Source organism: Stigmatopora argus, chromosome 14, assembly GCF_051989625.1.
Source record: "Stigmatopora argus isolate UIUO_Sarg chromosome 14, RoL_Sarg_1.0, whole genome shotgun sequence".
Classification (NCBI taxonomy): Eukaryota; Metazoa; Chordata; class Actinopteri; order Syngnathiformes; family Syngnathidae; genus Stigmatopora; species Stigmatopora argus.
In genome coordinates, this window is record NC_135400.1 from 6663418 (window position 1) to 6718583 (window position 55166).

General features: G+C 39.8%; 2 protein-coding genes across 2 annotated transcripts; both read left to right on the top strand.

Annotated features, from left to right (window-relative positions):
• The first annotated feature begins 249 nt into the window (after window positions 1-249).
• On the top strand, window positions 250-13556 carry LOC144088842 (ras-related protein Rab-37). The gene is made up of 9 exons (XM_077619528.1): window positions 250-783; window positions 1928-2038; window positions 5958-5999; window positions 7081-7147; window positions 7311-7363; window positions 7670-7735; window positions 9493-9549; window positions 10518-10594; window positions 12519-13556. Exons 1-9 carry the CDS (start codon window positions 673-675, stop codon window positions 12622-12624), a joined length of 690 nt encoding a protein of 229 aa, XP_077475654.1. The 5' UTR covers window positions 250-672; the 3' UTR covers window positions 12625-13556.
• Window positions 13557-15488: 1932 nt separating this feature from the next.
• On the top strand, window positions 15489-46085 carry nherf1b (NHERF family PDZ scaffold protein 1b). The gene is made up of 6 exons (XM_077619188.1): window positions 15489-16424; window positions 35459-35629; window positions 39400-39553; window positions 42622-42665; window positions 43775-43885; window positions 45040-46085. Exons 1-6 carry the CDS (start codon window positions 15849-15851, stop codon window positions 45175-45177), a joined length of 1194 nt encoding a protein of 397 aa, XP_077475314.1. The 5' UTR covers window positions 15489-15848; the 3' UTR covers window positions 45178-46085.
• The last annotated feature ends 9081 nt before the right edge of the window (window positions 46086-55166 follow it).

Below are 55166 nucleotides of genomic sequence, written 5' to 3' on the forward strand. Positions count from 1 at the left end.
AAGAGACAAATGTGAGCATGACTTAGCTACAGAAACAAAACGATTCTATTATACGTGCGTGTGTCATTATTGTCATGAATGAAATGTAACATTATGGATTTAAGCGCTTTCAACTATGTCAAGTCAAAATAAATGTAACGAACGACACCTGTAGCGTAGATGACTTAGCGATTGGCTCAATTGACCCCTCCAGCTGTTTTGAGTACAATTTAACCCTGAGTACACAACCAAATGATGTTTCACTCATGAAAACACACGCACACGGACACACGCGTGCGCGCGCACGCATGTACTCACACTGTAGACGCTGTTGCCGTGCACATCTCGTCAATTCATACCGACTGCCCACGCCAGGTTCCAAATAAGAGAAATGTTTCCGATCGGGTGGCATTTGCTGCTCTTATGACGACAACTGGATGCTTAGAAACCGGCCTCTCTGCGTGTTCTTCCGTCTTGTAATTTTTTTCTATCAAGACGCCGAAGGTTGAGCTTTTTTCTATTTCTCTCTGGTGACCATTAATGTTTTTGTGAGCTCAAAGTATGCTAGTAATAGGGCAGGAAATTGCCGGAGACACTGACTGAGATCTACGTCTAACAAGCGCACATTTTCTGGACTACGTGTCGGACTATAAGAGTGCCTTGGCGGCCGTGAACGCATCATTTGCCATTGCGATGACCACCAGGAAGGCATCGTTGACGCGAAAGCCGTCTAAAAACGGGACGTCCAAATACGTGTTGGAGCGGTGCGCTTCTATTAACGAGTATTATGATATTGCCTTCAAGGTGTGTATTTTTTCTTATTATTTAGGCTGTTTTAATACATTTTCTCTATATGCATATAATTATATCATAATGTTTGGAAAGTGTAAACACCCTAGACGCGATGTGTTTTGTGTTGTGCTTGTGGTCAAAGTTTTAATGGCCATTTCTAACAAGTGAGTGAGAAACTGTTAATATTCCGATTTTTACATATAGGTATGCTGATGCAAATATTTGTTGTCTGTAGTTGATGCACCCCATTGCCAAAAACCAGACACACCTGTAACTGCCGAGATGCTACAACAATAAAAAAAGATATGTCGATTTCGAAAGAAACCAATTCCCATTATTAGTTCGAGAGAAGGGCGGCCCGGTGGAGCGAGTGGTTAGCGCGTCGGCCTCACAGCTCTGGGGTCCTAGTTTCAAGTCCAGGTCGGTCAACCTGTGTGGAGTTTGCATGTTCTCCCTGGGCCTGCGTGGGTTTCCTCCGGGTACTCCGGTTTCCTCCCACATTCCAAAAAACATGCATGGTAGGCTGATTGGACATTCTAAATTGCCCCCAAGTATGGATATGAGTGTGTATGGTTGTCCTTTGTCTCCTTGTGCCCTGCGATTGGCTGGCCACCGATTCAGGGTGTGCCCTGCCTCTGCCCCGGAGTCAGCTGGGATAGGCTCCAGCACCCCCTGCGTGCCTAGTGAGGATAAAGCGATTCAGAAAATGAGATGAGAGAGATGAGTTTGTTAATTCGCCCCTCCCATTGAAAATTAGACGTCTAGGACCGTCAATGGCACCCAGTGTTAAACAGGTGCCCTGTAAAAGGGGGTGAGGGTTAGAATTACTGCATTAAAGGCTGAAACTACATGCCTCATAAAATCACAAAAAAATCTTTTCATGAAAACTAAGCATTAGATCCTAGATTGGATCTCTAAACCACCTGACAGTGACAGATGTTGGTGGCACCAGTGTGGTGTCGTTATATTCATTATATTTTCATTCAAACTGATTATGGATTGCACAACGTTATGTTTCCCCGTTGAAAATATTTCGTCTGAAAATGAGTCATGCGTCCCTTCTTTTATTTCCCTACCCGATGAATTGAATGTTACCAAGGGCATTGTTGCATTGTAACTTGTTGTGACCTCACCCTTTTTTTGTTCAAATTGATAGGTGATGCTACTGGGAGACTCATCCGTGGGCAAGACATGCATCTTGCTGCGATTTAAAGACGGTGCATTTGTGGGAGGAAACTTTATTGCCACCGTCGGAATCGACTTTAGGGTGAGAGCTATTGTATTCGAAAAAAATCTCATTTCTGCTACTCTGGTAACTGTAAAGCAAATTGGGAGCCACTCCTGAGTGTGTCAATTATCACCTCACTTTCCTCGCCACATGTGATGATGGCACCCTATGTACAAATCATTTCTGGAGACAGTCCGTGGAGTTCACAGCCCACTTGTTCTGCTAGGAGCTGCCGGCTGCTCCCTATGTGAATGCCTGCCCACGTACTTGTCTCCTTGACTCAGTGCTTGTGGTGGTCTCAACTCATCATGCCACCTGACCCCCCCATGCACTTTCACACTTGCAAACTCCCATGTTTATTAAACCAAGGCACATAGTCTACAATAACAAAAATCTTTTGGCTAATGTACTTTGAAACAAAAGTTAAACTACAAATATTAATTCATTCAGATTTTTGGCGGAACCAGTTTTTAGTTGTTTTGCACTGTCTTACGGGCATAGACAGAGCGAAAAAGATTGCAGCACAGCGATTTTGGAATTTGAAGAATCTGAATCGGTATGCTGTTGGGATGAAATGAAAAGTATTTTAGATTAAAGAATACGTTTTTTTTGGGATGAACTCAAAAGTATTGTCATTTTAACGGCTGGAGGGCGCACCTAAGAATATGCTACCAAATTTTACAAGAAATTTGTATTTATTCATATAAAAGACGCACCAGATGGTTAACTGCAGAAGTATTGACAACTAAAAACCAAAATACGCCGAAAGAAGACAATGAGTTAAGAAGAAAAAATCAAAAATATACTCCCATACTATCAATAGTAGTTCAAAATCAAATTTACCAAATGACACTGAGTAATACTGATACTTTTCAAATCAAATATCCCAGTATCAATGCTTTGATCCTTGATGACTATAGACATATCTAATATAATCCATATATACATATAAGACACTCCCGACTATAAAATTGCCCCCACAAGAGCAAAAGATATTTACATCCCCAGACTACTCATCTCATCTCATTTTCTGTACCACTTTATCCTCATCAGGGGGTGCTGGAGCCTATCCCAGCTGACTCCAGGCCAGAGGCGGGGGAACACCCTGAATTGGTGGCCAGCGAATCGCAGGGCACGATGAGACGGACAACCATGCACACTCACACCCATACCTAGGGGCAATTTAGAGTGTCCAATCAGCCTACCATTCGTGTTTTTGGAATGTGGGAGGAAACCCACGCAGGCCCGGGGAGAACATGCAAACTCCATACAGATGGACATGACCTGGATTTGAACCCAGGACCCCAGAGCTGTCAGGCTGATGCGCTAACCACTCGCGACACCAGGCCGATCCCCAGACTACACTCACCACAATAGTGACATTTTCAAAAGCATTGATACCAAATACCATTTACGATGAAGAAAATAAATCTACGTCCAGTAATGTAGCTTATGAATATCATATCTGATACAAGTTACGTTTCTGTATTGATACTTTTCAATAATTTTGACAAACCCTAAAATATACAGAGAAATAAAAAATACATAATATTAACTGGGGCAGCTCGGCGGTGCGAGTGGTTAGCGTGTTGGCCTCACAATGGGGGGGATCTGGGTTCAAATCCAGGTTCGGACATTTCCGTGTGGAGTTTTCATGTTCTGTGTGGGTTTTCTCCAGGTACTCCGGTTTCCTCCCACATTCTAAAGATATGCATGGTAGGCTGATTGGACACTCTAAATTGCCCCTAGGTATGAGTATGAGCGTGAATGGATGTTTGTCTCCTTGTGCCCTACGATTGGCTGGCCATCAATTCAGGGTGTCCCCCACCTCTGGCCCGAAGTCAGCTGGGATAGGCTCCAGCACCCCCCGCGACCTTAGTAAGGATAAAGCGGTTCAGAAAATGAGATGAGATCATATAAGCTGGTGGTTTCAAACTGGAAGAAATAAGTAGAGCCAGCCTTATGGTATGGAAATTACAGCAGTCTTTGTGCAGTGAACCCACCTAACCTTTTGTTTCCCCTCAATCATCACACAACACTCACGCTAATGGCGTATCAACTACAAGTGCTTTGAGGAGGAAATTGCGTTGCATTAGCCATACTGATATATTATCTTTCCCACGTGGTCTTGTTGAGACAAGACATTGGAATGGTTGCTTGAAAGAAACAACATTGTAGATGCTATCCCCCTTAGAACAATTTATTTTTCCACCACTCAGGGAAAAGCAACAGGTCCTGTAGACACAATCCACAGACAAGGAAAGTGATACCGAAGAAAACGATGCATTCACCCTCATGCTATCCATCTACATTGTACAGTCGTGAGTGCCTGCTTCAGGCTTCTTGTGGCCGTGAAAGAGAGGTTAAAGGTAGTCGCTGATACAGTTTCTTTTGGGTTCCCAATTTCGACACACAGCTGTGCAGTATCAGCCAATGCAAATACTGCACCGATAGCACGTTTGGGAAAAAAAAAATACTGCATTCTCACTCATTTGAATGAATTTAAAGTGATCGCATTCATGTCTTGATCAGCCACTCCTTAATTCATCGTCTGCCATTAACAGCGCAAAGTGGGAGAGTCAAGTGAAAGTTTATTTATAACTATGACATTACTACAACAGTACCCATCCTCCTGCAACAAGCTACAGCACCCCCGCAAGCCTTGTGAGGACAAGCGGTTTAGAAAATGAATAGATTACAATATTTTTTTTAAAAAATCTGTTTTATTTTATTTTATTTTTAGACGTAAAAACCTTAATGCTTAAAACAGCAAGTGATTATCTTTGCCTATTAAAAATGTAAAAGCCATTAGTTTCAGTAGATTACTTTGGCATTTTATCAATATTATATCTCATCTCATTTTATGAACCGCTTAATCCTCATTAGGGTGGTGGGGGGTGTTGGAGCCTATCCCAGCTGACTTTGGCACAATGAGGCGGACAACCATGCACACTCGCCCCCATACCTAGGGTCAATTTAAAGTGTCCACTCAGCTTACCATGAATGTTTTTGGAATGTGGGAGAAAAGCGGAGTACCCGGAGGAAACCCACGTAGGCCCGGGGAGGACATGCAAACTCCCCACAGGTGGACTGACCTGGATTTGAACCCAGGATCCCAGAGCTGTGAGGCCGACGCGCTAACCTCTCGCCCCAAACGGGGGAGTGAGCTGAGTTAAACAGTTGTGTTCCGAGGTTGTTGTTAGTGCATGAAAAGACAGGCAGTGCTGTTGTGTCAGCTTGCAACATGGCTGGTCTATTTTCAGCATGCTTCCTTGTAGCAGTTACTCAGCATGCAGGCGCCTCTCACATAATAATTGGGGGGAACTAGAAAGCCATGGCAACTAGCGCTAGGCTTGAACCATGTCCGTTCTGCCATGGTACAATATTCAGCAGGTGGCTTTTGGCTACCCTTTTTATAGGTGAACCAATCTTGAGCTTTTAAATCGTGTTGTTTTTTTGCACACATTTTGGATGCATCTTCACACTTCCCCTACCTGTGAATTGCTTTCTGGTGGGAAGTTATTGTTGGGAAAGGTTAACAAAAACAATGACGGTAGACAGCCCTAGGCCCTGAAAAGACTTTTGTCATTTACAGGGAATTTATAGTGTTAAATCGGCTATAAATATTTGAATGGTCTCTCTTGTGATACACTGTATTATATTATGCTTTTTGGCTGCAAAGGTTCAAACTCTGAGAAAACCAGATTGCCACCATTGAGGTTGCAGGCAATGAACAGTGGGAGTCAGTTAATATTCTGCCCAGTATCCTAGTCACTGATGTCGTTGTGCGCGTGCTGCAATTAACTTTGTCTGGCAGCATTTAAAAGCTCCTTGTAGTTTTCTCTTTTTTTTTCAGCCACATTGCGAGCTGTGGTTTTTTTTGTCCCCTCAAATATATGTCATTTTCTCGTTTCCTCACAGCACTGTTTCTCATAGTTCTTTTTGTTTATGCCCCCAGAATAAAGTGGTCGATGTCGACAACCTGAAAATTAAACTCCAGGTGAGCTGGTGCATCTTTCCTTTCATTTGTTTGTTTTAGAGCACACATGATTACCCATGCGTCCAATGGATTATCTCAGACTCATCTACTTTGTAAAAGGCGTTACAAATCAGAGGAAGTAAACAGGATTTATTCACACCAGGGAACCCAGTCGTCTAATCCTCATAACCTGTTTTTTCTGCAGGATTGGGTGGTGACCAAATTTAATACTCCTACGGTAGCTTTGATCAAGCCGTAAACACGTCTGTTTACATGTTTCTTAACCCTCAAGCACACCTTGCGACATATACTGAAACTAATGCAGAATTGGATACCGTGAGAACATTTACTTCATATGTAACTCAAAAGGATTTACGACCAAATTTATATTAAAAGCACGTGATACGGTTGCTACCAAATGTATATCTAGAGCAGTATTTCCCAGCCATTTTTGCATTGCAAAAATCTTCTAATCTTTTATTTACAATATAGAGTCATTCTCATCCAAGTTTTAGCAACAGCAATCAAAGAAACTCAAAAGTATTTAAATAGCACATTTTTCACCCTGATCTTATGCCGACTAAAGTCAAAGTCCGATACCAAACAATTTCTGGTTCATGTTACATTAAAAATAACCAACAAAACGACTTTTATCTTGGAGTAATACAATTTGAATCTTGTAATATCACAACATCGCCTTATTATTCATCATATTTCAATCTCATTATTACAATTTTCTCTCGGAATATTACAATTTGAATCTTGTAATATCACAATTTTGCCTTATTATTCATCATATTTCAATTTTAATCTCATTATTAAAATTTTCTCTCGGAATATTAGAATGTATGACTTAATAGGTACCTGATATAGTTGGTACACATTCAATACAACCATGAAAATGGAAAATATATAATAATCAATTTTTGGACATGAGGAAATATAAATAACAACTGAAGAAATGGATGCAAAAAAACACCTTTTTCTGGATTTGGAGAGCATCTGAATTAAAATGCTACATTGCTCATTTTGTTGTTGGCAGTTTGACTTGTTCAGTTAAGCAGCATTTCTGTTGGCGTCAGTGTAATTATATTTGTTCTAGATCTGGGATACAGCCGGCCAGGAAAGATTCCGAAGCGTGACACACGCCTACTATAGAGATGCCCAAGGTAACTTGGTTTGCTAACTTCCTCATACTATCTGTATGTGTGAGCAACCGCTCTAAGAAATGCAAATACTTTCATGGAAATTGAGTATGTTTGCACGGATGTGTGTGTGTGTTATTGAAGTGTTATCATTGAAATGCAGCTTTCCCTCTTTTCCCCTTGACAGCATTACTCCTGCTTTATGATATCACCAGTAAGCCGTCATTTGACAACATCAGGGTAAGATTTTTGCTGCTTTCCATGTTGAGCTTCTTGCTCCTAAAACCCTCCTTTACAAACAATGGCGACTTACGTTTCCTCCTCCTCCTCCTCCTCCTCCTCCTCCTCCGAAAGGAACACAATGTTGCAGCTTCGTTTTGTTAATGAAAGGCAGAAAAATTGTTCCTCCATGGCTCGTCCTCACAGTGATTGATTCATGGACTTGTCTCTGGGGGACAGAAACAATAAAGTCTTAATATATTTGTTTGTATGCCAATAACACATCACTGCTGAATTTATCTGCTTATGCTTTTTTTTTTTATAAAGGCTTGGCTAAATGAAATACATGAGTACGCCAAGAAGGATGTGGTCATCATGTTGCTGGGCAACAAGGTGAGCAAAGCCTTTTTTAAATGCAAGAAATCAGGGGGATAATTGCACTGTTTTTCTTCAGTCGTGTTCAGAAAATGTATGAAATGGCCACGATAAAGCTCGTTGTTTATGTATTTGGGTGTCCTTTTGTGGGTGATTTTAAAGTACAAAGCCAATGGGGGAAAAAAAATCACATAATAGGTAGAGAATAGAATGCTTCAAGCGTTTCCTCGTTTAAAATCACTTTCTCATACAATGCCTCTAGTCAAGGAGTACTCGCGACAAGCATCAGTCGTAACTAATATGTCAAAAGGAGCCCTCTGGTGGTTTTGAGAGAACTCTGCTCAGTGGATTCTTGAACTGAATGCAGAGTTTTTTGTTGTTGATTTTTTGTGGTAAAAGTTGCAGGCGTTACTGGTGTCATTGTACTTAGATTTTCAACTCGTCATCAATATTCAAAAAATAATCTGGAAAACCCATATACTATAGTATGTATATATTCAGTGCAATTCTTTATTGGTGATCATTAATTTAAAAAACTCCCTCAAATTTCCCCAAAATTGTGAATGACCCAAATCATCAGAAAATAACCCAAAATTAACAGAAAGTGACCTTAAAGTGCAGATGGGAAATGATCTAGAAATGGCCAACATCAGCAGAAAAGGACCAATGAACAGAATGTGACAACAAAATGCCCTACAATACACAGAAATGATCCAAAATGTACCAGAATGTACCCTAAAATTTACTAATTCCCTGCCATTGACTATGATCGACATAGAAATTAATTAAAAAGGAGGACAGGCTGTGTTGTCATCTTTCAATGCCACTGACAGCACTAGATGTCCTATTCATTTTGACTGGGAGGGCCAAACCAGTTAAAATGAACTGGATATCTTGCACTGTCAATGGCAGTCATTGAGTTCATGGGGAAAAAAAAAGAAAAATAATGCAAAATGCAAAATTATCGCCTATCACAATCAATTCCACCCCATGACAATTAAATCGCAGTGACCTTTGGTAGTCCAAAAACATGAGTATTTATTTATACATATACATATACATATAGCATTGATTGATATCATAATCGTTCGGATGTAGTCTTTGTTGTGAAAGGTGGTTTTTGTTGAAATTTCTGAAATGTTCCACAAAGTAGTTAAAAACAGGAAAAACTACTACTACTGTAAGTTTGGTAGCTCCCTTGAATTTTTAATTGCTTTAGGGGAAAAGTAACTAAGAAATGTTTACATAATTGAATTGAATTGCTTTTATTGTCATTATACAAGTATAATGAGATTTAAAGCTTCAGTACAAAGTGCTCAAATAACAACAACAAACAGACAAATAAATAATCAATAAATAGTAACAGTAAATTAGTAGTCAACATAATAAGTAGTCAACAACAGAGATAAGTGCACAAATAACAACAAAAACGGATAAATAATCAATAATCAAGAAATAAGTAATAATAAGTAGTCAATGAAATTTTATTATTATTATTTACAATGAAATATTATTTCTATATTGATATTTTTGACAACCGTAGTAGGCATTTCAGTGTCAGTAGTACACTGGAGGTAAAACTCGGGACACCCTTTCGCTCAGCGGCTGCTTTGGCTCAGGAACATCCTCTTATCTGGCATCCCTGCAAGAATGGCTGCCAGATTAGAGGATGAGCAGAGTGCATGAACTGACACGATGGACCGTCTCATGTCACAATTAGTGAGTCTATGAACTTTGACCTCCGAGTCACTGACTTTTTATCTGCTGTCTTACAGGCAGACATGGCCGCTGAGAGGGTGGTGAAGACGGAGGATGGAGAGAAGCTCGCTAAAGTAAGCTTTCACCTTTTCACCTTTCAGACATCTTAATCAAGTTGTGCTAGACCAGTCTGTCTTTGCACTTAAAACCGCCACTTCAAGTGAAGTGAAAGAAAGAAATGAATTAATTAATGTACTGCTCTATAGAGTAATCTCTCAAATATCACAGTTATTGTAGACCAGACATGGGCGCAAAAATGAAAAACCGCAAAGTAGGATCACCCCTATTTTTTGATTAGATTAGATAACTTTATTCATCCCGTATTTGGGAAATTTCACTGTCACAGTAGCAAGAGGGTGAGAATACAGACACAGGAAAAGACTACCATACTATCATAGCAGAAATTCATTCATCATTCATTATCCTCAAAAAGGTCATGGGGGTGCTGGAACATATCCCAGCCAACTTTGGTTAGTAGGCATTGAATTAACCCAGCAAAACCTCACTCCCAGTCCTGATGGTGTTCTTTTTCCACAACAGTCTGGCATTTTTATGTTTACTAAATAAAATTCAGCTACAAACTTGATCACTGAAAGAGTTAAACTTATAAATAAATGTCCCATTCATTGTTCATCTAACTTTTTTTAAGGTGAAAACACAATTTTAAATTATAATTTGGTACCTTATGATTAAATAAAGATTTTATGTCATTTAGATACATTCAAAAAGTCATTTTTTTAAAACCTTGCAGTTCAACACAGAACTTTGCACACCCATGTGCCAATAAATACAACTGAATTTTAATTGAAATCATCTTTTGTTCAATCATTCAACCATGACTATGCTGCCGTGCAACAAGTAAGGTGAATAACACCTCGTTTGAATGGCCACGCAATAAATTTGAGAAGTCTATGGATTCTTTAAAATGTAGCATCAGTCACAGCTTAGCTCACAGATGTAATTTTTGGAAGAAATGACAAAAAATCCCACTGTCAGCAAACATTATCGTTTATATCTCTGCACCCTATGATTTTTGTCTTAGGAGTACGGCGTGCCATTCATGGAAACCAGCGCAAAAACCGGCGTCAATGTGGACTTGGCCTTTCTAGCAGTCGCAAAGTAAGTGTAAAATAGATTTTTCGGTATATATATATCTAACTTCAGGACTCAGACTGCTCTTGCAATAATAGCTTAGAAGCAAACCACATTCAGTTTGAAAGAAAAACAACTGACTGGAGGGCGGTGAAAATGTCTTCCGTTGACATTTAAGCGACAGATGCTTTCTGGTGACCATAGTAACCACAGGAAATCAAAGGGTGTCACCAAACAGCAAACGCGATGAAGACGTCGGAATGTTTTAATGGCTTCATTTTCTTGAGGTCTCATACCATAACAGAAAACCAAAAATTTATCTCTTGGTAGTCAAAGCCAAAAATCCAAAGGAAAGTTTAATCTAACCTGTAATTTTTGACAAACTGTTTTTATATATATTTATATTATTTGTAAATCACAAATTGGGGTTTGGAGAATCAAATATTTGAACATTTTTCTTTTTAAGTCTAAATAAAATCTTAGTGGCTATAATAATAAAAGTAGGTAAGAAAGTAGTTAGAAAGAATGATGGTCAATGAAATAAATTCAATGCACGAATCTGCATATACTCTATGTGGCAATCATTTAACAAAATGGCTGTAAACATTTGTTCATTCGTCCTTCCCTTTTTGGACGTCTCCTACCTTAAATGGCATGCTTTGCCATAATGGAATAAATATTATGAATTATATGTTATTTGGGCGGTAAATGGTGTACATCTGTTTCTATGAATTTGTATTTTATCCTTTATTTTTCACCAACTACGTTTAATTTATAAAAACAATTCAATGATGAATGAATTGAAATTGAATAATACAATAATAATAATTGCTAAGATTTGAACATTCACAAATAGTCTTTCTGCTGTAAATAATTTGGACCTCTATTGCCGTCAGGTACATGCATTGATTTGAATACTATTAAAAAGAAATACTTTGTGTTACTTGGACCTGTAACCAGTGTGTTTATGTTTTAATTCATTTTACATTTTATTATTTAGTTTCCATGAACTCAATTAAATTTATTTCTACTTCTAAAAATATAATTATGATTTATAATTAACATTTTTTGCCACTTATTGTCTGAAAAATATACATATTTATCTTCAGAGCTGCTCATCTTCACAGGGGAACACCCTTAATTGGTTGCCAATCACAGGGCAGGCAGTTTAATCATTTATAAAAATACAATAATTATTTATATTTTCAAAAATTAATACCATAACAATTGCTAAAGTATGTTATTTTTTTGGGATGAGCAAAAATTGGAACCGATCTTAAAGGGTAAAAAGTCTAAAGTGCCAACTTTTGAATGTTAAGTGATGCAACTAGAATTTGCCAAAATGCGCTTCAACAATCCAAAATGCTACTGCAAAGCAATTTATTTGGAAATAAATGACCATTTAAAAAATGCATGATTGACAAAGGCCTTAAAATTATACTTTCAAAATGTAAAAAAGGCCAAAATTGAGTTGATCTTCAGAAACCACGATCTCACGTGTGGGTTTAACGGGTAAAGCTCATACTGTAAATGTGTTTTGGCAGTTTTAAATCAAGATAATTTAAAAACAAGCTCTTTTTTTTTTTTAAATCACTCGATACAGAAACAAAGAAGACATGCTCAGTGGAAACATAATTGATTGCAAAGCTCATTGTTGTTATTTATGTTGATACTATGAAGATTTAACACAGACATGGTTTTACAGTTCAGTCATGCAACTGGAACTTCAATGAGATAATGTTTGCGTCAATGAGCTTGAAGATAATGTTATGGCCGATGAGTGTACATTTGCTTAGATATGGATATGCGATGCTAAAAATGTCTCTTGCTTCTCACATATTTTTTTCATTTCCTAACCTATCTTATATCTTTGATTTGCTGCATCCCACTACTCATCCGCCCCCTCAGAATCTGACTTCCAGTTTTTTCTCTCTCTGTCTTTCTACACAAGTGAGCTGAAGCACAGAACAACCCAAGAGCCAAATGAGACCAAGTTCCAGATCCACGACTATATTGAATCTCAGAAGCACAAGACCGGTTGCTGCAGCCTTGTGTAGCTAAACCTGATCCTGGGCCGGGAAACAGACATGCACGCACCCCCACACATGCAGACACACATACACAAGAGGATAAAGAAAGAGGTAGGGAGAGAGGAGAGAGGGGGGGGATAAGTAAAGCCAATCCCTTTGCATTAATCCTTTGAAGTCAGCGTCCTCTTCTCCACTCAACGGAATGACAGTGAAACCGATTGCCATCCCTTATCGAAAATGTGAATATCTCTCTCTGTAGAAACGTGTTGTGGTTTTTGTGGTGACAGTTGTGATCAAAAGCCAAGATTTACAAAACAAGAAGCTATATCAGTCTGCAGGGACAATAGGGAGTAGATTTGCTTGGTAAAGTTTTCTATGAACAATCAATTTAACTCTTGATCAGGAGTAAGATAGCTGTTTTGGTGTCACTTTTCAGAGGCTGTGAGCTGTGAACAGAATCCTTTTTATGGCCTTACAGTCTTTATCCTCACTAAGTGTGCATTCGCAGCATCGCAGTCAGACTGTAGCTACATTTTCAAGTGTGCAATTTTGTTAGAATAAAATCAATATTAGAGGGCGCTTGCCCAACGTATGCGTGTCTGTACATGTAGTAAAAGTTCACGCCAGAACTTCATTGCAGGAATTTTGTGTGGCTTTTAACAGTGTTGCGCCTGAGATTATTTCCTTTCCTGCCTATGAAGTCTGTAAAACATGTATAATTATAATTACCCCAAAAAACAAACCAAACAAAAAAAAATAGGAAACCTGTGTGTCTTTTTTAACAATGGATGTTGTGGACACTGTACAGAAGGTGTATTTATTCCATGCTTGATTTCTACAAGGTTCATTTTCATTATCTGCTTGTCACATTTGTCTTTTCTTTGAGGTGTCATGTTGATCACAAAGTGCCATGAAAAAGTGCTTTGTTATCATATATATAAAGTATATTTTGTAATGTATGTGGTGTTGTTTTATGCAAGCATGTGAGTGAAGTGTGGGAGTTAGATTGTGCTGAGGTCAATAAGCCACAACGTGGCAGCACTGAGGCTGTTTTAGTGTACAAAAGTAGCATACAAATGTGGAATAGTCACACAGGCCAGTCCTTTATTTTCTCATGACTCCTGCAAAGTCGACAGTGTTTTTTTATTACCAAGAGGGTATGTGGTGGAGTTTAAAAACATGGCCCACATCTGTGATTCACTTTACCAACCTTCACACCTCCTCTTCTCACATCCCTTGCATGTATGAGTCAGTGTGCATCATCTTGCATGGACCTACCTTCTCAATCCTTCACTCCTAATGAGCTGAGCCAGGAGAAGCACCACTTTAGGCACGCGTACTTATCAGTGCTGATTCTACAGCAGCTTTACATTTCCACATTGGGGGTTGAGTGATTATGGCCACCACTTGCCAGTTCTCAATTGGAAATTGCTATTAAATATAGAATTGTTATTATAGTGCTCGATCATAAAATCCGCTTGGGGTGGTGTTTAATCAGAGCACATATTAGAGAAGCATTTGACTAAACCCATTATGAAACCAGGAGCAATTACTTTAGCGGACACTGTAAAATGTAATGTGATAATTACAGTCAGGCATATGAATGTGGTGCACAATCTATTGCAGGGATGGCGAACAAGTTAAACACAAAGAGGCAACATTTTCAACTGTGAGTGAAAGAGCAATGCCTTACCTCAAAAGCAGCATAAAAAATAAAATTTGCCAAATTATTGTTTAAATCAGGGGTGGCAAAGTCCATTCCTCGAGACCCCTTGTCCAGTCTGTTTTCCATATCTTCCTCCTCTAGCAGACCTGAATCACATGATCAACTAATTAGGAAGCTGCCCAATTATTTGATTTGATTCAGGTGTGTTGTGTAGGGAGACATGGAAAACAGACTGGGCACCCTTCATCTATTGTATTAATATTAATTTCTTATTTTAAATCATTCCAAAAAATAGATATTCAATTTATTTAAATAGAGGGCTGGTTCATCTTTCAGTAGATGATTTTAACAAGGAAGGTTGAGAATAATCATTCGTTCATTGGCCTCCTCCCAGTCAAAATTGATTGGACGTTCGTTCATTCGTCCCTCCCAGTCAGAATGTGATTGGACGTCATTCACCGTCAATAAATTAAGAAATAATATGCAAAAATAGCCTCCATTACCATTACTATCAAGATTAGATTACTAGATAACTTTGTTCATCCCATATTCGGGAAATTTCACTAGTGCAACAATCATTCATTTGCCCTTCCCAATCAAAAACAACTTCAACAATTACAGGAACACGACTTTATTGCAACATTCTTGTAAACAAATATTTCTTAACTCATTGCCTGCCAATGACAACGATAGACGTCCAATGTAATTATACTGGGAAGACTGTTTATGAATGCTCATCCGTCAATACTTGACGTCTCATTCATTTTGACTGCGATTTTGACCCTGTCAAAATACTAATAAGACGTCTTGCACCGTCAATCACACTCAAACATGAACATTCATAGCCAGTTCTCCCAGTTTAAAAGAATGCGACATCTATTAGTGTCAATGACAAACAATGAGTTTATAACTTTGTTTGTGTTTATTTCATAAATGTTGTTTTGAGGAAGACAAACGTTTTTGATTGATTGTCCACGACAGTACAAAAAGTTTTTTTTTTTCATGTTTCATTTGTTTTTCCTCTTCAATTTGTATCGTAGAATATCATCGATGTAATATCGTCCTTTCCTAGTCAAAATGGATTGGACGTATATCGCCACCATGAGTGAAATACCACATTCAAATGATAAGAAATCAATATTTAACCAAATTAAAAGCAGGATTAGTTTCGTACTTGGCGCGCTTGCGCTGTGCAAGTGTCCCCAATTGAATAGCCATTGCGCTCTTTCCTATGGCGTTGCGGCTGCTTTGCATGAAGAGACCAGCTGGGCTGGTCCGTGAACGCACCTCCCTCTTCCTGAGTGGACTTTCTACTCGCGTCGTGGAGAGTCTGCTGACGGAGTTTTTTTAGACAGGGACCTTCGCCCCCCACGCAAACCCAGTCGGACTTTAAACCCGTTACTCGGTGAAAGTGAAAAGAGCACCAAGTCATTTGTGGCACTTTTTTTTCCGCTTGACGCTCCTCCACTCGCACGAAGCGGCAGCATCCATCGCACGGGCCGGGTAAGCTCTCCGAGTCTTTTTTTTTGTGTTTCCACGGGTATCGAGCAACAGGTTGAGCTTCGGTCGAGAGAATTAAGCCACCATGCCGAGTAAAAACCAACACTTGCGTCCCCGGTTGTGCACGCTGGACAAAGGCGACAACGGATACGGCTTCCACCTCCACGGGGAGAAGGGGAAAACCGGGCAGTTCATCCGGCTAGTGGAGCCCGACAGCCCCGCTGAGTCCTCCGGGCTCCGCGCCGGGGACCGCTTGGTGTTCGTCAATGGGGACGACGTGGAGAACGAGAGCCACCAGCAAGTCGTCAGCCGCATCAGAGCCACTCCGGGACGGCTGGAGCTGATCGTGGTGGACCCGGACACGGAGCAGCTGCTCAAGAAACATAACATCAAGTGTCTGAAGGACTACGTCCACGATGGGGTTCCGTTACCTTTCGACGAGGAAGGGGAAGAGGAGAAGGATGGGAAAGAGAAGGAGGAGGAGGAGGAACAGGTCAAGGGGACGGAAAATGGAGATGAACGGCGAGCCGGGAAAGTCGAAGTGGAGGAGGAGGAGCAGGAGGAGCGGGGACGGGGGTCCAGGGGGAGCTCACCCGTACCGGACAGTAACGGGGAGATTCACGTGGACGTCCAAAGGAAGCTGAGCGTCAATTCAGACAAGGTGAGTTGCTTCAGCTACTTCTTAGGCAGGGGTGGCCAGGTCCGGTCCTCGAGAGCCCCTATCCAGTCTATTTTCCATGTCTCCCTCCACCAACACACCTGAACCAAATAGTTGGGATCGGTATGAAGCTTCTGGACAGCTTGCTGATGAGTTGATCATTTGATTGCTAGAGGAGGGAGACATGGAAAACAGACTGGATAAGGGCTCTTGAGGACCGGACTTGGCCACCCCTGTTTTTAGGTATACTCCTGCACTATTTTTCTAATAGAATGCAGCAGGGGTGGCCAGACCGGTCCTCGAGGGCTGCCGTGGGTGCAGGTTTTTGTTCCAACCAATCACGCAAACCAAACTTCCAACCAAACACATACACTTTGACCAATGAGATTTCTGCTGAAAACAAGAAACATCTGATTGCAATCCACTGACTGCACTTGTAGGACAACTGATTGGTGAAAAGGTGTCCTCTTGATGGGTTGGAATGAAAACCCGCACCCATTGCAGCCGTTCGTGGAATAGTTTGGACATCCCTGGTATACAGTGATAAAAGTGGCCCGCTGGTTGAGTGATTAGTGCGTCAGCCTCACAGTGGGGGACCTGGGTTCAAATCCAGGTCGGTCTACCTGTGTAGAGTTTGCATGGTAGGCTGATTGGACACTCTAAATTGCCCCTACGTATGAGTGTGAGCGTGAATGGTTGTCCGTCTCCTTGTGCCTCGGGATTGGCTGGCCACCAAGCTGGGATAGGCTCCAGCATCCCTCGTGACCCTAGTGAGGATAAAGCAATTCAGAAAATGAATGAATGAATTAATTAATATGTATGCTGCTGGTTTTGGGGAAAAAAGATTTTTAAAAAACTTCTAATTGCAAATGTAATGCACCTAGAAGGAAAAATAAGAAAATTCACAACACTTGCAGCATGTTGTCTTCTCAATGAGGAGCTATAATAGTGTCCCTATAGGTTTGATGACTTATTAACAACTAGAAAAAAATGCACTGTCACTTAAGGCGTGTCGTTTCATGGTTCAACAAAACCAAAAAAGTACTGTGAAACAATATCATAAGAGAGGGAGGAATGTTTGAAATAGTTACTTTCTGGATACTGATTCATGTGTGCCTACTGGTTTAATATAAATTTCTGATATTTATCTCATTCATCTCCAGATCAATTACCGGCTTTTGCAAATACAGTGGTACCTCGTCATACGACCGTTCGTCATACGGAATGCTCGTCTTACGGGGGAAATTTCGATCGAATAATTCGCCCGTGATGCGGTCAAAGTTTCGTGATGCGACCAAGCCAGGTTGCCATGGCATTTTTTTTGGCATATCTTTCGTGTATAACAATATTTACGAGCACCGGATGAGCTATTCAGACCAGGAAACGCACAACGCGCATGCGCGGTGAAAAGAGGGCTTTCTGGGTAATGAAGTATACTCGTGCTCGCAAAAGTATCCCCGGTAGCAACTCTATCATAGGCGCCGTTCGATGGGACGCGAACACAGATGCTACAAGCTAAAAGGAGCCGCTAGCCAGCGCCCTGAAGCTCACATGAGCAGCGGGGCGATCGCTGATAAAAGACTCTGCTCGTTGGCTGCTCATAAGAACATCGGGGGCACTGGCTCGCAACAGCATCCCCGGTAGCAACTCTATCATAGTCGCCGTTCGAGGGGATGCAAACACAGATGCTACAAGGTAAAAGGAGCCGCTAGCCAGCGCCCCTGTAGCTCTCATGAGCAGCGGGGCGATCGCTGATAAGACTGCTTGCTGCTCGTTGGCAAGTGGTCGTGCGTTCTCCGATTGTGAGGACATTTGTGTGCATCATTTTCGGAATATTTTGAAGGGAATAGTACGACAGCAAACAGCCCATCGATAGCGAACGTGAGGGTGGAGTGTTTGTTCTGTTTACGAGTGCGTTGTGTGGAGGAAAAAAAAAAACGAAGCCCCTCTCCCCTCGGCGAAATCCGGCCAATTTTAGTTAGTTTAAACACTTTATTTCTATTAAACCACTCGTTATTTATTACTTTGTCAATATATGGCGAATTATAAGAAATAAAACATTTTTTTTCAATCCAATATCCTGTTTCTGGTGTTTTTTTCAGAGAGTTGGAACGAATTAAATTGTTTCCCATTCATTTCAATGGGAAACTTTACCTCGAGTTACGAGTAACTTGTCATACGAGCTCAGTCCCGGAACGGATTAAGCTGGTATCTCGAGGTACCACTGTAGCTGCAAATAACTTCTTTTTGTCCATGTTTTCCCAACAATTTAGTTTATCACTTATCCTCATCAGGTTCATTGGTGAACTGGACCAAAATGATGCTAACTCTAGGTAGGAAGGTAAACCCAGGACTGTTTGTCAGCCAATCACAGGGCACGTATATATTATGGACGTAATATAGTAATGAATGACCTAACATGCGTGTTTTGGAAAAGTTGGAGGAAGTTGGAGAGTCAAGAGAAATATTTCCGAACATCTTAGCCCAAATATTTGAACTATGCTGTGTTAGTTTCAATAATAATATGTCATTAGTAGTTCTTATTTGAGCAAATGCGCTATTTCAGGAGTGTTAAACTGGTACCATAATCGATATCCAAGCAGTACCAGTTCTCAGTTTTAAAAAGGTTGGTGACCTCATCTTTCCTATGCTTTAACTGAATCATAAACAGTACTGCTTCTTCACATACTGCATGAGAGAAACCACATTGTAGAAGCACACATTTACATTCCAATTTTCCATAATGAAGATGTACCTAATGCAGTGGCTAGTGGGCGTACATTAAAAATGGAAGCTGGCAAAGTAGAAGTGGAAAAGTTTCAGGTGACATTTTGGAGTGAACCCTGCAAATGAGATTAAATGCTGAGTGTGACGTGAAGAATAGCGTCTCTGTGTCCCAATTGTAGTGTGCTGCAGCCACATGCAATGGGTGATCAGATAGAACAGACAATGCGGTTCATGAAAACAGAACAGAGCCCACCAACTTCTTCCTCGCAAATGTTTTGGAAGGATGATATTTATGCCCCGTGTCTGTCTTTTAACTCACCATACTGTAGATGTTACCCCCATTTGCACTGGGAGATGGCAGAACATCACTCAAGATCATGAAAGTTGAAAGATGAGCAAAAAAAATGCTGGTAACTCAATAGCTCAACTTGATTGTACGGTTAACTAGTGACAAATTAATTTTAATTCAAAGCAGGAGGATGAGTGGACACGCATAATTGGACGTAAGAGCTTTGTGCGTATGTGGGTACATTTTCCCTTCACAGTGGCCACTTGTTACCGAAAGCTGCTCCTATTTATTTTGTTCCCACGACTCGTCGGTGTGTGCGTCAGGCTGCATTAGGGCTCATTTAAAAAGCCCTCGACGAAAAGTGTCTCCATCTACTGTGGAACATCTGTGTTTTGATGCATTATGGTTATTTAACCCTTAGGCTGTTTGTGTCTACGTCTGAGCTTTCAGTTTGCTTACATCGATGGTGATGTGTGGATAAGAGGGGAAAATGTCCTCAGCCAGAAGCAAAATGTCTCCCCCCCCCCCTTTTTTCTGTTTCAGTCCCACTGACCAACTATAAAATGTACATTAAGATGAATCTATGATGAAGGCTACACATTTAAATAATTTCTAAGTGTTGTTTTCACAAAAACAAATTTTCCCCCAAAAAACAAAAACAAAAAAGTACTCGATATGCAATACCATTTTCTTTTCTGTGAAAAAAAACTCAAAAAAAGTCAGAAGATAAACATTTTAAAGCCTACTGAAATGCTAATTAGTAGTGTAAGGCTACATCATCCATCTATTTTCAACAATGCTTATCCATGTCAGTGTCGCAGGGTGCTGGAGACAATCCCAGCTGACTACAGCGAAAGGCAGACCACACGCTGAACTGGACGCCAATCAGTCGAAGCGCGCACACACACAAACACAAAAAAAACATTCGTACTCATGAAAAAAAAACACTCAGTGGGAATCGAGCCCACACTGCCCACATCAAAGACAGCCAAATGAACCACTACTCCACCAGTGACTGTAAAATGCTAAAAATATAATAGAATTTGAGTCCAGTTCAGTTTATTTATTCATTCATCTTCCATACCGCTTATCCTCAAAAGGGTCACGGGGGGTGCTGGACCGTACCTCAGCCAACTATGGGCAGCAGGTGGGGGTTCAGCCAATTGCGGGATGTCGGAGGAAATCGAAGTACCCAGAGAAAACCCACACAAGCTCGGGGGAGAACATGCAAACTCCACAATTGAAGGACCTGGGATTCAACCCTCGATCTCAGAACTGCGAGGCCAACAGGCTAAACATTTGGGCCAACTTGCTTCAATTTACATTGGGTAAAAAAAGAAAATAAGCAGGAAAAAATACTTTAAATAGCTTTATTTTCACAAATTTGTAGCCCGTGTTTTGCGTCCGACTCAATAGAGTTGTGTTCAAATATGTTGGTTTAATACTATCATTAAAAATAGATTTGAATATTACAAAAAACAACCCAAACCAATCCCCCCCAAAAACGAATTTGTTGAATTAATATCATTTTACTTTAACGGAAAATAATTTCTGCAAATGACATAATTTTCCACTCTAGAGCAGCAAAATCTTTAGTACCTGCCGAATAAGCAACAAACCGACCTTTGGAACATGCTGTGAATTATTCTACTTTTCTTAACGATTACGACGTGATTTTCTTTCATGGGCCGGTCAACTGTCCCTAATTTGACCTTCATTTTTACGGGCCTTCATACCCGTTCTTAACCTCACCTGTAGTACTTGCATCATGCTCATAAAAACACTCCTCACGCAACATGACTGCATCCATGTAACCATGGAAACCATGCAAAATTCTCCACGGCTTCCGGAGAGGGCGTTGCGCTTCGAACCCTCTTTTGTGTCACTTCAAAAACCAGACCAGACAGGCGGTGTTCGTACGTCAGTGTGTCGGCTAAACCAGTGGTGTGTGTGTGTGTGTAACTAGTGAAAACAGGAATGCCAGACAGGATGTTGGGGTAAAATCCCAGGCTCTAGAGCTGTAGCAAAAACTTAATCTGAGATGAATAGAACATGGAGACACTAAATTCTCTGCATTATCCCTTCTGGTTGATCTGTACTTGTGCACCCTCTACTTTGCGCAGACTCACACATGCTCCCTGTAGCTGTCAAATAGCAGGAATTTGTGGTTAAAATCCCAAATGTTATGCCTCTCAACCTCAAGTCCAACTGAATTGTATCGGAAACAGTGTCAAGAGTAAACACATGAAAAAGCAGGGCGTGATCAAACAATACGACTGCGCAGTACACAAGTAGTGTCTTGTCAAATAGCTCCCAATAAAAGACTATTGTTTTATTCATCCTAGTTTGTTAAATATGGGATTGACAGGCAAAGGGAACCGTTTGGAAGCCAAAAAACATGAAGAAAATGGTCTAGTAATTTTGTTGTTTGGCCCTTTTCCAAAATCAGAGGCAAAAACGAGCGCTTTCCTAGTTCCGTAACTTTGTTACGTCGCAAAGACTAAGCTCTAACCTCCACCCCGACACAGCCATGTTTAACTTTGGCCACAATTGCTTTCTTCTGATCGTTTGAGTCCTCTTTTCCAGTGCAGTAATCTTCTTCTGGTTTAAATGGTAGTTGGAAAACCAACAAATTCGTGCGTTACTGCCTCCTTCGACAAAGTTATTCTTGTGCCTGGAGCTAGATATGACATTCAACAAAACACAGATGAAAACACGGTTAAAATGTTTAATTTTTATATATATATGTTAATAGAAAACACTGTTTTAATGGCTATAAAGTGATACATTGCTAAGTTGCTATGGCAATGCCAAGCAGTCAATTGACTAACCTGGTATGCCAATCTATTGCCTTGTCAATCGGAATACCTGATTGGTTCGATATGTATTGGTACTCTGATAAATCATTAGGCAATGACTTGACATTCAAAAAATAACACAAAACTATTTCATTCTACCCTATAGTGATGCAGAATTGGACTGTATCATGAGATGCAATTGTTACATAGTAGTTTATTTCAAAATAAAAAGGCCAACAAACTTCCAGGAGATGTGGAAATTTTGAGTGAGTATAGAAGGCACTGTATGACCCTTGTGTTTAAATTATAATGCCGCTCCATGGGGGAACACAGTTGGTGATTCTTATCAGAGTTGACCTTTTTCACACAAATCAAATGCCATTTGCCTTGAGGAAGAGCCAGATAAGGTTTTAGAATCATAAAAGGGCAACTTTTAATGATCATTTGCCTCCTTAGCAGGGGAGCCATTATAAACAATTATTGCGTGAATATTACTATTATTATTATAAACTTTTCAAGTCGATATTGATAGTTAAAAATATTCAGTAACATTTTGCATACTGCGTAAATAATAAACCTTAAATCAAATATTATTTTTAGGAACTTCTTTACTGCCTTTGATGATTCCAGATATTCAATCATGTGGCTCCAAAAATCTCATGGTATGAATTAACTTGGTTAATTGTTTTACCTAGTTATTAACTCATTGTGCCTTTGTGAATGAATATACGTGTGCATATTAATATTTCATTAACAATACTTAAATTTTAAAAAATAGCGCACTGCTACTTTTCAATTCATTATTATAAAGAATGAAATGAATCGCAATTTATCTTTTAACATTACGATATCATTCGCTGCCACCTCTCCCAGATCGAATGGATTGGACTTCTATTGCCGTCAATGACAGCCAATGAGTGAATTCATATTTATATTGTGTTATTATAGTATTTATAAATATAGTTATTATAGTATTTTTTAAATAAAACATGTTAATAACTGGTTATCCTCACAAGGCTCACGGGGGGTGCTGGAGTCTACCCCAGCCAACCTGAATCGGTTGCCAGCCAATCACAGGGCACTAGGAGACGGATGACCATTCACTGCCACATTCATACCTAGGGGCAATTTAGAGTATTCAACCAGCCTACTATACATGTTTTTGGGATGTGTGAGGAAACCAGAGTACCCGGAGAAAACCCACACAAGCCCGGGGGAAAATGCAAACTCCATGTTGAACCCTCGACCCCAGAACTGTGAGGTCGACATATTTTGTTTGTGTCCCGTGTACTGAACAATTTAAGAGATAAGACAGCAAGTGCAATGACATAAAACATGAGAAATAATAAAAGTTAACAGGTATAGATACAGAAAGGTTAAATATTAGACAAGGTTCAAAGTAAACAGAAATTCCCGCTGATTGTGTGTTTGTTCGTTTGTGTATGACGAAAGCAGGCATTATTTACATATCACATATATTGAGATATAGACAGACGTGTGTGTAACAGGATCAAATATGCTTAGTGCTTTACGTGGTGCTACCTTCATATCATAGGCTGTGTGTTGAAAGGGCTTGTGTTCACATGGTTACACATATGTGCGCTAGTGTCTTTTTGTGACTACACGTGCGCTTGATAACATTTAAGGAGTCACCCTCAAGCCAGTGTTGATTGGGGTAATGGTCCATACTAAAGTCTGCGAGAGAATGGATTATGCAACAAGCCATTTTGAAATATTGAATTATTTATAATAAACGTATAAATAATCATATCGAGCTTTTAATTTTGATTAATTTTGAGATTTATTGCAAAGCAAAGCTCCACACGTAATATTGTCTTGAGTGACCTTAAATGAGTCAGTGAAATAAATACATTTCAATAATGTACACAGCTATGATGATTTTTGAACAAAATATAATGAAATAGTTCATAATAATAAAGAAGAACTGAAAGTTTGAATGAAAAACACTAGAACCGGACAGTAATATTTGATGCCTTCAAGCAAACAAATGCTATCCTCCTAAGTAAACAAGCTACCGAACCAAGCGAGCTGACCAAAGTCACGTTCACGTGCAATATTTAATATTTCATTGTCAACACCTGTCAGAGCCAAGTTATCACTGTGGAGTATAGTACATACAATCTCCTAGTGCTTCCAGTGATACCAAACAACTTTAAATGACAAAAAAAATCTTATTTTAGATAATAAAAAATCGAATGAAAATAAGACATAGTTATAAACTATGATTTTTAATCTCAGGAATAAAAAAGCCCTATAAAATATCATTTAATTGTGTCAAATATTCCTTAAACATGTTTATACTTATTGAAACAAAATATAAGATGAAATATTGTGACAGTTTGGCCTTTACATGGCGACCGCTTTTCAAATATTACAAAATGGCAACTGATGAGTCCTGTAAAACAATGGTTGTGACTCATTTAAAGCAAGCACAGTGTTCACCAAAAAATAGTTTGCATGAACTAATGCAAACAGTTGTTCTCAATTTATCACTTATGCAAATCATCGAACACTATGTCACTCATACGCCTTAGTGACGCCAATCCAAACAACAGCTCCACTGTAGTGTTGTGGGTCCAGAGCCACTGCCGCCCAGGCATGGCTTGAAACCTGGGCCTCGTGTCCAAGTGTGTAAAAGCAGGTGGGTGTGTTTCTGGTGATAGTGATTTTGTCGCTACCGGAGTGAGAGTCCACAATGCCACATTCCATTCTGCTAAAGGTTCACCACCCCGGCCGGACAATAAGCGGGAGTGCCGCACCCTGCCGGGGGTGGAGGGGGAAATGACTTGCTGCTCACCCTGAAATAGACTAACCCCTACTTGTCCTCCTCTCTTATAATAGAGACATGTTACAGTATATTCATATACTATTCATTCATTTTCCTTACCGCAATCCTCACGAGTGCCATGGGGGTGCTGGAGCCTATCCCAGCCAATTATGGGGACACCTTGAATTGGTGGCCAGCCAATCGCAATTACAGGATATAGTTCAGGAGTACCGTATTTTCCGGACTATAAGTCACACCTAAGTATAAGTCGCAACAGCCAAAGAATGCACAATGAAGAGGAAAAAAATAATATATTAGTGACACTGGAGTGAGTACAAGTCACATTTTTGGGAGGGAAATTTTTATTTGATCAGAAACCAAAAAAAAACGCATGTTGGGGTAACAATAGTAAAAGGAGAACTCTAGGCTAAAATTGGCATCTGTTAATATAGTTTTTCAGATAACTATAGTCTAAATAGCAGCCCGGTGGACGAGTGTTTAGCGTCATAGGTCTGGGGTCGAGGGTTCAATCCCAGGTTGGTCCTCACTGTGTGGAGTTGGCATGTTCTCCCCATACTTGCGTGGGTATTCTACGGGTATTCCGGTTTCCTCCCACATTCCAAACACATGCAGAGTAGTTGTTTAAGACTCTAAATTGCCCCTAGGTATGAGTGTGAGTGTGAATGGTTGTCCTTTGTCTCCTTGTGCCCTGCGATTGGCTGAAAATGAATGAATGTAGTATTTTAAAAAAAACATAATAACAGTCTGTCGCTGGTCTGAGAGAGAAAACAAAAACATACATAATTCGTACTTAGGTATTAGCCGCAGGCCAGGCCAAACTATGAAAAAGTGTGACTTATAACCCACTGCGGCACTTCAAATGTCTAATATTTTGGACACCAATTATATATTTATTTTTAAAAAAAAAAGATGACCGGAAGTCAAGGCTCTTCAATATAATTCAGTAATCGTCGCTGTATATTGTACAGGAAGAAGAAGCCTTTGGTATTCTTAAAATGTCTGTCTACATGTGTTGCTGCACATTTCATATTCAATTCATTATCCATATCGCTTTAGGATTGATAAAAACTCTGTTAGTCATATGGGTGTTTTAAACACCCCACGTTTAATGCACTTTGTTCCATGTTTAGTTTGACAATTACATTGAGTGGTAATAAACACAAGCTACTGTATATGACAAGTTCTTTGCAATGATAATAAGATCAGATGATGGTAATGACAGTTATTTTCCTGCCACTAAAAAAATCTAAATAGACTATTAGAAACACCTACCGTCATATTCAATGCACTTCTTCCACTGCTAACTGGAACAACAATAAAAGTACCCAACCTGTTCTACTGCTTATCCTGCTTATCTGGTCAGGTTTAGCGAGAGCCTATTCCAAGGGACTTTGGGCCAAATGTAGGATTCACCCTGGTCAGCATTTCATCACAAAGCACACTTACACGAATAAACATTCACCTGCTCATTAACATGGAATTTACAGTATACGCTTGAGTACCTGTAGTGTGACACCATTAATTGCGGTGGGATACATTGGGGCGTATTCTAAAATGCATTTCTATGTTATCTCAACTTGTATACCGGTACTTTGTCTTACTGCTTTTGCCCCTCTTGCATGAATGTAAGAGTTGCGTTTGTAAGCTTGAAGGCCAAAAAAGAACTTTGTTGGGGGAACACACTGGGAGACAGGAAGACAGGCTGAGGAGATAAAACTTGTCGTTCGATAGGACTAAGCTGTCAATCTGTGGCAGGTCACCTTAGTGCAGGGGTGTCAGACTCGGGTTGGTTCGGTTTCATGTGGGCCGGACCATTTTAGATATAATATTTAGATTTTTTTTAATAAATGGATTAAAAGAACTGGATTAAAAGTCCTAAATATTCATTTTTTTATAGATCTAAAACAATGTTTATTTTAGCTTTTTATATATATTTTTAGATTTTACAAAATGATTTTTGAACTAAAAACAGAAAAAAATTATTAAAAAATTACAATTATTGACCTAAAAGGGGGAAAATCAGGAAATTTACTATACATCGACTCTTCATTTTAATTTGATCCTAAAACAGAAAGTCGGCACTCATGATTTACTTTCCCGGGCCACACAAAATGATGCGGCGGGCCAGATTTGGCCCCCGGGCCGCCACTTTGACACATGTGCCTTAGTGCATTTAAAATAAGAAGACGGGCTGCAGAGAGGACCTGAAAGTAGACTTCTTGATACCCCAATCTGTGGATCAATATCTCCTTATTTTGTCTTATCACAGTCTCTAACCCTGCTGTGTTGACTGACGCTTGTTGTCTATTTACAGGCCTTTCCCCCTACGGTGTCTATTGTAATGGGAACCCTCTCAAGAATGTATCTTTAGTGTCTATTGTCGAGTTTGTACCATCCATGAAAGTTGGGGACAGTAGCCTGCTTTGTTTCTGTCCTCTCGCTGCCACACAGCTGATCAAATGGTCCAGCTTGAAATCCAACACCCCCGTGCCGCTCCATGCACTCAAGGGGACAAAACATACAGTGTTGTGCTTTAAAAAGAGACCAATTTCACAATGGTTAGACCATCAAACATTTAGATATTGTTAATCTGTGCCAAAAACAACGCATGACAATCACAAGGCCCGCCGATCGTGGCGTCACCATCACGGCGCTGGCGGAGCGTCACTACGCGGTTGTTCTCGATGCTGATCAAAAGGAGCTAAAGTTGCCGGAGAGGGGGGTGGGAATAGGAGGAGAATAAGCGATTAAAGGGACTCGAAAGAGTGACCAGCTGAGCATGACAGCTTCACTAACAGCGCCGCTTACTGTAGCAGCTGCTGGCACAGAAGGAGGCCGATTGATATTGTGAAAAGACAACAACCTAGAATGAGATTTGTCTATTCTTGTTTTTCCACAGTTATGTATGTTGTGTTGGATGAAAGCCCGCACTCAGATATGTTTCACATTGTGTGCATGGCTGGCCTACAGTTGCACACGTTAACGGTAGAATGAGTGGCAGCCCCTCACAAACAACACAAACACACTTCTTGGCACACACACAAACCGCAGCCTGCTTCCTCTACAGCTGCTTTGTAGCTAAAACTACCCACTTTTGAGAAGTTTTCACACATTTTGGTGCATTCCGTCGACAAGAACTAGGAGATGACGATGTAAAAGTTCAGCTTCTGTGAAAGGAAAACTGTGCAACAAAATGGGACGTCCGATTCAAAGAGGCAACATTGTGGCTCGTGTGTTTGGAGAATATAAAATGAGGACTGGCATTGTTCTGGTATGATTGGTATTCAACACAAGGTCTCCGTTTTTTGATGCCAAAGCCTGCTCAAATTGCTCGAGAACTGCTCACAGGCTATTTCATTAGGTACACCATTACAATAGACCAAGGGGGTCAGACTCGGGTTGGTTCGCGGGCCGCTTTAACGTCAACTTGATTTCAAGTGGGCCGGACCATTTTAGATATAATATTTAGATTTTTTATATATAAATGGATTAAACGAACTGGATTAGAAGCCCAGAATATTCAATTTTTTATAGATCTAAAACAATGTTTATTGTAGCTTTTTTATATATTTTTAGATTTTACAAAATGATTTTTGAACTAAAAACACAGAAAAAAAATGATTAAAAAATTACACTTACTGATTTAAAAGGGGGAAAATCAGGACATTTAATATACATCTATACTCTTCATTTTAATTTGATTCTAAAACAGAAAGTCGGCACTCATGAGTTACTTTCCCAGGCCACACAAAATGATGTGGCGGGCCAGATTTGGCCCCCGGGCCGCCACTTTGACACATGTGCAATAGACAATTTACAATGTTAAAATATACTGTTGTCAGGACACTAACATTTTCAACTCAATATTAATACTAAAAAAATATACTCAATACTTTTGGATTGACTCTTTCAGTGTTTGTTTGCTGCTGGATTTTTTTTTTAAATCATGAAACTGCTCCAAAATTAACAGGAAGTGAGTCAAAATATGCAGTGACCAGCAATCGTCAGAAAGTGACCCATAAATGCTCCCAAATCACCCAGAATTGACCTGGAAAATGCCTTAAATTTAACAAGAAGTGACAATGGAATGTATCAGAATTTACCAGAAAGGACTCAAAAACTGAAATGTAAGTAGTACTCTTAAATGAACTGAGAATTGAGCCAAAATTAAATATTTGACTGCCATTGACAGCAATGGACATCCATTTTATTTAAACTGAAAGGCCTGGCTGTGAATGCTCATCTTTCAGTACATCAAAAGCACCATCAATGGCAGTCAATAAGTAAGCCGGAAATGTCAAAAATTAATCCATCTCTATTACTATTAACCGTAAAATCAATTTTATCCCATGACCCAAAAAAAATCTGATGACCTGTGATAGTGCAAAAACAAATCAATAACTGAGTGTGTTGTTTTAGTATATTGGTTTATTTAGCAATTATGTTGAAACAAAAGGTATTGTTATCATTTTAAAATCAACCTTTTTCATACATTCAATTTTGAATGTAATGTACGTAAAAGAATTGAATTTTCTACTTTTCTCAAAACTATGTACCCTATTTTCACGACTATAAGGCGCACTTAAAAGTCTTAAATTTTCTCCAAAATAGACAGGGCGCCTTATAATCCAGTGTGCTTTATATATGGAAAAAACATTCAAATGTGTCATTCATTGAGGGTGCGCCTTATAATGCAGTGTGCCTTATAGTCATGAAAATATGGTAATAGTGCTAACGTGATGGAAATTCTTTTTTCCTGCTTTTCAGTACAATATTACTTCCTGCTACAAATAATTAACTCGGATGGAAAGTGGAAAAAAAACTTGAATACTTTCAAAGTGCATTTATCACAATTACATGTTGTCCGTTCAACCATATTTCATTTTCTTCTGCCTGATAGGGCAAATTCTAAATATGCAAAACATTAACTAAATCATACTATTCACCTTCAGATATTCTCATAAATTGCCCATAAAAGTAAACCGTTCAAATTTTCAGTTTACATGTTACTTAAGCATTGTGGAGATTACAATAAGGAATTTGTCATATTTTCCTTTCAAATGTCAATCATCCACAAAACGGACAAAATAACTAGCATTCTTCCCTTAACCTCGAATTGTATGCTCTTTTTCTCAACATTGTTTTGTGAATGTGTACCATAAATAACAATGCTAACATTTCAATGCATTGTTACAAGTATAAACGCGTTGTGCTTGATTTTCTACAAGGTTTTTGCTATTTCCCTCCAGCAACATTTTTGGCTGTCCTGCTGGTATTTGCCTCCTGCTGTGTAAAAACAGAAAACAGCCCGGGAAGGTGAAACGATCTCCTGCTAGCTAGTGAGTGACAGATTAGAAACGGATTAGGAAAATACTCTGTTCGTTACAGTCTTAATTGGATTACTTGTCCCCCCAGATGTTGTCTGGTCACAGTCAGGATATGTTGTGGTTACTCCCTCATGTTCAGCTTGATTACAATGAAGTGTAGATTTTGTTGCATCTTTTGATTTAAAACATACTGTGTTTCATTTTAGGTGGTCCATTATTTATTTATTTTTATATAGAATTTCTCCTCATTCAAACTCTCTTTAAAATTATGTTTTGTGGTGCACGGTTTCTACACTTCAGAGTTTGTGTTTATATTTTTGCTTTGATGCCAGGAAGTTGGTCAGAGTAGAAGGAAGCATTTTGAGAGAAGATGTGTCAACAGTTCCTGTTTAACGCTTCCCTTTGTTTTAGTCACTGAGAGGTTTTTCATCTTGACGCACAATCTTCTACACAAAGGGTGTCAGACACAGGTTGGTTCGCAGGCCGCTTTAACGTCAACTTGATTTCATGTGGGCCTGACCATTTTAGATATAATTTTTAAATATTTTTTTATAAATGGATTAAAAGAACTGGATTAAAAGCCCTGAATATTCAGTTTTTTATAGATCTAAAACAATGTTTATTTGAGCTTTTTTTTATATTTTTAGATTTTACAAAATGATTTTTAACTGAAAACAGAAAAAAATGTCAAAAAAATTACAATTATTGATTTAAAATGGGGAAAATCAGGAAATTTAATATACATCTATACTCTTCATTTTAATTACATCCTAAAACAGAAAGTCGGCACTCATGATTTACTTTCCCGGGCCACACAAAATAATGCGGCGGGGCAGATTTGGCCCCCGGGCCGCCACTTTGACACATGTGATCTACACTATAGTCAATTTCAACCCTCACATTGAACTTGAACAGTAGATATTTTACTGGTACAATGAATGCATCACATCAAATGATTAGGTCATTTAAACATACCATTATTGAATTTTATGGTGTAGGAAAGTGGCTTTCTTTTATCCGGCCCAAAATACATTTGTTCTGGACTTTTTTGGTGCACTTTTTGTTCACATTGCAATTTTTGCAAGCGATCCAGGATTTGACTACAAGACTACATAAGTGCAAACATCGTTGAATCATTAGACAAAACTGTCTGGCTGTGGTTACACGGTAAAATATGGACATAAACAATCATAGAGCTCCAATACAGGTTTTATGTTGATACATTTTAGACGATGAGGCGATTTTCTGTGTAGATTTCTAGAAGACATTCTGTCTCCATGTCAAGCCCGACTCATATTAGCTGATATACCAAACAACATTTCCGATAAAGCCTGTGGCTAGAGGTTGTAAAATAACATGCAAATAGGTGTGTGATCTCAGCATTGGTCTGAAACACGGGGTGGTCGCTTCATGGTCGGATTTCCGGTGAGGCCTCGGACCGCCCATTTGGTCCGTATTGTAATTCGCTGGTTTGTATTCACACCAGCACAAAAAGTGCAAAAATACATGAATGGATAAACCTTTAGTCCAATTCCGCAATGTCGTTCTTGTACACATTTACATATTTTAAATGTAGTTCCATATAAGAGCTATTTATGAAAATGTCAATTACAAAGACAAAAATACTCCGTTTTGATTGACATTACGAGAGGTGTTAATTTAAAAATATATCTTTTTGTTGTGGTGCGTAGTTTGCGGTCCATTAGTTCCTTCATGTGTATATCACACATGCTTAACAATAATATATAAACAATCCTGAAACAAAAGAATCTTTGAATTTCTGAAACTGTTTTTCGTCACGAAACACTGGTTTGATTGTCTCTCAGCGAATGATAAGTTTATTTCATTTTATCTCATTTGATTGCATGTGAAAAACTTGCTAGTTCTTAATTAACTTAACTCTCCCTCAATGCTTTCTTTTCATTGCTCTAAAACGCCGGGTACATCTGAACGAGCCCTTGCCTTTGTTTGCCAAATTGCTGCCATGCACCTGCAATGAGCACATCAATAAAGATAACTGCAGGGAGTAATGAGCAGTAAAACCACGTCAGCGTGTCCTTCTCAGTCACCTTCATGGCTTTTGTGTGTTCAGCAAAATTCCACTCATTGCAGTCATGCTAGGGATTTTTTTAGCAGTTTTCCTACTATTTATTTAAGGGACTAGGGTGGTCAAAAGTATTGAAAAGTGTCAAAGTATATGAATTGAAATATTGTATCCGGATATGATATTGGATTGCAAAAAGTATCGATACTAATTTTTCTTTGCACAATTACCGATGGACAGAAATGGTTTGTCATGGTGTACATTTGATTTGATTTGCACTATTCTTAATAATAATAGAGGATATTTTTGTATTCTCATCATTAACTCATTGGCTACTGAATTTTCACTGAACGTGTACTAGTGATAAACTCATTTAAAGAGTTTTAATTGAGCTTTTTTAAGAGCCATCATCAGTGATAGTCAGGGTTTATAAAAAAAAAACATTTATTTAGGATTTTTTTTATTTATGTTGTATTGCAAATGGTATCGCGTTGAACATTTTTGTATGGTGACACCAGTACAAAAAAGGAACTGTAAATCATTGCTATCATTTAAACTCATTTTCGAATACCATTTTCTGCCAAGTACGCAAACTGATAACATATCGACCTCGAGCTGTGCATCATGTGTACTCGTAAAAATCACACTGAAACTACACACAGATACCAGTTCTCCAGTCTGACATACACAGTGATATAATTATAATCAGAGTTGAAGATATGACTACATTACCAACTACTACTTCTGCTAAGCACAGTAATACCTCGATTATTGCGGTTAATGGGGTAGTGAAGCGACGATAATCGAAGCACGAAGTAGCGAGGTGTCTCTGGACTCCAAAATACATCCTTGTTCGAAGTAAAAGTGTTTGTTTGTTCAGTGCATTCCAACAGTCATTTGTTATCATGAAAGCAAAAGTTGCATACTGATGATAAAGTATGACAACTTGGGCTTGCACAGTTAAGAAGAAAGAGACAAACAAATGTCATTTTTAGCAAACTTAATGTCCTAACCTTTCAAAAGACAGTACGTACTTTCCATATCTCATGTAGCAGAAACGATTGATGAGGCAAGAACGCTGACAAACACGATGATTCAGGACCGTATAATTGAACATTAACCCCAAGAAGATAGGATAAAAGGTGGGCCTCATTGCTCTATTGTGTGCTGTGCACGTTGGAAATCGGCTTCACACTTGAGGTAAATGATGACAAATCTTAGACAATCATTTTAGTGTAATGATTGACCTGCCGGTTTAAAGTCCAAAGTGCTTATCAACTGCACATTAGATCACCACTTCAAAACATGTTGTGTGCACACACAGTTGGCAATTGACACCAGTAAAGATGCTCATTCGGTGTTGCTGTTGACAACAGAGTGCTTTCAGTGTAAATACAAAGTACACTGACACGTTAGTACATCCTTAAAAGAATAGACATAGAAACAGCAGTTTGGGTTATATGCACATAAGTCAAAGGTAAACATCTGAACTCGTTGCTTTTTTCATTTTTCATTTCTCCCAGGGTGAGTGGCAAACATTAGATTAGATTAGATAACTTTATTCATCCCGTAATCGGGAAATTTCACTGTAACAGTAGCAAGAGGGTGAGAATACAGACACAGAAAAACACATTTTAGACATAAATAAATAAATGAGCGTGTTGTATGTATGTGTGTGTATATATATATATATATACATATATACATACATAAGCATGTCTGCCTCTCAGTTATGAGATCAAGGGTTCAACCCCAGGCTGTAGTCTTCCTTTGCGGTGCTTGCATGAGTTGTTGTTTTTTGGGCGTATACCGACTTACTCCCAGATGCTTAAAACATGCTGATTGAACGCTCTAAATTCTTCAGAGGTGTGATTGTGACTATAACAGATCATTTGTCTCTATGTGCCTTGAAATTGCTCCAGCACCCTGCCACCCTCGAATGGTTGCGCACTACAGATGACAACTAGATTTATTTTGTTTTTAAGGCCCACAAGCCTCCAAAAATAATCTTCAATAGCCAGATATGTACTAAATGAAAATCTAGATGGCATTCCAATTTGAGGGGACGTTTTATAATAAGGTACAATACATGGTATGAGTGGATTTCTAGGGTGGTGGTTTTGTTTTTCTTCTTGTAGGTTGACTTCTCCCTTAAACCATTTCAGATCACTTTTCCCACTTGAAGGATGGTTTGACATATCTCAACTTTATTTATAATGGCACTTTCACAACAGTCAAAGCTCTACCAACGTTCTTTACAGAACACATCACAGGGACAAAAAAATGTTTTCAATAAAATCCAATGACCAAAAAGTTTGAATGTCATGCAAGGTTCTCTATGGAAAGGTTATGAGTCAGCTATAATTAGAGGTTGCCCATTTTTCTCCCTGACAGAGGGCAGTAGTAGCTCGGTCACAGTGTTAAAGGTTACCCTGACCTGAGTCTCCAATGCCATGTTGTACTTACAGTCTAATACAGCTTCAATTTAAAATGTATTCAAGTGTTCTCAGCTATATAAAGAAACTGCATCATCAACGGAAGGGAGGTCCAGGGATTTAGGAGGTTTTTCCTGGATGACAATAACGCGTCCTGCCATCTCAGAGGGAGACAGAACAAGGCAAGGTGGTCAGAGGTCCACACCCAGAATCTATTGTACTCATTAGCTCCTGATACACACCGGAAGCAGTCCCTTCCTCAAGTGCCCCTTGGTCACCCCTCCTCAGAACATGCCTCCAATCACTAGCCTCCATTCAAGAATCCCTTCCTTCCTGATGAGGAGTCACATGATCTCAAAGTGCAGTTTTCTTTTACTGGGGCATGTTACAAACACAATACTGAGTATATCAGCATGCAGCAACGTCCTGTATGTTCAACCTGGGTATTATATTCATGGTTAACGATTCCCTGGAGCTCTCAGTCATCTTTGTACCTCTTGTTCTTCACGAGCAGACACCAATGGTTGGGGAATTGAAAATTCATTAGAGCCGGCATACACAGAGCGTATTGAAAATAATTGCTTCATTGCTCTTCTGTCCCCTTGCAGGAGGTGATCCCCGAGCTCCGACCACGTCTTTGTGTGATCCGGCGAGAGGCAAACGGATATGGCTTCAACCTGCACAGTGAGCGGGCGAGGCCTGGCCAGTACATCAGAGCTGTGGATGAAAACTCCCCTGCAGAGAAGGCAGGCCTACTGCCCAGAGACAGGATACTGCAGGTACTTAATGTCTGACTACCACAAAGCCAATCCTAGAAAGAAAAAATAAGTTCGGTCCTCGAGAGCCCCTGTCCAGTCTGATTTCCATGTCTCCCTCGACTAACACACCTGAATCAAATAATCGGGATCGGTATGAAGCTTCTGGAAAGCTTGCTGATGAGTTGATCATTTAATTCAGGTGTAGTAGAGGAGGGAGATATGAAAAACAGCCTGGATAGGGGCTCTCGAAGACTGGACTTGGCCACCCCTGGGTTATATCATTTCATGTTTGTAGATATGATTTGCACTGAAGATTAGTGGAAAGAAAATCGCAAATTTAATCGAGATCGAAGGGAAGCCCTAACACATTTTTACTCCCTATTAAAACCATGAATATGGAGGTGACAATTGGGAATTAGGGGGAGGCTTATACGCGGGAAATTGTAAAATTCAACGATTATAAGGCCATTTTTAGGCAATATTAAGGGTGCGTCTTACACGTGGGGGGTGGTGGGGTTTTGGCTTTTATCAAGGGGGTCAGACTCGGGTTGGTTCGTGGGCCGCTTTGACGTCAACTTGATTTCACGTGGGCTGGACCATTTTAGATTTTTTTTAAAATTATAAATGGATTAAAAGAACTGGATTAAAAGCCCTGAATATTCAGTTTTTTATAGATCTAAAACAATGTTTATTTTAGCTTTTTTATATCTTTTTAGATTCTAAAAAATGATTTTTGAACTAAAAACACAGAAAAAAATTGATTAAAAAATTACAATTATTGGTTTAAAAGAGGGAAAATCAGGAAATTTAATATACATCTATACTCTTCATTTTAATTTGATCCTAAAACAGAAAGTCGGCACTCATGATTTACTTTCCCCGGCCACACAAAATGATGCGGTGGGCCAGATTTGGCCCCCGGGCCGCTACTTTGACATATGTGGCTTATTTCCAAGCTACAGAGCTGCCAACTACTCCAGAATTTCAGGAGTTTACCCGGAAATGTAAGGCAAACTCCTGGACTCCGGACAACTTCCCTAAACTCCAGAAATCCCCAAAAATTGTCACTTAATTTTTTTTGAAGCAGCTATTTCGGAGAAGTACAAAATTTCCCATTTAAACGCCTCGAAATTCACACAATCGGTACGGAATCCGCCATCTTGATTCAACTGCACTGTAAACTGGAAGAATTTGGTAACATGAGAGCATTGTGGGTCATCCGAGTTACAAGTTCTGACGAATGATTCGTCTTGTGTGACTTCAGCGCATGTTGATTTTGGGTGAATCGCATTCACTCCGGATAAACTCCGGAAATGGGACAAGGGTACTCCTGAAATGGGGTCAACTGAGGTTGGCAGCTCTGAAGTTAATACGGTAATTTTTAAAAACCACAAATGGCCCTCACACACCGAACCTCACACACAATATGTTGAATTAGGTAGCGAGTAACCAGACTTCACCTCACGAGGAAGTGCTACAAAACAACAATACCTGTTACATATGTTTAAATGGGAGTTTTGAAATGTTTAGGCAGCATAACAATGTCCCCCAAGGTCTCAATTGCTCACACTGCACCTTGTTTTTAAGTTTAGTAACTAAAAAGGAATGTGAGCCAACAGCCACTCTGTGAGGTCCTTAATTCCCTGGAGTGTAATTGTCTAACCTCTGAATAATCAGTCTTATAAAGAGTCTGGGGTATGTGCTACAGTGCTCACTGTGTCAGGCTTGGAGACTTGGCTGTTTTTAATCCCCCCACGACCAAAGCATAATTGACTCTTTCAGTGCTATTGACAATGGTAGACGTCCAGTAATGTGGCTTTTACAAACTAAAATTCTGAATGAATTTATCACTGGTTGACATCCAATCCCTTTCAAGTGGGAGATTGGCAATGAATGAACGAAAATTCATTTGCTGGGAAAACAATGTTTTTGCCCAATATTTTTTTCAGGTTCCTGCCATGAAAACGGTCTTAATTAGATCTTGCTTAAATTGATCTATGTAATATGTTCGTACCGTACCGTATATATGGACCAATCAATCTGGTGGGCCAGATTAGTGAGTTGGGGTTGTAAAAAGTACCAAAAAGTATGGAGGGGTCATTACTCCAATGTTGTGTCTTATATGTTGATATTTTTATTGAAAAAGTACTTATATTCCGCCCATCTGGTTGTCATAGGGGAAATTGGATTTTGCCCTACTGCAGATAGCATTTCATTGAGTATTAATATCAAGTTGAACATTTTTTAATTGGTTTTGTGACAATTTCATGGTGAAAAACTCTTATGTTCACCCATGCATCCCATTTCTATATTGCTTGTTCTCATTAGGATTAAAGTGAGCTCAAGTCTATGTCGCCAGCCAATCTCAAGGCTTGTTCTGACTCTGGTTTGAACCTCAACTCATGCTTCCTGTGTGGAGTTTGCGTTGGTTTTCTCCGGATTTTCTGACTTCCTCCTGCATTCCAGAAAATCTAAACTAAAGATGAAATAAATCCAGCAGTGTGAATCTGAGTGTGAAAGTGAGTGTGAACAGTTCTTTGTTTTCCTTTGTGATAGCAACCAGTCCAGTGTGTAAGATGGGATAGAGGCTCCAGCTCACCCATGCCTACAAGCTGTAAAGAAAATGGTCGGAAAGACTTTTCATTTAAACAATTACCCTGTTAACAAATAACCAATATGGTTCACAATACAAAAATCACACTCATTTGGAAGACATAATTTTCTTTAAAAAAAAACTCTTCAAACCCAGTCTTTAACAAGTTGCTAACAAACATCTGATTTGCTCAGATTTAGAAACCGGTAGCAAGTTAGAATTCTTGTTAACTAAACTATACATTGATTCTTGTCACATTTTAATATTTGGGTGGCCCGGTGGAGCGAGTGGTTAGCACGTCTGCCTCACCGTTCTGTGGTCCTGGGTTCAAATTCAGGTCACGTCCACCTGTGTGGAGTTTTCATGTTCTCCCCTGCGTGGGTTTCTTCCGGGTACTCCGGTTTCCTCCCACATTCCAAAAACATGCATGATAGGCTGATTGGACACTCCAAATTGGCGCTAGGTATGGGTGTCAGTGTGCATGGTTGTCCGTCTCCTTGTGCCCTGCGATTGGCTGGCCACCGATTCAGGCCCGTAGTCAGCTGGGATAGTCTCCAGCACCCTCTGCGACCCTTATGAGGATAAAGCGGTTCGGAAAATGAGATGAGATTTTAGTATTCATACAAGTGTAGAATCAAAATAAAGAAAACGATGCATGAAGCATGAAACGTTGCATGGATTTAATGAGTTCTGGTGAGGGGCTTCAAGTCCCCCCAAGGGCCCCAGACAGCCTCACCACCCACTGAGGGCTTTGTGGGAGCGGGCCGCCATTGTTGCTGCTATTACTGGCCAGGCTACTATTGTCTAGCTTCCTCTGTAGGACTGCCTTAGACAAGCAGGTCCACCCTATGACGCAATTACCCATGCACACATTCTCCATGAGACACTTCTCACGTTTTCCCAGGGTGATTTCATCCCACTGACTCAAAAGCTAGGCCTTCACACAAAACTCTGTCACATGACAGAGTAACTATGGTAAACAGGGCAGTTATATTTGATGGAAAAAGCAGTGGAAGCGCATATTTGTTTGTACAAGTTGCTGTACGAAAGACCTTGTTTATGTACATCCATTTTCTCTCAGACTCAGGATTTCCTGACCTCGGGGAGACAAAGTGATAATATTGACAAAGAAATCCTGTGCGGGAAACAAAGAAAATGCTGATGATATTTTTAATCTTGGTGTGTGTGTGTTCCTCAGGTGAACGGTGTAACAGTGGAGGGCAAAACCCACTCGGAGGTGGTGGCGACCATTAAAGCTGGCGGAGACGAGGCCCGCCTGCTCGTGGTGGACCCCACCACGGACGATTTTTTCAAGAGGTGCCGAGTTGTCCCCACCTTGGACCACTTGACAGGTGAGAGGCCAGACCGTAGCAGAGAATTGAGCCACTACTCTTTTCTGCTGACGAGGTGATTATCTTTATGTGTTGTCCTCGGGTTCTCAGCACTAAAAAGCAGGACTTTGTCCAATCATGTTGCCCTTATCGATGGTCGTTATCAGGAAAACCTATCTTGTCAAGTTTTTAAAAAATACGCATTCGAGACACTTCCACTAAGGAGAAGAGGTGGGAACCTATGTGTACGTCATGATACAATACGATTTGCGATACATAATAATTATCTCTCAATATGGTAATTCCACAATTATCAATACATTTGTCAGGAAATCATTCTGCAATATTCAATTAACTAATAACAATAATTAACTACTGTATTTTCACGACTATACGGCGCATCGTATTTTTAGCCGCAGTGTCAGTAACGAGTGCTATTTCTGTATTTTACACACAAAGGACGCACCGTTTTTATAGACGCAGCCAGGCATGGCAAAACATACACCAGCTTAAACATACACGCTACACCCACACGCTAAAAACACGTTTTTAAAAAGGCAACAGAAGCAAAACTGAGTTCGGTTGTACTTTATTTAGGCATTTTACAATGTACTCACGTCATCATCACCCACAAATCCATCAAAGTCCTCATTTTCTGTGTCCGAATTGAACAATTGTCCATATGAGTCATCGAAAACGCTGAGTTTTATACGTTCGTCCAGGCGGCCACAATCCATTCACAAATAGTAGCTAGCTAGTAGCCAGCGTAACTATTCCAACGCTGTCTTCCATGCTTCGTAAAGCTGTGTTGATGTCGATCGCCAGGCCACAATCCATTGGGTGTATTGACAAAAGAACTATATATCCCAGCAGTCACTTCGCAGTACTTTTTCTACGGGAAAATAGTAGAGTCGGGGGCTGCTTGCCGTAGTTGTGAGAGCTGTAGAGGATGGTGCACCCTATCGACTGATTTATTTTATTTTATCGTGATAACAATTTTAGTATTGGTCCATATATAAGGCGTCCTGGCTATTTTGGAGAAAATTAAAGACTTTTATGTGCGCCTTATAGTCGTGAAAATACGGTAATAACTAACTACAAAGGCAAATTCTTTTTAACCTTCTGCTGTTGAAGTGAAATTAGTTTATCACTTGGAGACGTCCAATCCATTTGAACTGGGATGGTTGACAGCAAATGAATGTTCTTTCGCTGCTATCCCGCCCAGTTTAAATGGATTGGACGTCTATTGCCATCAATGGCAGATCATTAATACTCATTACCAACTGTGCTCGGGTGTATCTGTCTATGTGTATATCCTTTTTTTGGTGTGTTTAAACAATATTTCATCATTACCTGAGGTCTATACCATTTGTTTACATAAATGTGCTCAATTATTTTGGTCCTTTAACTCAATAAGTGACGTACTGAGCCCAATCTAAAGTTTTTAATGTATTTCACCGCAAATGTAGAGTATTTTTTTCATTCTTATATTCAACAATTCACGTTCACACTCGTACCTAGGGGCAATTTAGAGGGTTCAACCAGCCTACTCTGCATGCTGGGATGTGGGAAGAACCAGGAGTACCCGGAGAAAACACACAAAAGAGACGGACAACCATTCACGCTCACACTCGTACCGTGGGGCAATTTAGAGGGTTCAACCACCCTACTCTGCATGTTGGGATGTGGGAAGAACCTGGAGTACCCGGAGAAAACCCACAAAAGCTCGGGGAGAACATGCAAACTCCACACAGTGAGGACCGACCTGGGATTGAACCCTCGACACCTGAACTGTGATGCTAAACACTCGGCCGCCGGGCTGCTATTTAGACTATAGTTATCTGAAAAACTGTTATATTACCAGATGGCAGTTTTAGCCGGTACAATTCTCTGTAAAAAGACGATTTTTTTATATTTATACTGTGAAAAAGAGAAACAGTATTTGGGGCAGCTTTGCTACGATTCTGACACAATAAGCAACTTCTCCATGAGCAAAACAGCACAACACTATAACAAAAAGTCAATACGGTCACAACAATTAAAACCAAAATCCACTCTACCTTGCAACCTTTCAGTGGCATGAGCTGTACCCGCCAAAGCCCCTAAGTGGAGCCCTCACACAGTCGACCATGTGCGAGTGTGCCACCACATAATCCAACTTTGCTCCCAGACACTCCTTATTGGTGCCCGTAGCAGTTGGCATGGCAACCCGTGAGCAAAAGAAAGAAATGCATTCAGCAGAGAAAATATTTATTTTAGAGATACTGCACATTTATGTCATCATGTTCTCCCAAAGCCTAAGCAGCATGCGAGTCGCCGAGCTGATTGGTGAAGCGTTTAGAGGCCCAGTGAGAACTAGAAGAACTTCTGGAGCGTTTCCATGACGGTCCCATACCCCGTCTTTCATTAAAAACTCCAAGTACGCCGTGGGGAAGATATTCTAGTCAGGCGTTTCCCAGGTAACTGGTTGTTTTTCGCACGCTGCCTACTCAGAGGGCACCTGCCCACGCTGACTCTTACGGCGTTTCGGCACACACACACTGACATACGCTGGCCAGCCAGGACTTTTGTTTGGTTTCCAAGGAGCTCACTCTGAGTGGCCTCTCCGCTTGGAGCTGCGCTGGAACATGGAGAGGCTATTTTCTAAACCACGCACACCCGTTTAATCTCACTCCCACACACACACTCATACTCTACACAGACAGGGAGACACAGATTAATAGTGAAGGACTAGCTATTATCTCCTTTAATAGGCCATCATCAGATGTAAAAAGAGACCTGGGAGATGGAAGGTAAGGGATGTTTTGAATGCTGTGTATCAGAGAAGCGGAAATGAATGAAATAGTATGGCAGATCAAAAAATAAATAAAAGTGGGACATTTCAAAGGTTCGGTTAACCTTTCGGGGTAGAACAGCAGCAGCAAACATGTCATTGAAGACGTACCACGTGTGAATAATAGATAATGCGCTCATCCCTCTGCAGGATTATATCGGTGGTGCGTAAGGCGAACCTGACTTCAAGTGAAAGTATCGCAATACTACAGTAAAGATTGTTAAAAATAACATTTATCTCACTTTTATGCTTACAGGTCCACTTCCAGAACCTGGTGTCAATGGAGGCACAGAGGAGAAGGTGAGATATGTTAAAATGTTAAAATTTGAAAGAAGAGTGAAAAATTTAAAACAATATATCACTAAAACAGCATTGGTGCTTTGAGTTATTAATTGCTGAATTCCACTTGGATTAAGCGTATTTTCCTGTGATTGTCTTCAGCGTGTACTGCACAGTCAAGAAGGTCCCCGCCCTTCTGTTCCATTAAAAAAGGACTTTATACATTTACCCGAAAAGGAAGAACAAAGTTAAAAAGCACTTTAGGTGAATGCATTTTATTCACAACAGACTTCGTAAAAACAAAATTTGAATGTGTGCCAAAAAAGTATGTTGTATAATGTCGACTTTTAGGAAAAGTTGATGAAATACACATTTAGTCCATTTGAACTGGCAGTTGAAATAGATTGGGGGAAAAAACCCACATGATTGGACCTTTATCATCATCAACTGCAGTGAAAAAGTTTTGCCTTCCTGTTAGCTCAGAACTCAGTATGCAGTATTCAAGGTCCTCAATTGTTACATAACTGACTAATGAGCCCAACAGCGTTACACAAGCCCGTCTGTTAGGTGGACTTAGACTTTAGATGGGTGGTGGTTTTGGTTAAAAATTCGTGGAGTTGGACAGGTTTACAGGCTCAAGTTTAAAGGGTTGTTCTTCCTCAACAGCAATGCAAAGTCCTCTTAAAGTCATCATATCAGCTCATTTGGGATAATGAGTCCCGTAAAAGGACTGAAACATGTAACTTTCAGAGCATTAAATGCTTGCAGGAAACGTGTGTCAGGGTGTCATAAACTTCAGTGATACTTTGCACTAATGAATTTCACTTCAAACGCACCCATGCTTTGAATTAAACTTGGAGTCCCCCAGATATTTTCATGCAAACATTTTCACAAACAAATTCATCATTCTTGTTATTTTTGGGGGGTTCTTCTTGTTCATAGAAATATCATTAAAAAAAACTGAAAGCCACATTAAGTCTAAGGCTGCTCCCTTGCGGTGGGGTCTAGTACTCCAATAAGGCTGGATTTTCTTTTTCTTTTTCCCCAGCAATGTCCAAATGTGAAATAATTTAAATTCATGTATTTTTCTGCAGAGTATGTGGATTTATTTCCTTTTTTTGTGCTGCCAGGTGAACGGCAGAGGAAGTGAAAGGGACTCCAAGGTGTCAGTCAGCCCTTCTCCATCAAACGCCTCATCCAATGCCTCACTGACAAGCCCAACCGCAAGCACCCCACCTGAGGTATATCAATGCACATTTATTAATCATATCATATAATCCGTGGCCATACACCTTGACATAAATTTTTTACCAGCCGTGAAAATGTGAAGTGAGGAAGTCTTTAACTCTTTAATGCACAAATGATGACTTATTTTTAAAAACATTTAAAGATATTCATCCATTCGTTCATATAAATGAATAATCATTTATAAGGGCGGCCCGGCGGTTGAGTGATTTGCATGTCAGTATGGGGTCACGGGTTCGAATCCAGGTCGGTCCTCCTGTGTGGAGTTTGCATGTTCTCCCCGGGCCCGCGTGGGTTTTCTCCGTGTACTCCGCTTTCCTACCACATTCCAAAAACATGCATGGTAGGCTGATTGGACACTCTAAATTACCCCTAGGTATGAGCGTGAGCGTGAATGGTCATCCGTCTCTTCGTGCCCTGCGATTGGCTGGTCACCAGTTCAGGGTGTCCCCCACCCCGTGCCTGAGGTCAGCTGGAATAGGCTCCAGCACCCCCGCAGCCCTTGTGAGGATCTAGAACAGGGGTGTCAGACTCGGGTTGGTTCGCTGGCCGCTTTAACGTCAACTTGATTTCACGTGGGCCGGACCATTTTAGATATAATATTTAGATTTTTTTTAAACAAATGTATTAAAAGAACTGGATTAAAAGCCCTGAATATTCAGTTTTTTATAGATCTAAAACAATGTTTATTTTAGCGTTTTTTATATATTTTTAGATTTTACAAAATGATTTTTGAACTAAAAACACAGAAAAAATGGATTAAAAAATTACAATTATTGATTTAAAAGGGGGAAAATCAGGAAATTTAATATACATCTATACTCTTCATTTTAATTTGATCCTAAAACAGAAAGTCGGCACTCATGATTTACTTTCCCGGGCCACACAAAAGGATGCGGCGAGCCAGATTTGGCCCCCAAGCCGCCACTTTGACACATGTGATCTAGAAAATGTTTGATTATATTAATAATTGCTGTTTTATTCCTTTTTTTAATGACCAAAAAAAAATTTAAAAGCTGTCCACTTTCTCTGAAAGCTTCAAATGGGCACCCTGGTAGTTTTTGTATCTTTGGCTTAAATTGAAATTATTGTCTTAAATAAGTATAATTCAACGTGGAAGTCAAACCGGCTTTTTTTGTCCCACCTGTAGGGCGCGGGAACAGAGGGCTTCCCAGCTCTGCACATGAGCCTTCAGCAGGTGAAAGAGATGGCCCATCAGAAACGCTCCAATAAGAGAGCCCCGGCCATGGACTGGACCAAGAAAAACGAACTATTCAGCAACCTATAGGGCCTTCAGCTGACCTGATAAACGACAACTACAACTGCATTTTGTGTTGCAGAGATTTTCGCAATGATCAGAAAACCCCTTTGAAAAAGTTGTTGTATACTCCTCATTATCTCACGAAAAGATATTCCACAAATATGTACTACTAACCATGAACGACAACTGAACTCTGTTGAATGTGTGTATGCATAATTGTGTATGCGTGTGCGTGTGTGTGTGCGTCTGTGTGTATGCCCGCTGCTACACTCGCTCACCTGACAATCAGCTTATCGTCGATAGTTTAGTTCATGAGATGATCAGTCTTACTGGATCAAAAGTCTTATCATGTATTTCTATTGTATTCCTAACAATCATTTGCGTAGATATTTGCTTCTAATAATAGCACACCTGATTACATGTTAGCAAAATTTGACGATATATTAAATAAAAATAGGGTGAATTCTGTCATTGTCTTTCAAGAATAGGGTTTAACTGGTTAAAAATACACGCTATAATAGCTTTAAACGGGGATGATTCTCAAAGAGGCTTCTATTATAAATGTATATATCATATACCGTGTATATTTTTTATGTTTTTGATAGAATCAACTGCAAAATGAAAGTGTGATGTGCTAAAGCTCCTCATGTTTTAGTCCGTGATGGACATGACTCAATTTAGACTACAAACATGTCTTTCTGCTTATTTAAAATATCTTTCTTTGTGAAAATTTCAATCATTTCTAGTTATTTGTAGTCAGTGAAAAATTGTCTAAGTCTTAAAAAAAAGGCTTGCGCTTATCGAGAATACACGCTTTTGTCAAATATGGCTATTATTTTCCAAATGAATGATGGACTCATGTGAAGTTGTACAAGCTAGCCTTTGTAAGCACTGGGTGAAGAGTCTCTATTGTAATAAATCATTATCTAATGAAATTTGTGTTTATTTACAGCAGGGGTGTCAGACTCGGGTTGGTTCGCGGGCCGCGTTAACGTCAACTCGATTTCATGTGGGACCATTTTAGATAAACTTAGATAGACTTTTTATAAATGGATTAAAAGAACTGGATTAAAAACCCTGAATATTCAGTTTTTTATAGATCTAAAACAATGTTTATTTTAGCTTTTTTATATATATTTTTAGATTTTACAAAATGATTTTTGAACTAAAAACACAGAAAAAATGGATTAAAAAAATACAATTATTGATTTAAAAGGGGGAAAATCAGGAAATTTAATATACATCTATACTCTTCATTTTAATTTCATCCTAAAACAGAAAGTCGGCACTCATGATTTACTTTCCCGGGCCACACAAAATGATGTGGCGGGCCAGATTTGGCCCCTGGGCCGCCACTTTGACACATGTGATTTACAGGGTTAAATATATACTAATCCATTTGTCCTGCAGTAAAATCACATGTTTTATCACTAGTATATTGCTCTTAGACTCCCTCTACAGTTAAATAAATACTCTTACTTAATCTATATAGTTAACTAAAACCTGCACGATATGAAAGAATGAACCAAAAATCTGAACAGTACTTTATAGTCACTCTGTTAGGTTGACAGTTTGAAGACTATTCTAATCAGATTGCCTTTCACTCACCAAGGACAAAATACGTCATGAGATTTAATCATTTCCTTTGGTTCCGTGTCTTTGTCCACTGGAGGGGCCGTCTGGGACCCTCAAGTGTCCTCCAAGTGTGTCTCCAGCAGCTGTCTTGTATTAATCGCCTCAACCTTGCTAATCCTCAGCACTACTTGGAGTCGCTGTCATGGCCAACAACTAACTTACTGTGACCTATTGAAGTAGTACTCATTTGGTTTAGCAATTAGGAGCACGTGAAGGAATCATAAAAGTTATTATTTTATACAGTAGTGACACTAAATGATGAGTTTTAGAAATACATACAGCCATGCGTAATTGCGGATTTCAATAATATGCTCTTAATATTTGATCACATGGACAGAACACTGGTGATGAAGGAGAAAAGAAATGGTTCATGTAGTATTATCTGAAATTATTATTTGAGGCTTAAAACCTCTGAAATAGTAAAGGTGGTGCACAAAGTGTGGCCCGGGGGCCACGTACGAGTCGCTTTGTTCTTTGGTGAGGCCCACAGGTCATTTAAGGAGTCTTGTAATGGTAAATGTTAATTTAATGGTGCCATTTCTTTCAAAAATTGGCTTATTTGTTTCACTTAAATGATGTGATGAAATAAAAAGTCACGGATATGTTTGTAAATATAGAAAACCGGAGTACCCAAAGAAAACACACACAAGCCCAGGGAGAACATGCAAACTCCACACAGGAGGACCAACCTTGGATCAAACCGAGGAATCCAGAAATGTGAGGCCGACGCGCTAACCACTCATCCGCCGCGCCGCCCTAAACTATCATAAAATTATAAATATATACATTTTATACTAGATTTATTAAAGCTTTAAACAAATAAATGTCCTGTGAAAACCACACTAAATTGAATTACCTACACATCCGCTAAAACAATAATTACTCTTTATTGAATTTTACTGTTAAAATTAAGCATTATAGATATTTTATTAACTATTTTCCATATGTTTTGCCCACTTGTGGTATAAAAGAATACAGTGGGAACATTCCCATGGAATGATCATTTTGAATACGATTTCGACCAAGTGGACGTTAACACCACAATGATTTGCAACACAACTTTAAGCTGTCTTTTCACAACAAAACCACGAAGAAGGAAGTCGACATCTGTGTGATTTCAAGCCCGAACACATGATATGACCACCAACGGGAGGCGGAGGGGCGACGGGGATGATTAGGATGATAAGGGCAGGTGCAGGACATGTGCTGAACTTCCGCAGCTGAGTGGCAAACAAGGCCGGTTGCCTGGCAACCGTGCCCGACCAGGGGGACCTTGTAAGGGCCGGAGCTCGGGTGAGAATAAGGGTCAACCCGGATCTACCTTCAAACATCACAGCGGCCTAAAAATAGATCAATGTGGCTGAGTGGAGTTTCATGGAAGAAGTGACATGAAGAGTACTCGGAAGGACGGGCCAGAGAAAAGACGTCGTCCAACGTGTCAAGAATGACGCACTACCTGCACGCTGAGTGAAGCTCATGTAACATTTAGCAGCTTTTTTATTGTCATCTCCAAGAACGTTTCATATCGTAATCATCGGCTCCTTTTGTAAAACACCCAAGGACAATCCTCACTATTAATAGGAAGTGTTGTCAACTAATACTGGAGAAACTGGACCTCCTGTTCTGCTATTTTCTGCGTCTCATTTAAGCCACAACCCCCTTTACACTTTCAACGATATGGATTTTGCAGCATCACGTGGTTTATTCTTATTTTAAGGCTTTTTCCTCGCACTGGGTTGTTGCTTTATCACCCAAAAGTCCACAATTGGGCGCTATGGCTTTCCAAACAGATCTGATAAAACGAATGTTCAATTGTCTTACTCTTCTTTCACCACTTTAGATCCCGCCTAGTCTGGCCGTGATTGCTCATCTTTCAGTGCCATTGTCGGCGCAAGGTGTCCAAAGCATTTCGAATGAAAGAGGCCAATGAACTAATGTTAAATTACCCCTCCTAGTCAAAATGGACCACTAGATGTCGAGCAACATCAATGGCAGCCAACGAGTTAAATGAAACCTGGTTGGTGGGTTTGAATCTTGAGATCTCAAGCTAAAATTCGGGGTACTCGGACGTTTTGTCGAAAGACGTTTGGTTCCCGGACGTTTGGTCCCCGGACGTTTAGTCCCCAAACGTTTGGTCCCCGGATGTTTGGTCCCCGGACGTTTGGTCCCCGGACGTTTGGTCCCCGGACGTTTGGTCGACCGGACGTTTGGTCGACCGGACGTTTGGTAGAACGGACGTTTGGTACAACGGACGTTTGGTCGCCGGGTTGTTACTGTTGAAACCAGCTCTCAAAATTATCATCATGAGAGAGAGAGAGTGAGTTTAATATCTAAACATCTAATACCAAAATATCAACAGTAAACTCTGTCATAATTTGACAGCAAGCGAACCCGGCGACCAAATGTCCGTTCTAACAAACATCTGTTCTACCAAACGTACGTTCTACCAAACGTCTGGTCGACCAAACGTCCGGCCGACCAAACGTTCGGGGACCAAAAGTCCGGGGACCAAACGTCTTTCGACGAAACGTCCGGTCACGAAAATTCGGAGTGATCATAGATTAAAACTATGTTTCTTTTCTTTTACTTGTGTGAAGAATACATATCACGCTGGCCAGTGTAAATGCTCCTAATATTAAGAAAAATCATTACAGTGACTGTTACATTGCATCACTTCAAAACAATTGCTTTCCTGCAGGGATCGTAAAAGCATCAGCATCACATGTGTGTGTCTCCCCGGAATAGGGCTTGGTGGGACAGTACTTAAAGATTAGCACCATTCCAGCAAAACACCTGTTACACACAACCCCATGTAAAATGTGTGCCAACACTTTCATGTCCAGGCAAACGCATTCACACGAGTACACACCTGTTTCATGCTTACTATACACTCTTTTTGCCTATGTTTGGTTGTTTTGTTTTTACATTCATAATTGTAAAATGTCAGAATTATCAGAGACATGATATTGCAAATTGTTATAAAAAGTTATTTCTAAATGTAGGGATAATAGCATTCATTTAACATCAACTCTCAAGGGATGGTAGGAAGGGAACAACAGTGCCCCAGTTGGCCAATGAAAAAAAGCCAAAGGGTGACAATGACTGGTCATAAAGTGACCTGCTCTGCCCTCCTCTGTTTCTCTTTTTATTTCTTTACAGCGGAGTCCTTCCATCCTGCCAGAACTCATCAATCATCCTGTCATCACCTCCTGTTTCTTCTGCCCCTTGCACCCTGTCTTTGCCAACCTGGCCACTGTTCGGACCATGTATGGGATTGACCACCCTGCAGGGGAGCCTTAATAAATATAAATATACAGCGGTACCTCTACTTACGAAATTAATTGGCTCCAGAACTTTTTAGTGACTTGGATCTTTCATAAATAAATGTAAATTCTCTAATTCATTCCACTGTCCTCAAATATACTACCAACTAAACCGTGGGTGGGCAAACCAATCCTGAAGGGCTGCTGTGGGTGCAGGTTTTTGTTCCAACTGATCCAGCACAGACATTTTTACCAATGAGATTTCTGCAGAAAACAAGATGTTAGGAGCAGCCTGCTATTGTTTTTTCCACTCTTGTTTGTCCCTCCTGCCTTGGCGTTGTGTTCGCGCAGCTGCGCGTGATTCGAAATTAGTCCCTGATTTGTGTATTTAAACCCCACTGAGTTTAATGTCATTGTCGGATCGTCTGCGTAAATTCCCTTACCATGCAGCCACGCTACCTTGCGCCTCGATTCCACATGTTTTCTCTAACCCGGTTTGGTTTCATGTTTCGTTTCATAAGTCTTTGTTATTTTGTAAGGTCCCTCCTAAGTTATTAAAGTTTTGGTTTTGAGCACAGTTTGCCTCGTCCTCACCTGTTTCCCCACGATTGGGTCCTAATCCCTCCTACCTCGCCTCGACGTCTCCCGTGGACGTAACACAAGAAGCATCTGACTGCAATCCACTAATTGCACCTGTAGGAAACCCGATTGGTAAATGAATGAAAACCGGCACCTACTGCAGCCTTTTGTGGAAAAGTTTGCCCACCCTTGACTAAACCCTTTAGAAGTGGCCAAAGTGTCCAAATCTTGTATGAAAGATGTAAGAAACACATAAAAAATGATAAGAAAATGATTCATTAATGTATTAAAATGATTAACAAGCAGACAAAAACATCTATTTGTGCAAGTGCATAAGTGTAAGAAGGAAGAAGGAACATTAGGCAACAGACAAAGCACATACATCTAAACAACTTCAAATTATGAACGCAAAGCAACTTAACATTAACTATCTGCTTTTTCAGACATAATACACTCCATCACTGTATGATCTGATCTGATATAACATTAATATAAGATTAAACAATGAAATAATGAATTGAAGCAAGCCGTGCACATTTATATTTTATAGTTCAAGGCAAATAAACAGAGAGAGCACAAACCTCTAATGACAGAAGCTCATAAAAGCCTAGTCAAGTTCCTGTAAACAAAACAACAACACTTCCAAAAGACACCATGCAGCAAATGTACTGTATATTAGTGTGTATATTTAGGTAGGTTGTGAGTGTATGTGTGTGTGGCAGCTTTAACTTGGGTCCTTCTGGATTGGTTTCATCACAAAGCCCAAACTGCCACTGCATCCATTTTCAATTTTCCCACCCATGAAAGGAGGCTCTGAGCATGTCCTTGCTAAGTCTCAGAGAGGCTCACGCTTAAGAGTGCATGCACACCGAGATCACATTCCAGAGGCACTTTTTGTGGCATGTGCTGGTGGCAAAGTGATGTGGTGAGGTGAGGTGGGACCGGCATCGGACAGCAATCACGGGCCAGAGACATGTCTAGATGACTATTATCGTGGACTGGGATTTCAGCTGTCACTATTAGGCAGAGGAAGTAACTATGATAGATAGTAACAAGGCTACATTTCCAAATTAGTTTATAGTTAACATTCAACCATCCATGCATCGTTGCCTTGTGAGGGGTTAACTAACTCTACCCCTTGGACTGGGAACCAGCCAAATTCATATCATCAACATTATATACATTATCATTATTATGTCAGTGGCTGCCATTGACAGTTACATCCAATCCATTTGAACTGGGAGGGTGGCAGCAAATGAATATTCATCAAACTCCCACTTCAAATGGATTGAACGTCGACTAGTGGTAGAACTCATTTAAAATGACCACACTTGCCTCCAAAGAGATTTTCTTCCCAGTTTTGTTTGTCATATGCCAGAAAACTTATTTGTTGGTTAAAACCCACTACTTATCTTATTTGCATTTAGCAGTATGTGCCCCATTGTGACACAATGTGATTGTTTAGTATATTGTGTTGTTTGTTGTGAACATTATGCATACCTGTCAACCTCTGCCGATAACTGCCCTTATAAATGATTATGATTCCCCTTACAAACCCCAAAAAAACCTTACAAACACCGTACAACTCGTACGGTGTTTGTAAGGTTTTTTTGGGGTTTGTAAGGGGAATCATAATCATTTATAAGGGCAGTTATCGGCAGAGGTTGACAGGTATGTTATTGTATATATTACAATAAATCACTAACAGCAGGGGTGGCCAAGTCCGGTCCTCGAGAGGCCCTATCCAGTTATGTTTAGGGTTATTTGTGTTAGGGTTGCAGTTAGGGTTAGAATTAGGGTTAGGCACAGGGGTGGCAAAGTCCGGTCCTCGAGAGCCTCTATCCAGTCTGTTCTCCATGTCTCCCGCCACCAACACACCTGAATCAAATGATCGGGATCAGTATGAAGCAGCTGGACAGCTTGCTGATGAGTTGATCATTTGATTCAGGTGTGGTAAAGACACCCTAACCGTTAGGGAATCTTTACCACGATGGGTGAGGGTCAGGTTTAGGGTTAGGGTTAGGGTTAGGTTTAGGGTTTGGGTTAGGGTTAGGGTTAGGGTTGGGTTTAGGTTTAGGTTTAGGGTTAGGGTTAGGGTTAGGTTTAGGGTTATTTGTGTTAGGGTTAGAGTTATGGTTGGAATTAGGGTTAGACGCAGGGGTGGCAAAGTCCGGTCCTCGAGAGCCCCTATCCAGTCTGTTTTCCATGTCTCCCGCCACCAACACACCTGAATGAAATAATTGGGATCGGTATGAAGCAGCTGGACAGCTTGCTGATGAGTTGATCATTTCATTCACGTGTGGTAACGGCACCCTAACCGTTAGGGTGTCTTCACCGCGTTGGGTTAGGGTTAGGTTTAGTGTGAAATTTAGGGTTATGTTTAAGGTTATGTTTAGGGTTTGAGTTAGGGTTAGAGTTAGGGTTAGGGTTAGAGTTAGGGTTAGAGTTAGGGTTGGAGTTAGGGTTAGAGTTAGAGTTAGGGTTAGAGTTAGAGTTAGGGTTAGGGTTAGAGTTAGAGTTAGAGTTAGAGTTAGAGTTAGGGTTAGAGTTAGGGTTAGAGTTAGGGTTAGAGTTAGGGTTAGAGTTAGGGTTAGAGTTAGGGTTAGGGTTAGAGTTAGGGTTAGAGTTAGGGTTAGATTTAGGGTTAGAGTTAGGGTTAGAGTTAGGGCTAGAGTTAGGGTTAGAGTTAGGGTTAGGGTTAGGGTTAGGGTTAGGGTTAGGGTTAGGGTTAGGGTTAGGGTTAGGGTTAGAGTTAGGGTTAGAGTTAGGGTTAGAGTTATGGTTAGAGTTAGGGTTAGATTTAGGATTAGGCTTGAATCAAATAATTGGGATCGGTATGAAGCAGCTGGACTGCTGATGAGTTTATTATTTGATTCAGGTGTGCTAGAGGAGGGATAAATGGAAAACAGACTAGATAGGGGGTCTTGAGGACCGGACTTGGCCACCGCAATAACAATAAAACATCACCACCGTTGTGAGCACTAATATGTCAACATCCTACTTATAACTGTGTTTAATAATGAAACGAGATAATCACTGAAAATGTTCATTTTCAGGCAAGATCCCTTCTGTTCATTGGTGTGTTCAGATTGCATGCTTATCTGATTTAAATCAAATTCTGCCTCAAATCCAATTTCAAGGACTTACTGTTCACAGCGTTTATTTTCAATCGGATGTGGGCCTGGTCAGACTATACAACAGAATTGACCCATCTGACAGGTTGCTGTGGAAACAAAGGCATCATCTAGCATCAAAACTCTATATGACTGTTCAGAATACAAAAGAGATGTCCATTTTCAATCTGATTGGGATATAATTGTATTTTGGTTGCCAATCTAAAAAAAAACCTTGAGTCTTGTTGGGCTTGACAGTTTTAGCAACTATACTCACAAGATGGACACGTGCTGTCTGGTTCGGCAGTACAAAAGGGGGATAAGCACATGCTCACAACCTGTTAAAGTGACAAGTTGTTGATTCAAAATTCATTCCAGACGAGATTACAGGTGGGATGTGATCCAGCATTTCATATCACAGTGACAAAAAAACAAATAGTGAGGAAAGAAAATCGTTTTAAATGCTCAAGTCAGGATTAATGGGTTATTTTACACCATTTTTAAGCACAGCAGACTTTCACAAGTCATTTAGAAATAAAGCGCCACCTGAAATAACCTCTTGCCACCAAGGAAGCTGCCCAGACTTTCTTGGAAGGACTGTTGTGACCTTCGTTCTGCATAGTCAACATTTAACATAATCAAATGATCAAACAACTACAGTGAAAGGACCTCTAAACATTATTACCTCAGCCAAGGTAGGTTGGAGCTCATTTGGAACACATTAAAACTGTTAGAATTATATTATTTTCAATGTGGATCATAAACTTTCTATCTGTTTGTGGTAAAAATCAATCTTCTTGCTAAAGACTAAAAAAAACCTTATCTTCTTTGGCCAATGCCTCAGATGTTATGATGTTGTATTTCTTCTAATTTGAAGGACCAAAAATGTGATAACTTCAGCAGTTTTAATCAGGTTTCAAATCTATTTGCAGTTTTAGACAGAACATCAAATGTACCAACAGGGTAGATGGAAAATGTTGGATTTTGCCATTTTTGACTGAAGCGTCTGTATTTGGTGGAATGGCAGTATTTTCCAACAATTCTGATTGTATATATATATATATATATATATATATATATATATATATATATATATATATATATATATATATATATATATATATATATATACATATATATATATATATATATATATATATATATATATATATATATATATATATATATATTGCTGTTAATGGCATTGAAACATGATTACAGTGGTACCTCGAGATACGAGCTTAATCCGTTCCGGGACTGAGCTCGTATGACAAGTTACTCGTAACTCGAGGTAAAGTTTCCCATTGAAATGAATGGGAAACAATTTAATTCGTTCCAACTCTCTGAAAAAAACACCAGAAACAGGATATTGGATTGAAAAAAAATGTTTTATTTCTTATAATTCGCCATATATTGACAAAGTAAT

What these genes read in the sequence shown, in the direction of transcription:
- nherf1b (XM_077619188.1), top strand. Translation starts at nt 15,849, where the DNA reads ATGCCGAGTAAAAACCAACACTTGCGTCCCCGGTTGTGCACGCTGGAC. An exon ending in ATGGAGGCACAGAGGAGAAG is followed by an intron (nt 42,666 to 43,774) that starts GTGAGATATGTT and finishes TTGTGCTGCCAG; the next exon opens with GTGAACGGCAGAGGAAGTGA. An exon ending in CCGCAAGCACCCCACCTGAG is followed by an intron (nt 43,886 to 45,039) that starts GTATATCAATGC and finishes TCCCACCTGTAG; the next exon opens with GGCGCGGGAACAGAGGGCTT.
- LOC144088842 (XM_077619528.1), top strand. Translation starts at nt 673, where the DNA reads ATGACCACCAGGAAGGCATCGTTGACGCGAAAGCCGTCTAAAAACGGG. An exon ending in CCGTCGGAATCGACTTTAGG is followed by an intron (nt 2,039 to 5,957) that starts GTGAGAGCTATT and finishes TTATGCCCCCAG; the next exon opens with AATAAAGTGGTCGATGTCGA. An exon ending in ACCTGAAAATTAAACTCCAG is followed by an intron (nt 6,000 to 7,080) that starts GTGAGCTGGTGC and finishes TATTTGTTCTAG; the next exon opens with ATCTGGGATACAGCCGGCCA.